We start from the raw sequence: 54,912 nt of genomic DNA on the forward strand, positions 1-54,912 counted from the left end.
TCATTTTGTCTCCCCATTCATTCTATCATGGACTGAGAATCTGATTGTGAGAAACTACCTAATATTAAAATGACAAAAGTCTTGAGACAATGTATTATTATTATTTTTGTTTATACATTTTTTTAATGGTTAACTTGGATCATTGAATGAATTGATGCTTTCAAACACATCGCATATTCATACTTTATAAACTGGTTTTATTAATACAAAATGAAATCAGAATAATCTGAATAAAAAAACAGTAAATCTCTATTGATTTCCCAAATGCCCTTCCAGTGACATTCCAATACCATAACCATTCCAATTGAAGTTTTTTGCTGTTTTTGTTTTTTATCCTGAGTAAAAGTTGTTATTCTTTCATAAGGTGTTGTGACGTGTAAGTAACATGATTTCTCTAAAATCATAATCTCTAAAAACCCTCTTGTTTTGCAGAGGCTCTTAAGAAGACTGCACAGATCAACTGGCAAGAAACACAAATGACTGTCAGCAGTGTAAGCTGTACTGATAAATGTATAGTTGCTGCTTCTTCTAACTGTCCCCTTTTATTTCCTGTTCAAAGATTTCAGTAAAGACTGGGTCAAATACAGGTTCAAAATATGTATTTTAACAATTAGGTATATAACTTTAAAGAGATACTCTTTAATTTTACATAAATCTGCTTCTTTAAATATTTTCTCTGGAATTTCAGAATATAGCATAATATGATGGGTAATTTCAATAAAATTGAAATTTAAAAAGCTTTAAATCTCATTGTGTGCTCTAATGCTTTAAAACTTGTTTGTTTGGTGTTGCTACTCATTTAGATGGAACCCAGATGATCCCTAGTTGGGCCAAATGCATGAGATTCCTAGTTGGGCCCCACCTAAAGCCCTGTGAAATCCTGCATAAAACCTAAATGAGTAAGTTGCTGGGGCCAACATGGAACCCGTGGACAAACCCACTTACAGCCCGTATTTCAGCCCATGTAGTAAACTTGTAGTACCCACAAAAAAACTAAAGCTGGGACCAAGATGGGTCTTGTGCATGTAGCCCATTGGGGCCCACCTGTTTATAAGTGTCATCCTATATGAAATCCATGTGGGCAGTTGGCATGGGGCCATTATGGTACCCGTGGACAATCCCAAACAGAGCCCATTTTTCAGCCCATTTTAAACCTACATGGGCCCCACATACAAATATTAGCAGCTGGGACCGAAATGGGTCTTGTGCATGTTGCCCACTTGGGTCCCGCCTAGTACCAAGTCCAATCCTATATGAAATTCATCTGGGCAATTAACACGGGGCCATTATATAACCTGCGGACAATCCCATACAGAGCCCATTTTTCAGCCCATTTCAAACCCACATGGGCCCCACATACAAATGTCAACTGGGTTAAAGCTGGGACCGAGATGGGTCTTGTGCATGTTGCCCACTTGGGTCCCACCTAGTACCAAGTCCAATCCTATATGAAATTCATCTGGGCAATTAACATGGGGCCATTATGTAACCCGCGGACAATCCCATACAGAGCCCATTTTTCAGCCCATTTCAAACCCACATGGGCCCCACATACAAATGTCAACTGGGTTAAAGTTGGGACCGAGATGGGTCTTGTGCATGTTGCCCACTTGGGTTCCACCTAGTACCAAGTCCAATCATACATGAAATTCATCTGGGCAATTAACATGGGGCCATTATGTAACCCGCGGACAATCCTACATGGGGCCCATTTTTCAGCCCATTTCAAACCCATATGGGCCCCACATACAAATGTTGGCTGGGAATCTTGCTGCAATCTCCTGGGAAAACTAACACTTAATAACATGAATTTGTAACAAAAGCCACTAGATTTCACTCATAGCAATCAGACATCATTTCAATTTATTTATTTATTGTGTTTAGATACAGTAGGCCCCTGGACAGGCCCCTGGACATGTCTGATTCTCTAATCTCATCAAGTGTATAAGCTTTAAATTTATGGGTATTTAATATTTATTAACCGTATATCTGTGAATCTACAACATGAAATCCAGCAATGTTTCTGTAAACATTTACTAAAAAGGATATTGAAATAATATAGTGCATTTAAACATTTTGAACTCCTCCTACACTCAGACACACACAGACATCAACAATCAGCAAATGAATCTCAACAATTCAAAAGTTTCATGTCGCAATGCATGCTGGGTTCCAGGATAGTATCAAACTCCCAGCATGGACTGCAGTATAAAAAAAATAAATATATATATATATATATATATATATATATTGCCACCATTGTTGAGAAATGTGTGTTGCTTTTTGATAACTCTGTGTTTCTGCAAGACTGTAGCTCTGTTTCTTTGGTTTGTAAAAAAAAAAAAAAAAATCATTGTAACTGATTGCTGTAGTTTTCACAGTATTGGTAATGTAACACTTTTGATAAAAAATTAAACTCTGAATGAGATTAGTGAATTAACAAGTTATATGATGATTTTGTCATCATAATACATATAACAAACAGCATTTACAAACCGTGTGCACAAATGTGGTTTGCAAAAACACAGTACAAGCAAGAGAAAAATTTGTGTTAGAAAAGTCAGGGGTCAGCATCCCAACTAAAGCAAATACTGATCTCCATAATGGTTTACTTCAAGCCAAACATGTTCAATTAAACAACTCAATAACAACTTCTGTAGATGTATGACATAAATAAAGTCATACTGGTTAATAATAAGTGTAATAATGTGTAATGGCTGGAAGTTGTAGTTCTTGTGTTTCTCTATTTTCTGTTCTTGTGTTCCTCTTTCCTTCAGTGATTCTGCTTGTTAACAGCAGGTGTTCATCACTAATGCTCAACAATCACTTACATAATCACTTAATTATCTCACTGCAACACTGCGTCAATGTTACTTTTTACTCTTTGTAGACTGGCTTTTCCTGTGGGGTTTAAAGGGTTAACACTGTTGCCAGTAATTTACTGTAAAATTTAGTTTGTTTGGGTCACCATTGTGCTGAAGAGTAGAGCCTGTGCTTCAGTCCAGGAGAAGATCTAGAAACAGTGATGATATGCTGCATGTTGCTTTATTTAACAGGCAATGACTGTGTAGTTGCTGGTCCATTGGAATCTCTTTATTTACAATATATATTTTTTTGTGGTCTCAAATGAAACTTAACAGTAATTTTTTGCTCACGTTATTAGTACATTATAACTTTTAGTTAGTATTTTTAAAATGACAGTTGGTCAATTTAAAGCAGTCGGTTTTCTGCAAGTGAAATTAGTTAACTCGAGTTTTAATTTAGTGCATTACAGTAGATTACAGTAAAGAACTGTACAAGTATCAGTAAATTACAGGCAACATACTGTAAAAAAGCCCTTTACTCAGGCTTAGGCCCACCTCAGGGAGAAATACGTCCCTGCTATGCAGAGCCCATCAGGGATTTGGAGGGTATGGCATGGAGGGGGGTGTACCTGGGATGCTGGGTACACCGTTGAGCCTTCTGGAGACGTTGTGGGCTTCAATCAACGAAACGTTGATGAAGCAGGATGCCCACCTGATGACCCCAATGATACCTTACCCTCCTTGTCACCACTCCACCCCGGCTGCTACTGTCAAGAGTTTCCTACTAAAGGGATTGAAACATCTTCTTCTATTAGATTTACTTAACTTCAGCACTGCTACAGTTTTACTCCAACACTCTGTAGTGTGGACACACAAGTGTTCATATAAAACTGAAGATTTTGCAGTGGGGTTAAAAGGGTTAAATGTGTCAAATAAAATAGTTGAGCGTAATTTAACAGTAAAAAAACAGCAATTTACTGGCAACCACAGCTGCCAGTAGATTACCGTAAAATCAAGGAAAACAGTCAGATTTACTAAACGAAAGAAGTTAATTTCACTGAAATATTAGAGAAAGTTCATAGAAAAAAGTAATGCAAATTCAATAACTGATAAAGGGAGTACATTTTAAACGGAATTGTTTTATGTCTTTTTGCACAAGATGATATAGGAGAGATATGTTAGTTTAATTAATTTGTTGTGTGGGTCACCATTGTGCTGGAGAGTCGAGCCTGTGCTTCAGTCAAAGATGAGCAAATAAACACTGATGTTATGCTGCCTATTGCTTTATCTAAAAGTAGTAACTGTGTAGTTTCTGATTCAGTGACAATCTTCTTCCTAAGAACATTAGCACATACATGTGTGCTATTGCTCGCTAAATGCGAACTGCAAAGATTTCAGTTAAAGTCATGTTTTTAATTATTACACATTATGTGTTTGCAGTTTTATATTAAGAGATATTCATTTTCAGTGGACTCAAATAAAATAAGTTCATGGTACTATCAGTATTATATACGTAAATACTAGTTTTTAAACTCAAACTGTTTGAAGCGATCGGTTTCCCAAATAATATGAGTTACCTTCCATAGTATTTTATTGTAACATACTGCAAAAAAGGAGAGCTGTAAATTAACAGTGTATTGCTGGTAACCACAGCTGCCAGTAGATTACCGTTATTTTGCAGCGCAATTTTTTACAGTCTATACGGAATATGGCCATGGAAACATTGCGGTCGCAACTTACTTTATTCTTTAGAGAGAAAGTCACCTCAGTTGCTCCCAACCCTGGTCCTTCTGCTGGTATGCGCAAGGCCACGGCATCAAGTGCTGAGAACGAGCTGGGGGTCCCAATGGAAGCGTTCCCGCTGGGTGAATCCCCACGTGCACACAGGAAGTGCATGAGGAGCTCACACAGTTGTGGAAGTCACCTTTCACTGCCAGGGCACAACCTTCACAACCTCTTCCCCTCTCTAACCTTGATGGTGGAGAGGCCAGGGGGTACACGGAGGTTCCGCAGGTAGAGCAGTCGATCGCAGTACATCTTTGCGCGCAGAGCACTATCCCTTTGTGGAATAGTCCCAGGCCCCATCCAGAGCTTGTAAATTACATTTATATAGCGCTTTTCTGGGTACTCAAAGCGCTTTACATATGGAAGGGGGGAATCACCTCAACCACCACCAATGTGCGTTTCGACCTGGATGATGCGACGGCAGCCATATTGTCAAGTCAAGTCACCTTTGTAACAAATTAGCTCTATGAAATATTAATAACCAATCATAACTTGTTATAATTGATTATGAATATTTGGGTCAGTTAATTGGATTAACTTGATGTAGCTACATTAACATTACAACCAATTACTCAGTTCATCCTGTGAACCCTCAATATTGGTTATTAATTAATTAATAGAAATGTACATTTCCAGGGCATGGGAAATGTCTTTCTTACTAAGTACTACTAAGAGCAAGAAGGCAAAATCGATATGATTAGTGACTCCAGATATGAGCTTGAGACACGGACAACTTTTTGTGTGATATGAACAAAACTTTATTAACTAGACTGAACATTTAAACTACTCTAACATACACATACATACATGCACAGTTTACCAAGGGAAAGAGAGCCAAAGCAGAATACAGGAAAGCAAGAAGTTATAGCATTGTTTGAAATTCAGCAGATCAACAGCCTTGAGCAAACCATCAGTTTAGTTCTAACACACCCTTCTTTAAAAGGGGCAAGAACACTTAATGTATCAAACAATGGGACTAAGTTTGATACTTGCATGTCTCGCCCATTTGAATTAAACTGTCCTGATGCAATTTGTTGAGGCTCCAGTTGATCTTTGCTGATGTTGTCTTGATGAGAGAGAGACCAGTTGAAGTCAGAGGATCTTTGGTGAATGGAAAGACAAGGCCGCAGCCTGGCACAAGCTTTGGGGTCCTTAGAAAACTTCTAATTCAGAGTCATCTTCACATCTGGATTTCAGAAAAGGACTAAGATAAAGAGAGAGAGAGAGAGTAAGAGATGGGCTGATCTTGTGATCAGTGATTTTTAAAGCGTGAAGATGTCACACCCTCTAGATGGTAGCTTAGAAGAACTTGATATTGCAACTGAAACCTTTAACTTTCTCTTTTCCAGCACTTTAGACACAGTCGCTCCGTTGCGCTTAAAGAAGATTGAAGAAAATAGTCCAACACCGTGGTACAACGAGCACACCTGGGCCCTTAAGAGAGCAGCCAGAAAAATGGAGTGAAACTGGAAGAAAACAAAACTAGAAGTATTTCGGATTTCATGGAAGGAGAGCTCGATTGCTTACAGAGAGGCTTTAAAAGCTGCTAGATCTGCTTATTTTTCAACCCTATTAGAAGAAAATAAACATAATCCTAGATATTTATTTGAAAAAGTGGCTACACTAACGAAAAAGCAAGCTTCAAGCCCAGAAGTTTCCAAGAAACACAGCAGTAATGACTTTATGAGTGTCTTCACTTATAAGATTGATAATATTAGGGACAAAATTATAACTATGCAACCGTCTTCTACAATATCGCATCAGGGAGGGCATTATAGTCTCCCTGAGGAAAAATTTGATTAATTTGTTGCTATAGGAGAGGAAGAATTTTGGAAACTCATTAATTCATCTAAATCGACAACATGTATGTTAGACCCTGTACCGACCAACTCACTGAAAGAGATGCTTCCATATGTCATAGATCCTCTTCTTAATATCATTAATTTGTCTTTGTCTCTAGGATACGTACCAAAAACCTTTCAGCTGGCTATGATTAAACGGCTTGTTAAAAAAACGCAACTTGATCCTACAGAATTAGTCAATTACAGGCCGATCTCAAATCTACCTTTTTTGTCAAAGATATTAGAAAAAGCAGTATCCTCAGAACTGTGTTCCTTTCTTGAAAGAAATGATATCTGCGAGGATTTTCAGTCAGGATTTAGACCGTATCATAGTACTGGGACAGCTCTCATTAGAGTCACAAATGATTTGCTCTTATCATCCGATCGTGGTTGTATCTCTCTGTTAGTGTTACTTGATCTTAGTGCTACATTTGACACCATTGATCACAACATTCTTTTAAATAGACTAGAAAACTATGTTGGCATTAGTGGAATTGCACTAGCATGGTATAAATCATACTTATCTGACCGTTATCAGTTTGTAGCAGTAAATGAAGAGATGTCTTCGATCATAAGTTCAGTATGGTGTACCACAAGGCTCAGTTCTAGGACTGCTGCAGTTCACTCTGTACATGCTACCTTTAGGAGATATAATTTAGAAACATGGAATTATCTTTCACTGTTATGCTGATGATACTCAGCTGTATATTTCTTCAAAATCTAACAAAACTTACCAATTCACAAAATTAACGGAATGCATAGTTGATATAAAAAATTGGATGACTAGTAATTTCCTACTACTAAATTCTGAAAAAACAGAGATTCTAATTATTGGACAAAAAACCTCCACATGTAATAACCTAGAATACTGTCTAACACTTGATGAGTGCTCTGTTAAGTCTTCGTCGTCAGTTAGGAACCTGGGTGTGCTCTTTGATACCAATCTTTCATTTGAAAGTCATGTGTCTAGTATCTGTAAAACCGCATTTTTCCATCTTAAAAATATATCTAAATTACGTCATATGAAATCAATCAATCAAAACTTTAGCTGGAAATAACATTATTCAAGAACCACTATAAAACCAAACCAATCTCTGTTACCTTAAATTATATGTTTATCTCTGTAAAAAGCTGCTTTGAAACAATCTACATTGTTAAAAGCGCTATATAAATGAGGATGACTTGACTCACTTGACTAGATGTTTCCAAGCAGCATAGAAGTAATGACTTTATGAATTTCTTTACTTACAAGATTGATAATGTCAGGGAGAAAATTATAACTATGCAACCGTCTACTACAGTATTGCATCAGGCAGTGCATTGTAGTCTCCTTGAGGAAAAATTTGATTCATTCATTGCTATAGGAGAGGACGAATTTTCTAAACTCGTTAAATCATCTAAATCGACAAAATGTATGTTAGACCCTATACCGAATAAGCTACTGAAAGAGATGCTTCCAGAGGTGATAGATCCTCTTCTTAATATCATTAATTCATCTTTGTCATTACGATACGTACCAAAAACCTTTAAGCTGGCTATGATTAAATCGCTTGTTAAAAAAACACTACTTGATCCAGGGACGTACTGGGACTGAAATTAAGCCCGGGACTTTAAGATGGAGAGGCCTTTTATGTGAGTGGCCTTGGCGCATGAGCAGAAGTATTTTGCAGTTTTTTTTATTTTAATTGTGTTTTTATTGTATAAAGAGAATCAGATTACACTGAAGACATTCAAGAAATTTTAGGATGACACCTGACTAAGCAAGTGGTGCACTAAACACAATCAGGTCAGCAAAACCTAATCTCGAACACACAAGTCAGAGTATACTGCTAACTACCAGCATGTGATGTGTACAGTCAGTCGAAGTGATAAAATAGTTACAAAAACTAACAAATACCCACTCAAATACTGCAGTCCCATACAATAGAGATTTGTGTGTGTCCTCACTTTCAATTCTCCCTGGCTCAGCTTCCCCTGTGCTGGACGCTGCCTCTGCTTACTGATTGTACAGATGAGAAGAACATGAGAAGAATATCAGTAATAAATATGACTAAGAATAATACTTTTTCTAATTAAATCTGTGCTTCAGTCAGGTTATTATCTAGTATGTGGAACTATTGGCATTTTATCATGTAAATATGTAATATTGTTCTGTATTTTTCTATTTTGTGTTTGTGTGTGTGTGTGTCCTTAATCAAGCTTTGATTGATTGATTGATATGCCTAATATGATTGGCAACCCAGCCCTGCACACTGCCCCTGTACCTGTCACTGTTTTTGTACTGGTTCCATTCTCCTCATCCTCCTGCTCTTCTTTCTCTTGCTGCTTTCCTTCCTCCCCCTTCTCCTCCTCCTCATCATTCTCTCCCGACTCATCAATATGACTGCAGCATTTAGCTGCCTCTTGTGCCAACATTTTTTTCTTTCTAATTCTTATTTTTTCGGCCCCACCCATTTCTTTCTCTTCTTTCCTAATTTCCACCATTTTACCGTCCGTCTGTGTTGCATTCACACAAACCCGCCAAACATGACCAAAAGTAAACTCCTTTGATCGGCGCCTAGTTTGAGCCAATCGAATGTCAGGAAAAACGAGGATCAGTCCAATTTGGGAGGGGCCGCTCGTATCCCCCCTCAGATTGAAAGTATTGGCTTAGCCCGGTCTGAAACACACACACACACACACACACACACACACACAGTGTTCCGCTGCAGCTGAGTGGCCGGTTAGGCCGGTCGCGTATCATTAAAAAAAACCAAAAAACTCTTTGACCACCGGCCGGTCTTCGGCCTGAAATGGACCGGCCGTTCGAGATTGTTCCCGGTATTCCCGATGGCCAATCCGCCCCTGACTTGATCCTACAGAATTAGTCAATTACAGGCCGATCTCAAATCTACCTTTTCTGTCAAAGATACTAGAAAAGGCAGTAGGCTATCTTCAGAACTTTGTTCCTTTTTAGAAAGAAATTGTATCTGCGAGGATTTTCAATCAGGATTTAGACCGTACCATAGTACTGAAACAGCTCTCATTAGAGTGACGAATTATATGCTCTTATCATCCGATCGTGGTTGTATCTCTCTATTAGTGTTAGTCGATCTTAGTGCTGCATTTGACACTATTGACACCACAACATTCTTTTAAATAGACTCGAAAATGATGTTGGCATTAGTGGAATGCATTAGCATGGTTTAAATCATACTTATCTGACCGTTATCAGTTTGTAGCAGTAAATGAAGAGATGTCTTATCGATCAAAAGTTCAGTATGGTGTACCAGATTCAAGATTCGAATAGCTTTATTGGCATGGTGAAAGAAATCTTTACATTGCCAAAGCATTCATAACACTATGCAATAAAAAAAAATGAATAAACTTTTACATGAAAATAAACATAGCAATTAAAATGTTTGATCTTCTAATATTTATATCAGTGTCTCTAGATGTATAGTTGGTAGGTCTGTCCTTTTTCGTGGCAGGACCTCACATACCTGGCAGCCAGGTTTGAACTATCTGGGCTTTCTCCTAGCAGGAGTGGGAGTTTGTCCATATTTGATTTCTATTAGAAGTCTTTCTGGTGGATTGTGAAAAGGGGATAGAAAGTGTCCCTAATTTTTGTATATTTGGGGCAGGATGTCAAAAAGTGTACTTGATTCTCTGTGCAGTGAGGGCTTGGCCGCTCTTCCTTCGGAAGCCAGGTCTCTGTGTCTGTGTGTGTGTGTGTGTGTGTGCGCGTGCGTGCGTGTGTGTGTGTGTGTGTGTGTGTGTGTGCACGCAGTGAGGGCACAGCCGCTCATCCTTTGCGTGTCTCTATGCTCAGACTGTGTTCACTGAGTCTGTACATCCTCAGGACTTTTCTCAGTTTAGGGTCTCTCACTTTACTCAGGTTTGCTGCCAATTCATTTGTTCCTTTTAGGGCCAAATAGCATTCCAATTTACTTTGTTTGGCTGTTGTGTCTGTCCAATGTTTGAGGTATTTATCTTTTTGTGTTTTAATAATTTGGTTTGGTCTGGCTATGTTTTTATTGTCAGTGTGTGAAGTCAGCTCTAAGACCAATCGTCCGAGGGCGTTTTTCTCTGGCTTCAGCTCTTGGTAGGCCAGGGCGTTGTGATGGAGGGTCTGTTCATTGCTATTTTTTCTTCACTCCCTGATGAAACTTACCAATTCACAAAATTAACAGAATGGATAGCAGATATAAAAAACTGGATGACTTGCAATTTTATATTACTTAATTTTGAAAAACCAGAGATTCTAAATATTGGACATAAAACTTCCTCACATAAAAACCTAGAATACTGTCTAACACTTGATGGCTGCTGTTGATGGCTGCTGAAGTCCTCGTCGTCGGTTAGGAACCTGGGTGTGCTCTTTGATACGAATCTTTCATTTGAAAGTCACGTGTCTAGTATCTGTAAAACCGCATTTTTTCATCTTAAAAATATATCTAAATTACGTCATACGCTCTCAATGAAAAATTCAGAACAATTAGTTCATGCATTCATGACATCTAGGCTAGATTATTGTAATGTTATTATGGGTGTTTGCCCTGCACACTAAATAAACAAATTACAGATGGTCCAAAACGCAGCAGCTAGAGTACTTACCAGAACCAGGTAGTATGACCATATTAGCCCGGTTCTGTCAACACTACATTGGCTCCCTATTAAACATCGTATACATTTTTAAATATTGCTGATTACTTACAAAGCCAGACATCCCAAGTCTCCCGGAAGTTCCGGGACTAGGGATGCACCGATCCGATACTCAGTATCGGTATCGGCTCCGATACTACGATTTTTGCCGGATCGGAATCCAGACATCCCAAGTCTCCCGGAAGTTCCGGGAGTCTCCCGCATATTGATAGCGGCTCCCTGATGCCCGCAAATTAGTTAAAATCTCCCGGAATCAAGAGCGCGCGAGCAAGAGCGGTTAGACTGTGCTCCAAACCGTCTAGCGCGCACGACACGACAGAGAGGGAGAGAGCGAGAGACTTTGCGTGTGTGTGTGCCGCGCGTGTAGAAGTGCATGATGCTCTCTGTCTTACATTGTAAGACAGAGAGCATCCTGATTGGCCTGTTTTGGTAAGTCAACCAATCAATACCTCCCTGAAATGACTTGTTGCAGGTTGGGATGTCTGGGAATCGGTCAGACGAGGCCGATCCAAATCCTATATTGTGCGTTTACTATTCTGTGTTATTGTTAAGCTCCACAAAAGGCACAAAAACATTATAAAGCACCATAAAGTTTTCGTGCACTATATTACAAGTGTTCTGAAGCCATTATATAGTATAATGTGAGATAGAAATGAACATTTAAGTCATTAAATTCAAGATCACGTAAACTTTTCCCTCCTCTGCGGCTGTCAATCATACATAATTCAGCATTCAAACAGCGTGTCACGTTCGGTTACGACAGTAAACATGATGAAACCAGAGAATGTCTAATAAGGGGATAACTTTCACCTCAGTAAATTTCCGGCTTCTGAACTGTTTGCAGTTCCACTCTGGTTCCAACAGGACGAGTGCAGAATGAATGGAGGTCTATGGAGCTATACCCCTCAAAATCCACTTTTCTCAGGATATAGTATAGATATAGTATATATATATATAATAATATATATATATATATATATATATATATATATATATATATATACATTTTTGTCTAGTAATTTGAATGTTGTATTCGAAAGGAGATGCAAAGAAATTACTCATTGCTGGGTGTTAGATTTTTTAGAGTCACTTTTTTGCTTTAAAAAGTATTTTAAAATGTCAATGACGGCATACACATCGTACCACCAGAGATACTGCTTTACGGCAATCCTTCAGTCACTTTGGTGCTTTACGTGCCTCTGCACCAGAGAATGTCTAATAAGGGACATTAGACGGGCTCTGTCTGCACTTTCTTTTCTCTCGAGTCATCGACAACATGTTTTTGTTGTTTTAAAAGACCACACCGAAAGTACACACACACACACACACACACATACATGAACCACCGTAAATTCAGGTAGGCTTTGACAATTAACACAGGAGCACATACGTTACCTTTTTTCGTCCTTGGGAAATGAGAAATAGGACAACCCTTGCCCACTTTTAGAACAATATATCATTGCACACCTGCGAGGCATTTTTCTCCTTTTTCAATTTTCATTGATATTTAGCACTATTGAGCGGGACACTGATTGTAGTTGTTTTTTAAGGTGGCAATACTATACCATATGTATCCTGTATTTCCAAACACACGAATAACACAACAAGTACTCAAATTCAATTTATTTTCCGTGTAAATTTTCTGGTATCTCTGGTCGTAACAGTCCTTCACTGACCAATCAGCGTTCATTAGCAGAATGCTAGCGTGTAATCAAGGTTCTCGTAGAATTCCTGCTTTAGGTTTTTGCCAGTAATTCTGTTGAACTCCAAGCAGATCTGGGGGAGACAAGGGCAGGTCACATTAGCATGCACATAGACATGCTTTAAATAATTAGGAAATAATAAGTCGATTTCTCAATCAATCAGAAATGTATCATGAAAATATTGTCAATTACTGGTGAAACTGACAAAGTTTGCCAGGGAAAAATAACCCACATGGTCTAAGCAGTAGCTGCCATGTTCTTTCTTGCACAGAAAAAAAGATAATGAAATATGTATGTATCTCACAGGTAAAATAAGAAATAAGCTGTTGACATTTCAATAATCATACCATCACAAAATCATGAGGAAAATATTGTTAATTAATGTCGAGGTTGTCAAAGTTTGACCAGAAATAAAACCATAACTAACCTTAGCTGCCATGATCTTTTGGTGAGAACACGATTACACAATGATTAAGTTTATATTTTACTAATTACCATTACCAATAAAATAAAGAATCGTTTGATATCGCAGTTATCATATCATCACAAAACCATCAATAAAATAAGGTTAATTAATGGCTAACGTTATGTTGGAAACGTTTGACCAGGAAATATTGTAATTAACGTTATGGCTGCGTTCTCTTTTATTATAGAACCGTGCAAGGATTTAAATAGCTAAACATATTTCAGTTTTTAAAAGTCACCCAAAATAACTTTATATCTTAATAATTGTACTTACCGAGAATGGTACACAAAGAAAAACTTCCGTCTTGAACTTAGCATTGGTGGTGTCAGCAACAGACGATGCGAAAATCAGCAATTTTGTAATCAACCAATCAGTGCATTAGTTCTCTTGTTGCCAGGCAGAACTGCTTGCGTAGCCAATCGCATCAAAGGAAGCCAGAGAGACATTTTAATTAAACCGATTTGAAATGAATTTGATTTAACGTTAAACATAATGTGTCGTCGCTGTATTTCTGTTATTTTGTATATTTTTTAATGAGACTTGGGAGGTGGCTGTGAGGAACTCTTTCATGCATTTTGGCATGGGGCATATATGTGCACCTGTTTTACAAATGTATGAGCTTGTATTAAAAGGCTACTGAGTGAAAACTGTGCAACCCCCGGTATTACAAAAACACTTTATGGGTATTAAAGTTTATTGATCAAGTTTAAAGTATCAGGTTTTTAATAAATAAATAAAAATCAGTTTATTTACATTACGATCAATAATTGTAATATAATGAAAGCCATTTATTTTCTGGTAAAATAAGAATGACACATTGCACTTGAAGAAAGCATGCATTTATGTATTATCATTTTAGTCAAGAAAACAACATTTGTGAAAATGACCTTTTGTAAGGATTAATCATGATTTTGAGCTCACAGCACTTGAAATCTTAAGTTTATGTATTTTGAAGGTAAATAAGTTATTTGAACTTATATTTTTGAGTGACAGGGCCAAAATGCAAAATTTAAAGTAATGTTTAGTCAAGTACTCTTGATTGTTTAAGTAAAGACAACATTAGGGTTTACAGTGCAACTGTGTGTTTCTGTTAAAAAAGATTAATGAAGATTTCTGTAAAAGTATTTTGCACTTATTTAAATTAAGATATTTTACATTAATTTTATGGTTTTTGTATGGCAGCCGTTGCTGACAGTCATTTGACTGTTTTTTTATGGGATTTTTTTACAATGAAGGTGTTTGATCGTAATAATTCAGGAAAAAGTTGTAAAATAACAGTGTTTTTCTGTAAAACATTTAAGGAAAATTTCTGTAAAAGTTTTTTGCATTTCATTTAAATTACGATATTTTACTTTATTTTTATGTTTTTTGTTTGGCAGCCGTAGCTGCCAGTCATTGACCGATTTTGTACGATTTTTTTTTTACAGTGTGGGCAACAACAACTCAACCTATAAGAAATCGAAATATATAAGTATTTCTATATAAGGATATAAGTACTCGTTCATTCAACTTTTGACCTATAACCCATGTTGAACTTTCAAAAACTACAATCAAATTTGAGATTTCTCAACGGCAATCGGGTGAAAGAGACAAATTTAGCCGTCTAGCTCCATAGACTCCCATTCATTTTGCACTCATAGGGGATCGCCCACAGATCGAACTCTGGTGGAACTACAACCAAAATTCGGTACAATAGTGGCCAGGCTCTCCGTAGACAGGCTCTGATGAAACTCTCTCCAAGATGATTCAATGTTACTATTATTATACTTGATCTGTAGATAAAGGTCTATGGTTTCGCATAAAACAACTTTATCTTGCTGGACTTTATTGCTGTAACTTAATCATGTTTCTACCGGGTGTCTGTTAGATCACAACACTAGTCAGAGCACTGAACTGTTCTTCATGCGCACAGTAACTGAAATTTAAAACTGTTAAAATAAAAGGCTCAATAAACTATTGCATTGATAGATACTGTATAATACACGCATCAATATGTTTTTCCTTTGTGCTTTGAACTTTTCAATGCAGGCTCGAAGAGCTGCACGCTGTGACTCCATGTTGCTTCAAGCGCATCATTCTGATGCTTTGTGCCGCACTTTATTGCAGCCTTTCATATCATAATACAGTGACGCAATGAAAGATTATTAATAGCCTTTCTTGTTCTTTCCTATCTACCATATGTTGCTGCCTCATTAAACAGCTGTGCTATAAATTTAAAACATGTCTCAATTTTATAGTAGCCTATAGCTATATATAAAATAAGTTTTCTTTTTGATTTTTATCTTGTTTTTCATGAATACATTTTACAACAATACAAAGAGCAATGTGTAACGTTTTACCAGATTTAGTGTTACACTTATTGTGTAATAAACACTAAATGTTTTTTTCACTAAATGTTCAGATTTTATACAATTATTGTGCACTCAAGATTTTTCTAGACTAAATTTTACTGCTGAATTATCCACTAATCTAATTTATAAAAGCATTTTTGTCATATATTATGATCATATTTTTTTTGATTTGTTGTTTTTCTTTATAATGAAGTTGTCTGTATTAAGTAGATTGTGTTTAACACACAAAAGAGTGATTATCAGTTAGACACACAAAGAGTTATATAAATTCTACTTGATTTAAAAAAAACTGCGCTAATATCGGATCGGTATCAGTCGATACTCAGAATTTTTGGTATCAGATCAGATCGATTCTGAAAAAAATGGTATAGGTGCATCCCTACTCCAAACCATGTAGGGTGCACACGGCCTCATGAACCGCATGTAAGACAGCAGCATGTAAGACCCAAAATTTCTGTATTATAAATGTTTAAGGCCAGACAAGTAGTTTGTTCAGGGGTTGATTTGTGAAGAAGGACTACACGCCTGCGCACATATATATATTCAAACGCGCTTACCTATCGACTGAACACGTGATGTGCATGTGCGTGTCGTCTGCATTTTTCGTGGATTTGCGTTTTTGAGGTTTGTGCAGAGAAAACAGATTTACTTTTTTCACCTTCGAACCTATTTCAGGGAGTGCGTTAGGGGTTTTTCTGTTAGAACGGTGCCGTGTTAGCGGCCCCTAAGTTAATAACTAATGATCTTCGCAGTGGAAGTGAATCAATCATCTTTAGCTGGACAATAACTTTGTCCTAGAGCTGTGGTAAAGCCTAAACAATATGTGACGGTGATTTTCTATTATTACTGTAAAGCTGATTTGAAACAATCCATACTGTTAAAAGCGCTTTATAAATGAAGATGACTTGACTTGACCTGACTACTGCATTCCTAGCATGGGCCAGACCCTTCAGTCGCCTCTCAGATACCAAATACAGACCTTAGAGAATACATGAAAAGAACATTTCAGTAATCACACTGGTAACGTCTATAACAGAGTAAAATCTCATAAGCCTAGAGAAGTCATTCAACTCATGTGATATTTATTAGGAAAAATATTGATTAATACATTGATTATAATCTCTCATTAGATATACATTGAAGCAGCATTGGGTTACAGTATCCACCCCTTCGGTATTTACCGTTATGGAGATCAGTGTTTGCATTAGTTGGGCTGTTTGATTTGTTTAAGAAAATTAAGGCAAAAAACAAATAAACTGTGAGAAGGTCTATAGAGATTCTGTTGGATATTTATTTATTGATGATATCATAACCATCACTAATTGTACAGATCTCATTCTAGAGTTTATCAGAAAAGTCTGATACATCAATCAATGCATTTGTGGTTCTCAACAGCGGTGACATGCTGCAATGCATGCTGGGAACCATGGATGAGCTTCGTAGCTCCCAGAAAGGGTTTCTGTTGTCTGAGTTTTGTGGGTCACCATTGTGCTTCAGACCAGCAGAAGACCAAGAAACACTAATAATATGCTGTATGTTGCTTTATTTAGCAGGCAGAAATATATTTGCACCTTAACTACATTAAATTTATGTTTTTTTTAATCTATACAGTTAAGTTTCAGTTTAATAAATAGGAATAAATGCACAGTCTATCATTGTCCTGACTCTCTTTAATTTGTTTTCATATTAGAAATTTACAGATTTGGGTATCTATAAGGCAATCGTTTCCCACGTTTTCTAGGCTACACTCAACTAATTACATTTTACAGTGTAAATATATTGTAAATATATTTTAAAAAATTTGAAAAGCGGCAATTCCTTAAGTCAATATATTGTAATAAATAACACAATTTATTAAATCAATATATTATTTCATATATATTTTCAGTATATTTACACCATGTAATTTATTGATTATAAATATAAGAAATACATTTTCTTTCCGCAAGGGATGCCACTTTAAGAAATTATATTGTTAAGAACTGTAATTGTTTTAGAGTCACCATATTGGTGATTAGTGTTTCATTAGCTTGGGATCCTCTGCATTCATATTGAAATATATAGTCTAGTCAAATCGGAAGTGTGATAAATAAAGACATTTGTTAAAACTGTGTCTAACTAGAATATAAAATCAGTTAATTGGCTGATTTTAAGTAATTTATTTCAGCGCAATGACTAACCATTGCCTACATTGAAAGTGCACGTAGTGTAAAATGAAGTGTTACCCATAATTGTTTATAGATGGATATTTCACAATAATAAACCAGCTGCTGAAACTCATATTTGATAATTGACAAATTATTTTTTCCATCACCCAATGATGCAAAGACATCAACACTCGAAATACTAAACATAACAATCGTGACACTCAACAAATAATAGTAATAAAAAAGATAAATTCTGAACATTAAAAAATAAACAAACAACACAAACTGCTAAAATTAAAGCAAAAATAAGTTCAACAGCACAGATAAAACCAACAAGACTCAAGAAACTCCACAGCATAATCTGTTCATGCCACACTGCATGCTGGGTACCTACACCGTAAAAACGAATTAGTTCAGTTTACTTAATTAAATTGTGCAAACTCGTTGCCTTAATTTAAGTAAGCATATCTTAATTACATCAAGTTCTTCTTACTTAATCTATTTAAGTTTTGTCAACTTAATTCTATCTGTATTTGCTATCGTTATTGGGGTTATACTGACAAGAGACAGAAAATAAAATTGCAATGGTCTAATTAATTAATTTAAAAAACTTGTTACCATTGTTGTGGTTTGCATGCTGAATGTTGAAGTCTGTGTGTGATTCAAGTAAAATTGTAAGATATTGTCACAAATATAGAGGGATTATATCAACCCAATTAAAAGTTTATGCCATAAGTGTTTGCAATTAAAATATAAAAAGATCGTTATTTAACATGATAATCATGTTATACATCATAAATACATTCATTAAGAACATGGAAATAATTAAAGTATAAATACTGTATATATAATATTTATTACTTCACTTCCTTTAAAATCAAATAACTGTGACTTCATGTTGCATCAATTGGAAGAGAATCAAAATGATATAAATGAAGTTCCAAGTGCCCAACCAAAGGGAACACTAATCACAATAATGGTGAGGAATTTTAGGTTGATTTTAGGAAATCAACATGAATTTCTGAAGTCTACTTATGTGACGTTCTCCCAAAATGTTTAGTTGTATTGACAATAACATTCAACGAGACTGGAAAATGAGCGTATGCAACTAAGAAGAATGATGACTGCAGAAGTGGAACAAATTAGTGAAAAGTTGCCCCGCATCAAAAACCATTTGCTTTTTTTTTTTTTTTTTTGCTTTGGCAAATGGTACTCAAACCAGTCAAGTAATATTTAATAGGGTTTTCCGAGTAATGAAGGCATAGCATGCAAACAGTACAGAGTACTCATTTTTTTTAAGTAAGTTCAACACATTGTCGGGAGATTAATTAAAGTTAACTAAACAATAGTTAGTAAGAACAATGTTAGATTTTACCATGTATGCACTATAGAAATACAGTGCTATAATATGATATTAATATGATATAATAGATATATAATATAATATGCTATAATATGATAAATATGATATTTTAGATTTTACAAGAAATTTCCAAGAGTGCAGTAAGATACAAGAGAAGTCCTACTGTGAAATTACTGGGAAAGTAATGCAATTATTACCTGGATTAAACTGTAATTTTACACTAAACATGAAAAGAGTCTTTATAAGATTTTTAAAGAAAATAAACAACTTTTATGATTTATTTTTAAAACAATATCTGTTGCTCCATCAAATTTCAATACAAACATCAATTTTTAAAAAGAAATGTTTTGCAATCATACACTATGGGTAATTTAGCCCTGTTGTACCCTATTAAGTTATCCAAATTAATTGAGATCGAAATTGAATAGCAAGCTGAATGGAATCTGAAATTTAGGTAGTGGACCTAATCTCACTCTTAAACTGAACTGAAAAAGTTGGCAGGCTATTAATTAAATGTGAATTCCAAAACACTCAAAGTGCTATGCTATCTCTGTATGGTAGCCTATAGGTTTTGTTGAAATATTTCTAAAATAAATTTAAAATATGTGTCTACACGACTTTTGGTTGGAACCTATTTTTTTACAGTGGTTGGAACACACAACCTCAAATGAGCCTTACGTTTCACAACAACAACACAACTTTCTTTTAGAGATATTTCAACAATACCTATACTATACAGAGATCGCACTTGGGGTGTTTTGGAATTCACATTACGTTTCACAACAACAACAACAACAACAACAACAACAACAACAACAACAACAACAACAACAACAACAACACGCACGCCGCGCGACGATTGAAGTGATACAGGAAATGACGTGCAAGGGAAATGCACGGGTGAGACAAAAGTTCTCGCGCGAGACTGTTCTTCCCTCACATAATGGCGAACAACAAGCAGCTTGCACTCCAAGTTATCTGTGCGCTGATTTGCAGCGAAAAAGAAAAAAAGAAAAACAACAGACGAATATGGAGGAGAGAATGTTTAAAGAGACGCGAGCACCAAGGATTGTCCGTTCCGCAGAGAGTGTTGGAGGTAAACAAATACCTATAGCCTAACAAAAGCAGTTAACGTTAGATGATTGCGTGCTGGTGTGCCGTGTAGCATTATTTAGTCAAACCCCTTCTGATGTAAATTATATGTTATTATTGCTAGTCGAGTGAAGAGCCCGGGTGCCGGGAGCTGTTGCGGATGACGGAGGAGGAGTTCGAGCTCCTGCTGGGGAGCGTCGGGGCCCTCATCACCAAACAACACACTAAAATGAGACGGGCAATATCCCCGAGAGATCGCCTGTCTGTGACCTTGCGCTATTTGGCTTCAGGTGAGTCTGCCTGGGAAGTATTAATATAATGTTGAATTCATTGAACGTAGCTGTTGTTTATTTTAAGGGTTATTTTTGTTATTCAGGTGAAACATTCAGTTCCCTCAGTTTACAGTACAAGATTGGGGCGAGCACTATTTCACAGATCGTTATGGAGACCTGTGCTGCCCTGCACCAGGTCATGAAAATAGACTACCTGAAGGTAAACTCTGATTTCCATTTACTCAGCACAATCTTGAACATCTGCAGCAGTAACATTAATCATAACTAAAAGTATATAGCATATTAATTTAAGATGAAATGATAGTATCTTGTGACCATGTGATGTGAAGTCACGGGACCCAGATTCTATGACTTGGGAGAATAAAGTTTCATACGTAAACCTGAACGGTTATAGCTACCTGGGACTATCAGAAATAGGGATTATTAATAAATAAATAAATAACTTAAAAAGTACATAAAGTGCAGCATTAAAGGGGACATCAGATGCCCATTTTCCACAAGTTGGTGTGATTCTTTATGGTCTTCATGGGTAGAGGTCCTTTTGCTTTGAACTTTGAGCTTCATAACTTTGCAGATTTTGTTTATGCTCAAACAGCAACATTAGCCTATACACCAACTGAAGTGAAATCATTATCAACAACCCCTTTAATATTGGCCAAACAACATTTAATTCAAATATCAACTTAATCTTTAATATTTGGTCACTTCTGTACGATAGAAATGCAAAAGCCGCTGTAATTTCTTGAACAAGAACACATGCACAAACTCGGTGCAAGGGTTAAAAACATTTATTTTGAATGAACAACAATTTGCATATTCAGAAACATATTTATGTATTTTCCTGTGTTGGCGTAGATTTACAAATGAGTTGTGTAACAAATCTTGTGAAAATGCTGCACACTGCGTTCCCAGATGAACATTATAAGCAACCCCCCAAACTCACAGCATGCAGAGATGGAGTTTGAGAATCCCGTGACGCGCTCCACGCATATTTGATTTGATTTGATTTTTTTAACGAAATAACCCAAAAAAAAGGAGTAGGCTGAAGCCGAGGCTTATATTTGCCTTCCCTATTTAACCATATACATGAAGAATCAGCATTATAAAAAAAAACAGTATACATAATTATACAAAACTGCACATATATATATTTTTTTACATAATATTAACAAAATTTACATACTAACTGAATAATCATTGACAATTTTCTTTTTTAAAGATATTTTAAAGCTAAACAGAGAAAGTACATAATTTCAAATCATCTTTTAGTAAATTCCATAGTTTCACACCCATAACTGATACATATCTCGATTTTACATTAGTTCTTTCTTTTCCACATTCAAACAAACAGGCCTCTTAAATTATATCTACCCTCTATTAACTTAAAAAATTTCTGAATACCAGATGGAAGACTTTTATTTAGTGCTGTATACATTATTTCCAATATTTTATATATACAATATCTGTAAATTTTAAGGTTTTACTTTGAATGAAGAGTTTATTAGTTGGTTCACGATATCCTACTTTATTAATGTCTAATAGCTCTTTTTTGTAACTTACTTAATACAGCTATATTTGTTTTATTTGCATTTCCCCACATTTCTGAACAATATGACAAATAAGGCTACTAAGGAGGAATATAAAATACCCTTTTTATTTATTAGATATTTTGTTTTATACAATATTCCTACTGATTTTGCTACCTTGCTTCTAATATATTATGTGTTTTCAACTAAATTTATTATCTATGATCACACCTAAAAATGTGGTTTCATAGGCTCTTTCGATTTCAACTCCATTTAAATGTAACTTTGCATTACTATGAGTCCTATTACCAGAAAATATCATAAATTTAGTTTTATTCATTTAAAGATAACTTATTATAGTCAAACCACTTCTTTAACACAATTAATTCTTTTTCTACCAATTGCAATAATTCATCCATATTTTTTCCAGAGCAGAAAATATTTGTCATCGGCAAACATTATAAATTTCAACATTGTAAATACTGTAAAGATGTCGTTTAAATAGAGAATAAATAATTTTGGTCCCAAAACTGAGCCTTCTTGGAAGACCGCATATTACTGTTTCTAATTCAGACTGTGTATTATTAATTTGTACATACTGAAATCTAGTGATGCACGATATATCGGCCGCCGATATAATATCGGCCGATATGGTCAATTTTTTACACATCAGTATCATTCCGATGTCAAAATAGGGCCGATGTGAACAGGCCGATAATTATTCTTGTGTATTTGACGTGTGTGTAGGCTTAGATGTGAGTGTGGGCGGGGATGTTTGTTTTTGCACGAGCGCATACATTACACACATACGGTAATGTGCTGAAGCAGGTGCTGGAGGCGGCAAGTTACGGCACTATGCCTTGTTTGCCTAAGGCATACGGCACTATGCCTTTGATGGTTCTTCCGCAGCGGCGCCAAGCACGTCAGAACAAACAGAAGACAGGGTGTGTGTGTGTTCATCTGAGCCTCATTGGTCTGTCACTGCTCGTCAATGTCAGAATATTTGAGATGACCAATCAAATCAAAGTAGGCGGGCTTTATGTTCGCAGCGCGAATTTTAGTAGAGAGTGACTCATAGACAGGAGCGACTCGACGCACTTCAGTTTACGGTCGGTCAAGCTGGATTTCGTTACAAAAGTATTCTATATTTTTTTATTACTAGGATTTACTAGGATTAAGTTCACCATAACAAAATTAACTGTTACTAAAGATTCATGCAACGTTGAGTGCACCTCGCACTCCACGTCATAGCAGAAAGCGCGAAAGCTTGCGCACCGTTACTATGGTTATTAGGCAAGTGAATTACAGAACAAGATAGTAACGTTAGCCAAGCGTAGTTTGTCGTCTGAAATAGGAAAGTTTCAGTTTAATCCGCTGTGGCCACAAATGCCAGAATTCAATAATTTAACCCCCAAATCAGAGCTTTTCTGTTAAAAGAACTTGTTTTTTACCCGGTCTTTTCAATAGTAGCTGGCAACCATGCGCGCTCGCTCTCTACACTGCTCAAGAAGCGTGGATGATCTGAAAACACAGACAAGCTGGAGTTCAGCAATCTTCATTTGAGATTTTCAACTTAAATTGAAGTGTCATTCAGTCGGTCTATGTTCTGTCACGAGCCGCTTGCGCTGTTTGTGCGAAAAAATGCAGGCTGATATCCAGCAGTGTTTTTAATGTTGATGCAATGTTTCCCGAATATCCACACAATTTCAAATGTGACATTGATTTTATACAACAGTTAAAAAACAAAACAAAAGGGTAACATTAAGTGATTTACTACATTTAAAACAGTATAGTCAGGCTTATTGTTCTATTTTGCAACGAAATCTGTGGCTTTGAACGAATGGTGAGATTCAATTATGAATGACTCGATGACACACATAAAGACAATGAATTACCGGCACCTACTGGCGATTTTAATACAATATTTTTATTAATATTAAACGATTTTTAACATTGCCTATGGATTGAATATTGTTTTATTTAATGAATTATTTATTTTTTAAAGGTATTACAAAGGTAAAAAAATGAAATGGAAAAATTGATTAAAGGGGGCAAATATTGTCCCTTTGAAAAGGTGTTACTGCAGACTAAGTGGAAGAGGGGTACGGCACTCTAAAAAATTGGAGAACCACGGATAACATTACTATCAGATGTAATGTTATTACCTTGACAAACTAAAAAGATATAAGACTCAAGTTTCAGTATTTGTCTTAATTTGTGTCAGGAGTTGTGCAATTTCCTCCTGGACCCCCATACACCCACCACCCCATACATACAACTGAAAACGTACATATCCAGACCCAATACTTTCCCTAAGAAATGGGTGGTCCATTATCACGTTTGACAGAAGCTCAGTGTACTGAAGATAAGTTGGATACCTAACAGGAAAATCAGAAGGAAAAAAGCATACTGGTGTTAGTAACTATACCAGCCATAGCAACTACACACTGAAAATTCTAAGGTAAGGGCAGATTGTCACAATTATGTTCGGTCTAGTCTGCACCTGTTCTCAGTCCCTGATTAGTTCATCTTCATCCACCTGTGTCTGGTTAGTTACCTCATTTCATCGATGTGCATTTAGGCCATCCTTAAACATATTCTTGTTTGCCGTAACTTGACCGACCCTGTCAATTTAGTCCGACCGACTTGCTGGTTGTGAACTTGCATTAAGACCGGACGATTATTTTTTACTCTTCAAATAACTACTACAAATGCAATAAAACAATATTAATTATATTTTAGTAAGTATTGAGAATATAAATTGCCTAGGCCTATGTACAAACTTAGGCTACGTTCTTTCTTTTAAATAAAACCCTGTGACGTCATCTATGATTAGGTTTACACCATTGGTTTAAGCATGTCACAATATGGCCTGTACTTTTTTTTTTCTTTTCACACTAAATATTGTTTATGCGCAAAACGCTGGTGAACTACAATATAACAGAGTGGGCACAATAATTTGTTTTGGCGTATGGGATACCGTTCTGATTACCTGCTCATTGGTGTGCTTTTAAGTTTCTCCAACTGGGCCAGAAACAGACTCTGTTTGCGAATGACCGGAATGAGCCTCTCACACATTCTCTCTGAGATAATAGCAAGAGTGGCTCCATCTATCTCATGTTCTAGAAACGAGAAAGCATTTAATTAAGAAGGAAAGAAGGAGAGGTTCAATAAATAGCAAGCATTGTTATGAATTTACCAATTAGACCTTGCATTGTGATTGGCTGAGCTAATGTCATGGTTCGCGGGTTTGCTTATTCATTCTGTGTGTTACTGCCCTGATCTGATTGCCTATCAGCGTCAGCTGCGCTGACAAGCAGTCAGGTCAGTCGCAGGTGTACCTCGTTTATAGTCCTATATGTAGTGCTGTGTTTGTCATGTTCAGTGTCAGATTGTTTGTCAGATTGCTCACTGCAGTCACCCTGCGCTGCCAAGGATCTGCTGCCGATCTCAGACTTCCTACTTTGCTTGTCTTGCTGATTATAAATAAACTTTACCAGTACTTGCATTTGGATCCTGTGATTCGTGACCTAACAGCTACATTCCAGGCATGACCAAAACTTTTTTCTATTGGGCGGACATATTTCACCACCTGAGCAAAAACATTCATTTGTAACTTTTAACTTGAATGTGGCATTTCTATTTTATTTGACCCTTGATGATACTTATTGGTATTAAATCAGATTTTTGAAAAACAAGCAGTTAATTAAGAAGTCACTAAATGAAGCACATTTTAGGTTACCTGAAAAAATTTTCACAGTGCTGTTAACTGTACAGTCTTTACCAAGAAGTCCTATGAAAAATAATTTACAAAATCTTCTGCAGGACAGTTCAATTCTTTACAATAATAGAATATAGTATGAAAGAAAAGTAAGCTGTTACACTGAGATGGTTTGGGAAAAACATAAAGTGTTTTTGTACAGTCAATTAATTGTGTACAGGAAGCATTAAACCATCAAAGTTAAATGATTGTTTATTTCTTATGAATTTCCAATATTTTCTTTAGCAGGGGGTAGCAGGGGGTTTCAAAGTTTTTAATGACAATGAGCCTGTGAGATTCTTTATTTAGGCTTATAATATAATAAAATATAGGCCTAATATAATATTTAATAAAATATTGGCCTAATATAATATTTAAAAAACGAATTGAAGTATTTGAAGTGATATAATATATCAGTTTAAATGCTTCAATTTGTTTACATATTACATTATTATAATATATAACAAACTGAAGCATTTAAATAGATCGAATAGCTAAATATTTTCAAGAAAATTGAATATGTGAACTCTTTTATAGTAATGTAACCATGCCTGAACCCATCCCCCCCCCCCCCCCCCACACACACTCACACAAAAACATAGATTTAAACTGATGATAGCCTATTTTGAATTTGCACACGGGTGGGTGTGTAATTGTTACCGTTCTGTGTCCATCAACAGTTATTTCTACCACTTTAATCAAACCACTCTTCTTTAAAACATTATGATGTGATTTTATTTTATATGTCTGCGTTTCTCGTTGCCTCTCGTATTGAGCTATTTGGTCCGCATGCAAGACTCACTGCCAATCACACGTGCTCACATCATTCTCTTTCTATGAAACCTGTAAACTGCATTCACCAGTTTTCACTCTATAGCGGTTGACCAGAGCACTGAAATTATTTCTCACTTAAACTACAATCAAATGGATTTCCCTACACATTTCGCGTCAGTCCTCTGCGTCGCATTTTAATCTTTTCTGCGCTGCCGCGGCTTCAGAGGTGCGCGGCCTCAGCATCAGAAGTGCGAGACCGTGCACGCGCGCAGCTTAGAGGGAACATTGATTCCAGGGAGTGACAATCTTGTGAAAAATGTGTATTCTGTTGATCAATTACAGCAATAAGAGCTAAATTAATGATGTTGTAGCTTAGCAAATTTATAACTTTGCAACTCTCCTTTTGGGGGAGGTTGTATAGGTATACATGGTATAGGTTGAGTGGTATTGGTTAATCACAAATTAAAGCTTGACATTGCATCGCTAACATCAAGATTCCGATTCTGTTCATCACTGAAATCAAACAAATCATTAGCCTAAATTTAAATCAATTTGAAGTTGCAAATAACTTAGTATATCTTACAGGCCGATGAAGAAGTGTGATGAACAGTTTGTCCTCTTGATCTGTGTATGCATCAAGGGCATGGAAGTCAGTTTCCTTCCCAGGTGAAATGGCCACCCAGTGAGTTTTCGATTGGACACCGTAGGCATGCAGATGCTCAGAGAAGCACCAAGTTTGGTAGAGTCTTCCGCACAATTTCCACCGACTGTGGTACTTGACAATATGTATAACTTTAAAAAAAACTGGGATTTCCTCAGCATGCACAAGGTCAAGGATCAAGAAGTCTCCAGTGGTGTATTTGACTCTGTCATATAGCACTTGTTTGGTTTTCCAGAGTGTCTCACTTAGTTCAGCAGTGTCCTCTGCAATAATCTCTCTAAGCTGAGAGGGTAGTGCATTCAAACGTATCTCTATTAAAGAGTACGGGACATCTTCCGAGCCATGGTTTCCAGTTGATTGTGCTTCCCAATACTGGCACATTTGATAGCGCTTTGCCAGAGTCTTTGCAATATTCTGGTAATTGTTTACAATTGATGAAAGGCGTTTAAAGTACAGGTGTTTGCCCTCATACCTGAATGTGTTCTCAGTGGACCGTGCTGTTTGATTAATCGAGGATAGTTAACCAGAAAGTGAATCTTTGGAGTGAAGTTGTCAGGGAAAAGCTTCTGAAAACTTTTCAGAAATTCTGTGATGAGAGCAGACAATGGACTCAGCCAACTTGTTTTGATCACAGGTGCCAGTACTATGTCACATATAAACCTAAATAGCAAATAAAGAGCCCAGTAAGTGTTTTCCTGAGGGATGAAGCTTCCAATAAAAAAAGATAAGAGTCGGAAAAGGGTCAGTTTTTCAACAGCTTTTCCTGGGATGACAACTTGCTGCAGAGCAGATGGCTACAGCAAAACAGGCCTGTGAGTGATATCGTTTCGTCCAAAGGGGAACTGTTGTAGATGTTCATTAAACTGTTGCACTGTTACCAGCCTTTCACGGGTAAGCTTCAGCAAGACTAATTTCAGAACCTGTGGGATAACCCCTTCAAGAATATCATGCATCAAGTCAGGCGGAAAGGATTCAGTAACCTCAAAATGAGGCAGTTTATCAAAAGGGCAGCATCCAGTAACACCATACAAGGATTTACCATCTGACACTTGTAAATGTCTGAGGTGTGTGTCAGGAGTCTGGAGAATACAATCACTTTCCTCAGTTTTGTTACCAATTTCACGGTGGTGGCACAGACAGAAACGACAGATCCGTCCTTGACTAAACCAAGTATTGAAACTAGCCAAGGAATGGGCTGATAAATTGTCAGCACAAATGGAAATCACGGAGCCTTTGAAAATGCAGGACTTGTCTTCAATGTCAACTGATACACCACGGCGCTGAAGTTCACAAAGGTCACGAAGAAGAGGATCCAAAATTTGCTCGTAACTATACTTCTGAAGCAATCGGTTTCTGACAAGTACAGCCACATGTATATTTTTAAGACTGGAACGATACTTCAGAGGAATATTTCCAAGAACAAAGTAGACACTTAAAATTTTGTGGATCTGCCTTTTGGATCCTAAACAATTTACAATTTCGAATTCATCAGTATATAACTGGAGCCTCAGCTGTGTCTCAGAACCATCAAAAATCTGTGAAGTCTTTAAGTGTTTCTCCATCAAAAACTGTGTCTTCCACAACATAATGAAAAACATCATCTCTTTTCAGAATATATTTCAAAACTTCCAAAATGGGAATATACTGGAAAGTCTCTTTTCTTCCTGTTGAGTCATATCCAAGTAAATACTCGACTGGTTCAATTAACCCAAACTCTCTAATACAGTATTTCTCAAACTGAAAGTCTGACACTATAACATCAAAACACTTCCCAAAGAGGTTGTCTTCAACCAATGACTTCAAGTTTGAATGATGTTCAATATTGATATTTGTTACTTCTAGACAGAACTTTAGAAGGTCCTTAGACTGTTCATTAAAAAGTTCAATGAGTATTTTCACTTCACGAGTAATAGTATGCCGAACAGTTTTGGGGAGGATGTGCTTTTCTTGAAGTTTTAAACAAAACAATGAAAAATGTCTCTCAATTAGTGATCTGAACCCACATATTTTTTCAGAAAAAGACATATTTGGTTCTACAGAATCAAAAGTTTCCTCAAAATCATTAAAAGTAGGTGAGGTGCCTGGAATCTCCTGATTGTTCTCTGAATCCTCTGCGTTTCTCAAGATTTTATGAGTCCGAAAAACATGGATATTATAAATATATGCGAATTAGCTGATATTTGATTAGATACAAAATACCATTTGCATATTTGCACATAAAATTTTAGAAAACCTGTAATACAAAATAATATCGTCTTAATGCAAGTAATCAACTAGGAAAGTTGAGTGGTGACATCTAGCAGTTAATCTCATTTACCCTATTTATGTTACCTTAAGTGTACTCCACACTAGCAGGCGAGACACTACATGTGAATGGTAAGACTACATAGTATCCATGGTAACGATGCAGCTAGCTATAAAGCCCGCCACTGGGGGAACAGCCGTTAGACCATCAGTATCAGTGATTTAAAATATAATAAACGGGAGTGTTATAACGTTATATCTGGAGAAAGTCAAGAAAAGAACAACCCCAGTTAACTTTACACACTCCAGTGTTTGTGAAACAACAAATAAACCTAACCGTTTCTCCTTAATGTTAACTTACACCTCTATCTGTGTATTTCTCGAACTTTGTCAATTAGACCAGGCTTTTCAGTATGTTTGGTTAAAACTTAACTTACGTCAATGGGATGTTTAGCGTTTTATTAGCCAATACGGTTGGTCTGGCTCCACAGTCAGCTAACATTAGCATAACACTAACAGTTAACCTTAGCATTAACGTCACAAAACACGGTAAAACATTTGCAAAATACAATGAAAAGTTTCCCCTGACAAGTAACTTAACGTTAATAGTATATTTCTGTCGCAGTATGCGCTATGACACTCACCTCGAAAAATTCTTTCTCTTTTTGAAGTCTGTTCATCCCGGTTTTGATTGATGTCGAGTCCAACGACAGTTTTTCTGGAGTTTTCTTTGAGGCTTGCGCTCGCTCATGTGAACCTGACCTGCACAGTGCACACTACTTGGCGCGTAGGTTTATATGTTTGAATATATATATATATATATATATATATAATACATACTTTGTAGGCTAAGTAGAATTTGAAACACGTTTTTAAACATAACTTCTCTCCTCACTCATTTCAGGCTAATTATTTTACTAGGCCTACCTACACAAATAACAAAAAGCAATTAATATATGAATATAGCTTTTTATTGAAGTTTGTGACATAATTTCGGTATATAGCCTATGACTTCACTTCCACATAATTCTTTTTTCTTTTTTTCTGTGGTCAAAAAGTCTTGTGTGGGGGCCTTGGAATAGGCCTATAGCTATGTGCCTTGTGTTCAGGAAAATGTACAGTATTTTAATATCATTTTTCTAATCCTATCACCAACTAAACTAAGCCACTAAGAGAGAGAGAACCTTAAAAGAATTGTAGGGGCTTAATGGTTTATTTGTATGGCAGTGGTGCCATATAGCACCTTAACCACCCCAGAGAACTGCTGAAGAACCGCTGAAGAACCAAACTGGGCTTAACAGGTTCTTTAAATGGTAGTGGTGCTATATAGCACCATAACCACCGCAAAGAACCCCTGATGAATCGTTGAAGAACCATTTGTTTTTAGAGTGTAACGTCTCGCTAGAGTGGCCAACTTCGGAAAGCGCCTTTCATTTGCTTGTGGATGTTTGCATCGCAAGTGATATTGCATTGTAGCCTACTTGCACTAGGCCTACTGCTTTATTTTAATGCTTTATTTTATTTCATTTATCGAAATGGTGCCACACTAGCTACTTCTTTTCGCTTGGTTCATTTTGCTTGCTTAGCTTGCTTTGCTTGCTTGCGAAATATGTCTTTAGGCGCGTGTTGTTGCGCGTGTCGACGGACGCGCCCCGTGATTTAACAAATATAGGCTACATACTGTTTTTGTTAACCATGCAGCAAACAAACAAAAAAGCTAACTATATATAAATATATATTTACAGTAATATTATTAATAATATATTATAATATTATATAGTAAATATATACTTTTAAACTGTTTAACTGATAGTATTAATCGGTAATTTTTTTACTTTCTGTAAAGTATCTGATGGTTTTACAAAACCTTCAAATGTTCTGTTATGAACACTAGTTCGATGCTCACATCTTCCATGTCTTATATTTGTTGCTCTGTTGACTTCTGGTAATTCATCATAATACCTTATCTCAATTAAATGTACTGAAATGAATGTATATGTGACACAAAAAGGCTGTTTATTATTTTGGCCGGTAAAAAATATGCTTGGCTGGTGGATTTTTTCATCTACCAGTCCCTGTGGCAGGTGAGCCAAAAAGTTAATTTCGGACCCTGAGTTACTGAGAAAAAATGTGTCATTAAATTAGTTACTTATGAAAATGTTAACGATGACAAAGGGGGTTACTTCTGAATCTTTTCTCTAAGAAGCTGGTATATGTTGAATAATATTAATTGGTTGCTTTGCCTGTTTTTGATGTGCACGATGCCTACTGCCATGTAAAGGCCGTTTAGTAAAGCGATGCTATTCTGATGCTTTGGTTCTCTTGTTGAATTTTCAGCACACCACGTCTGCCAATTACATCAATCCACATTGCCGCTTAAAGCTTTTGGCTACAACCTGTCTCAGGGTGTCCGCGGGGTCTTAAAAAGTATTAAAAGTTGATAAATAAATTTAGAGAAAATTAAGGCCCTTAAAAAGTATTAAAAAGTCTTAAATGCCATTTTCCAAGGTAATACTTTTTGTATCATCTTTTCGTTATGTATATTTGTCCATAAAGTATAAAGTTTGCCTGAATTTAAACATTGCGTCTGCGAATAGTTGGCGTTCTGTGTAGTTTATGGAATCCTGCTAGATATGACGTCATCTGTTACCACGCTTCATGACTTACTGCTGCGTGATAGCGCATATGTCCCTTACGCACGGTTGTTAAACAACATCGTTGACTAATAGGGAAATTAAATATACTCGGCAAGCTTAAGTTGTATCTTAAGGTTTTCTTTCACTTGAAAACATTAAACAATATGTGTAAACAAAAAATGTAAAGAAGCATTTAAGATCAATCAGTAGCCTACGAAAGGGAAAAAAAATGCTAATAAAACAGACCGTTCCACTTATCGTACAGAAGGTATACACTCGAGTCAACATAATATTTATCTTGTTTACATTGTTTCACTTTCATGTTGAGAAAAAAAATAATATTACATGCTCGAGTAGAAAACGTGCTGCCGCTGACAGACGTTCCAGGGACATAGTGACAGACAACAAAGTTTCTAACAGCACTTAGCGCTTTCTGTTAAGGACTGATTCTTTAACGAAACTTAAAGGAAGTATATGTCTCAAAATTATTTTGCTATCAGTTAAGTAATCATCTCGTTCACTCGGATTCAGCTGCGCTACCTGCAGTCGTCAATGCAGTGATGGACAGATGTCTTTCCTCATTCGACTGCTGTTTGGATTTCATGTGATTTCTCATTGTGGTGGTGATATTAAAACATAGTATCATTAATTAATTTGAAAAGTAATTCCGTTTTGTAATATCATTTCGTAAGATCATTTTCATCCAAGTAATTCCAAACTTCACGAGGCTGACGATGTGATCAAATACAATCAACACGCTCCACAGCGCCAAACAGTGCATTTAATTATAACTGCGAGTAAGTGATTGGGATTTATCATGGATTAACAGCATTTACTGTCAGCAAAGCAACGTAGTAAAATTCGAATAGTATTTTGTTTTTGCGAATAATAATTACAGATCGAATATTCGTTTACTGACACTCTGCTCTGGTGCATCAAATCCAGCACTCAGTGGTAATCACAGGTAAACTGTCTGACCAGTCAGGTGTTTGTCATGAGAAGTTTACCACAAAAGAGCTATGGTTTGCAGACAGTTATAAGAGTTGTTGTTACAAATACGTCTTTTGAATATACTTTGTGAACTCTTGTCCCTTTAGCTCAGAGAGGTATATTTTCACTCTTCAATAAGTTTTGTCAATTGTTTTGTTTATTGGTCTTATTCTGGTTTATCTTTCTAATAAACCTTGCATTGGGTCAGTCATTCAATTAATTATCTTGTGCTTCATTCCCACACTTCTGAATTATTTTGTACTGATAAGGAGTTATCAAAAACTAAGACTGTTTAGTTGTGCTATCTTACAATCATTATATAAATGTAAGGTGTCGACGATAATGCTTAAAACTTGAAGTGGCGATGAAGTCTTAAAATGTATGGAAGGGGTCTTGAAAAAGGTCTTAAAAGGTATTAAATTTAATTCCATGATTCCTGTATATACCCTGTGTCTGAGATTTGCCACCATGGCGAGTGATAAAAATGTAATCCAGCGCTGGAAATGTAAAAATCATCTTATCCAGAAATCAGAAAAGGGCGCATATAAAAGTTCAGTGCAAAATATGTTTGCCAAGTATTAAAATGTTATTGACATCGAAGGTTTCAGTGTCAGAAGCATCTCCTATGGTGAATGTTCACCTGAAGCGCCAACTAGTGGGCAAATCCTCAATTAGTTTGTCCCATTTTAACTTGCAAAATAGAGCTATTTAACTACTAACAAACAATGATTGGTTATTGAGTCTAAGCAATATTTTAGGTGGAATAAAACTTTATTAAAAGAAAAACAATACCATGCATGTTATGACAGCTACACTGGAGCAGTCTGTCTGAGTTGCCAGTATGAAACTAGAATCTATTCTTGCTTCTGTTAGAGAAATCAGTATCATGTCTTATATGGTATAATGTTTTCCCTTTACACACACACACTGTATTGTGGATTTTTACTCTCACAATTTCCTATGAAATTTCCTATTAATGTTAGCACACATCTATTGTAAGCGTGACGGCACAGCTCCATTTTTTAAATACAACTTGAATGCGAGTCCAGCTTCGTATTGGCCCAGGTTTGTAAAACAGTCAGACGAAAAGTGTTTGGCAAAGACAAGCAAGTTTTTGCCCTCTCTTTCTGAGGCATTTTCTTCAAATATGAACTGAAGCTATTTTGCTTTTGTTTCCTCTGAGGCTGGGATTCGGTGTTTCGCTTCATTGTCCAACGCTTGCAAAACGAAATGTAGGGTCTCAGCTTAGGTGACGGGAATGTATAATCAATAATTCATAATTCATAATAAATGAATGTTAAATCGCCCAAAAAGGGGATATATAGTACATGTATCTGTATCTATATATAGATAATTAACCACGAAGAATTATAGTCAATTATGAATATAATATCATATAGGCTATATCATTTTTCAGAATAACCTTTAACAGAATTAACGGCACCTCGAATGATCTGTTCGTCCACCGAACCGACCGCACGGTCCTCTGATCAATTCTCAAGAAGGATTAATCTTATTTCTCTCAGGAAAGGTTATTCTTCTGGTTATGAAGAATAACTTTCTGATAATATCACTAACTAAAGTAACAATATCAAGCTTGTAGCTTAAGATCACACATTTAAGAGGCTTTGTTCGATGATCAACCGACAGAGACAATAAAGACTATAATGGGGTTTAATAAATGAAGCTATAGCAAATTACATTTAACAACGAATATATACAGAATAATGAATAGCGGATGTAAAGAAAGGAAGAGAGAGAAAGCAGATCACAGAAACAGCAAACTTTACAAACAGTTTACCCTTGAGAGCCAGCAAAGAATCAAATCACCTTAAACAGGGGCAGACAATCTTAAACGCATCTAAATCTGAATAGAAATAATACTTGCATGGATCTTTGGTGCTTAGCAAGAATGCGTGTGTGTGTGTGTGATGATCCTCGCTGGGTCCTGAGTTTGAAGCGATCTTTCGGCTCGTTTCGCTCGCGGGAAACTCAAAACTACTTGAAAGTACGTTTTCTTAAAAGCTATAAGGAAGAGTTTGTTTCCCTTGTAGGACCGGACTTCCACCAAACACGAAAAAGCAAGCGAGAGTGAAAATAAAAGACTGAGATAAACGCAAAATGAAAAGTAAAACGAGAGAACAAGAAGACATGACAAAAAGCACCAAGAAGAAAAGACAAAAAAACACAGATGCTCCTGCGTCAACATACTTTAAGGAAGATAGTCCACACCTCTTTTGGAGCGACCTGACCAATGACATTCAGCAATCTTTGGCAGGAGAAGATCTCTTTGTTTCTTCTGACAGCCTAGCTTGCATGGTTTATGGTCATTTAACTTCCAAGATGGTAAAACATAGTAAAATACATTTTAACGTAACCTCTTATATATATTTAACTAGGGCAAACCGAGAGGATTAAAATGATACCAAGAAAGACGTAAACAAAAAGGAAAACAAAGTTACATTCATATGCATGAATATAGGCAGGTAGAGTTTACCTAACACGTATAATAAGTCATAACTATACTAAAATGAAAACAGAACACATTGGTATATTGGAGTATATTTTGCCCTTGTCAGAACTACTTATTTCTGGTTTCTTTTGCAAGAATGTCTATATGTGTGTGTTGGGCCGCCTTTGTTGGAATTCTTCCTCGCCAGAAAGAGGGGTGTTTGGGGCGATAGGAATTCGTTTGAAGCTCACGCATTCTGGTTTATTGATTTTGTGTAAACACTCTCATGCCATAAAGGTGTCAATGGGCAATTTGAACGCCATTAGATGCAGACTTTTTGGCGCTCGCTAGTGAGTTATAGGACAAAACTCAAAGGGTTAACCCTCAGGGGTCTGAGGGGTTTTCTGGGTCCTGAAGGTGTTCTGACATGCTCTGACATTTGTGCTTTTTTCAGTTATTTATAAACATGTTAATGGCAAAGGTGTAAATTCACTCTATATAGCACAAACGGGGCTACCGTAATATGTGAGCAACATGTATGTACATGATTGCATTTTTGAGAGAATATTGTTTATGCATGGTTATTGAAAAAACTAAAACTTAAAAGTGTCTGAAATAAGGCCACAAAACACATACTAAATATGTGTCTACAAGACTTTTGACTAATGGGCATTGTTGCCTAGAGTTTTTGCTTCAAAATGATCTGAAAATCATCCTGCCTAATCATTTACACAAAACAATACATTGATTTAAATTTTATAAGACACCTTTTGTTTGGAAAGGCAATATGCGTGGAGGCGTGTTCACACCTGTGAAGACAAAGGCCGGGTAATGTGCCACATACATAATGAGCTGCATATTAATTAGCCCTTTCACACAGGAGTGTCACAGGGTCCCAAAGAACGCAAGGACAAAATAAATTATTTATATATACATATTTTACAATTAGAAATTGTAACCAATTACAAATAGGTTACAATTACAACAAAAATTACAATTTTAACAATATTTCAAGTGTATTCTTTCTTTGTAAAAAGTATACATTTTATCATACGTATTAAAAAAGGCAAGGATTCATTATTTTGAATATTGGAACAAACACTATAATAACATCTTAGTTGATAATTCAATATACCTACTTTATTTTTGACAAAACATATAGTATATTTAACATGAGCAGAAATTGGTGAACAAAAGCTTACCTATTTAATGTGACAGATTATAAAGTTTTGACTGTAAAAAAAGACTACTATCCAAAACTAATCACAAAATCTTGTCTAAACATTCATATTTAGTCTGTAACATATTGTGTATGATATATTAACATATACATGTTAATTTGCAGTTTGTTGCTTGTACAGACATTTTATTTCAACATATTTCAGTCTATTTGTACTCATCTTAGTAGGCTATAGCAATATAGTTTGGATGTGTTCATGTACATGTTTACTAATGTAGGTGCGCGAGTGAATGAACGGAACAGACACGCGCTGTATAACTGTAGTAAACAAAATGGCGATACCAGCTCACTTTTTTCCTTATCAGTGCAAAAGGGACTCAAATTACTCTGTTGATTTGGATCTTACATATAAGTGCTGTACATCATTACATCCTGTTAAGTGTCTATTTTTTTGTGGGTACTCACAATATAAACAAAGTGTTGTGCTTTTCGTCAAATAAAGAAAAATAAACATGATGATTTTACTATTTTTTGGGAGTTGATTGCACCATCTGCCCTTAGACTGGTGTACTGGACCAAAGCAAAGAGGGCTGGTAAGGAAGGCTGCCAAGATCCCAGCCCACCACGCATCATGCCATTAATAGTTAATTAATGAGTTCTTGATGTATTCCACGCGGGTTGCTGTTGGCATGAAGGAGCAGCTCATTGCTGACATGTTTAATGTGAGCATTGCCAGGGTCAGCAGGTTTACCATCACCTGGGCCAATTATCTTTTTATGATGCTGAGCTCACTTCCCGTCTGGATAAGCAGGGAAAAGTGTAAGTCCACTATGCCCCTTAAATTCCAGAGGTACTGTCCCAAATTCCAGAGGTACTGTCCCAATGTCAGAATGATACTGGACTGCACAGAAATTGCCCTGGAGACAGCCTCATCCCTGACCTTACAGTCAGAAACATTTTCGAGCTACAAAAACAGGACGACATTGAAAGGCTGATTGGAGTAGCTCCCAATGGCTTGGTGACATTTGTCTCACCCATGTACACTGGGTGCATCTCAGATAAGGAGATCACCAGGATCAGTGAAGTCCTTCCCTTGCTGGAACCAGGAGACGATATCATGGCGGACAAAGGGATCCTCATTCAAGACCAGTGTTGTGCAAGTTACTTCCAAACTGTAATACATTATACATTAATTGTTACTGTAATTTGAAAGTAATTCATTACCTTACAATATTACTGTCTCAGAATTGTAATGCGTTACATTACTCCTGTATTACTTTTGAGTTGCTTTCACCAAAATAGCTATACAGTAGTAGAACTTAACATTCTAAGGCTGTAACGATATGCAATATGAAACCGAAATCGCGACACTCAGATCCACGAACCTGCAGAATCGCGACACACCCCTTCCAACTCCAAGAGTTATCCTTCCCGTCCAGATCCAATGCTACCACATCTTTAAATTACTATTAGTATTATTTGAATTTTAAAGTTAACAATATAAAATACGTAGACCTACACCACAAAACTTGGGGGATAAAAGTGGGGAATTCCAGCGTTTTGGACGTGACATTTGCAGTCAAAACTTGAAATATAAATTCTCAGAAAATGCATTTAATACCAATATATTGAAACGTCTGTTTATCCATAGGATACCCCCTTAAAAGAGTCCAGACATTAGAAAAATATGTCAGTCTACACGTGTTTTAGATTTAATTTGAGGGAAATAATCATGCGTGACAAAAAAAATAGTTTACTTTTAGGAGGCAAAATATTTTTTTTGTAATTCTGTGAATTACACTGCGCAAATCAAAAGTAATACTACCCACCGGATGAAGAAGGGTTGGCTCTCAACAGAACATAAAATTTTTATTTTATTTTTCGTGTTCCATTTATGAGGAAAAACTAATGTACATGACAGTTCTCCGTTACATACGCAAACGCTCTGAAGCGGCACTAAAAGACTGTTTTAAAACTTTCACAGAGACCTCAAACAGAAGAGACAAATTTATTTAAAGTGAATTTCGATTTGCACTAATTGTATCTTAATTTTAATCAATGTTTCATCAACCAATTGCCTGGATTTAATAAATAAGAAGTAAATATAGCAGACAATAGATCACGACACGGAGGCGCCTGCGCGTGAACTTGACAGCATCTCATTAATTAACCGAAACTCAGCATAGGCTATAAGGTAGGCAGCCTAGCCTACTTAACAGACCTGAAAAAAAAAAAAAAAAATATATATATATATATATATATATATATATATATATATATATATATTGAAATGTCTACTTGTAAACAGAACAATTCAAAATGAAAGAAAACAGACTGCTCTCTGCTTATCTGTATGAATGTGCATTTCTCTCTGGCGCATTCACTACTGTGAAGATCGCGAGTCAGCAACGTCAACTTCATCTTTATTGATAAACAATTAAAATGTCTCCTTGCTATATTTGACATATTCATAATCATTGTTTTTGCTGGTTCTTTGTGACAGCTTTTAGTTGCTTTCCTTACATCATGTTATGTAACATGTCACCACTGCATCAAAAATTATTGCATGATGAAAACAAGAAAAATACCACCTAAACATAGCCTAACTGTTTAGAAAGAAAAAACAGAACAAATGGAGTAGCCTAATGCGCATACGTCACCCATTAGCCGCTTTTCCACTGGCCAGCGCGAGCACAGAGGCCGAAATCATGCCTCACGGCACTCCTCTAAAAAATAAATCGCTATAAAAAATATATCAGACGCTGCCATTTAGTCTTTATTTACAAACTTGGACACCACACGTGGCTATTGACTGACCACGAACAGGTAACTTAGCCTACTTGCATTTTTTATTCGTTAATGTCTCGCGGTCTTGGTGTTTTTTTGTTGTTGTTTTTTTACAATTAAAACTAAAAGTGTGTTGTAACGCAAGCGTAACTGAACATGTAATATAGTAAAATATTACTGAAAATTGATTAGTAATGCCTTACACTACTGCGTTACAGCAAAAAGTAATATGTTAGTGTAATGCATTACTTTTGTAACGTGTTACTCCCAACACTGTTCAAGACCTCCTTGCTGACGTTGGAGGTAAGCTCATCATTCCACCTTTTAAGCGTTCAGCTCAATTCAGCAAAGAGGAAACAGAACCAACCCAAGCCATTGCCCGACTCAGAATTATAGTGGAGAGAGTGATCGGTAGTGTAAAGTCCTTTCACATCTGGGACTCTCCTGTGCCGCTCACACTGATTGGCAATGTGAATCAGATCTGGCTTAACTGCTGTGTTTTAGCAAACTATCAAGGACCTTTTTGTTTTGAAGAGTGAATGAATTAATGTTTTGTATGTCAATGTATAATGTGTAAATAATATGTAAATAATTTAGTGTTCCCACATTCTTAAACATCAAATTAAATATAATTGTTATATTCATAATATTTTTCTGTTGAAATGTGACTGATTTCACTAAAACATTAGATGAACAATTAAAACAATTTTGGTCAAAATGACGGATCCTTTAATTTTTTGAAACGGCAGTCTGCCGTTTCCTCTTTCTCTGTTCCTCCGACAATGCTTTCCTAGCTTTCTGCTTCTTATATGACAGTTTAGCCATTAGGATAGTTGTTCTTATAGCTAGCCGGATCTGGATGGGGGCGTGTATGCGCGTATGTGTGCAGTGCCGTAAAGCAATTCGTTACATCACGAGAGCTGAAATCACGCGATACTACCTGACGGCGGTCCGCCGGCCCTGCGGTTTTTCCACTCACAGGCACCAGGGGGTGGGGCAAAACGACCACTATTCAACCCGAAAAGAGTCATATAACGATTCCAATAACTCTGAAGCTGTTCAGTTAAGCTAAAAAAAACTACATAGTGCTGCTTTAACTCGCATAGTTTCAACATAGTTTGCCAGCATTTCAGGCTCCACCAAGTAGACCACGCTTCATTGCAGCTGTTTGCTTTGTGGAGCCTCTGATCATTTGAATAGCTGCAGACTCCTCCTCTGCACGACACACCCTACTACAACAAGCATCCCAAAAACGACTGGCAGTCAGCCTTGGTCGCCGTAGCTGTGTCCACACAGGACATTTGGACTGCTGCTGAGTTTCTTTGGCTATCTCGCTGGTAGGGATGGGACGGTATGAAAATTTCATATCACGATTATAGTGACCGAAATTATCGTGATTATCAATATTATCACGGTTTTGTTAAAACAAGATGAAAGTGTTAAAAAAGAACTGATGCTCACACTGAAAACATTTCAAAAAGTTTTATATTTGAGAATTGTAGTAAAGGTTCAGTGTTGGTGTGATGGAAGAAGACCGGGGTCGGCGTTGCTGGGACTCATACACTTTTATTTGATCCAAAAACAGAAAAAATGCGCTGTGCGCGCTTTAACATAAACCTCGTTCACGTTCAGAGAACACTCTTTCCACTATACAAAAATAGCACTCTTTCCACTATTTAAAATATCACTCTTTCCACTATATCAGGCAACACTCTTTCCACTTTCGTTCTCAGCGCTCAGCTCGCGTGTCGTGCACGAGTACCCAGTCCTTCTCTCACCGCTCTCTTGCACCAGCCGGCTTTTATGGGGTCTCCCCACGCCAATTACTGCAATCAGAGACAGGTGTTCGTCATTTTGCACTTGACCTACTTACTCACCACTCGGCTCCGTCCTTGCTCTCGCACTAAAGACTTCGCTGAACCATGACCCCCTCGCCACAAGAATCAACAAACAACAAATAAAACGAGCAGCTCTATGCACTTTCTAAAGTAAGATTCTATTCTGTGGCATTTCCTTCCTTATAATGACCGTCCTCAATAGCAACGCATTATAACTCAGCGCACATCCATGTATATCACAACGGACGTGCGCTCTCATTTCATTCAAATACAACTTATCTTGCGTCTCCGTTTTTGATTGTATTATAAAATGAAATCAGAGTTGATTTATTGTTTACAGAATGTAATAATATTGTTGTGATCATCTTGTCCGGACGAGTTTTGTACGCTGTACAAAATGGATTTAACAGGTAAGAATAGAGACATTCATCTCTATTCAATATGTCCCGTAATTATGTGGTTAAAAAAAATCTGTTATAAGTGTACAATGAATGTACATTATTATCTCTTAACTGTCACTCTTAATAGTCTTGTTTGAACTTGTTAGTTTGCCTTTGGCTCAAAGCCACTTATTGATGCGAACTTTTCTTCACGGAAGCTTCAAGTTTATTTCAAGTGAGTGAGATAAAATATTTCAACTCAAAACAACATTTTGTGCCCAATTATTTCCCAGACGTAGTTTTAGTATTGAGGTCAAAGTTAACTTGCCTTGCGTTTGCTACAACAGTGGATGATGGTCACACAGGACGACTCGGCAGATTTGAAGTGTTTACCCCTATAACTGCGACTTTTTTGTGCATGTTCTGCAGACAGAGTGACCATCCTCGATTAAGTTTCCCTCAGGATTTTTGTAAATGCCAAAATATGACCACACCTCAGACTTGGTCCTCGAAAAAGGCTGAAAAATCTCCCAAACACGGTCACCGCCTTCCGCCATTCCTTCTCGAATAAAAAAAAAAAACCAACATTGCGCGCCTGCGTCAGACTGTTGCTGACTGGACAGGATTTATAGTGAGTTATTAAAATCGCGATAATCAACACACGGTTTTAATGATAATTGAATTTTAAACAATATTACTAACCGTCAGTACATTTTATCGTGGTTTATAGTAGGGATGGGCATTCGATTAAATTTTCTTAGTCGATCGTCGGGAGAATTAACGATCGACTATCGATTAATCATTAATATTTTTATATTCAAATTCATTATTTATTTAACTTTTTATAAATTAAAAAATGCAATGAAAATACAAACATACAGTGTGTTTTTCCTCGATTAGATCTTTATTACAAGATGATCAACTTGTGGCAGTAAAACTGGACGTTCGGTTAGGCTAAACTTGAAGATATATGCGCGGCGGTGCTCGAAAGCAACGGAACCTGCAGCTGCGAGTTGGCGTTCTTAAACAGAGACCCTCGTTTGTTCCAAAATAATAAATAATAAAAAAAAATCATGTTAAACAATAACTTAACCAAAAACATAATAATTCTTAGATCTGACAGGTTTTGTCAAAATGTAACTCAAAACTATCCGAGAACGGAGTCGAGAAAGAGGGTGAGAGATTAGCCTACCTACAGTAACAATCAATTAGGCTAGGCTACTTAACAAAGCCTCATAAAAAATAACTAGTAACTCACATACAACTTCTACACCAGTCTACTGATTTTTGTTGAGAAAGATCATTGCATTGCATCATTGATGACATGATCTGGGGTCAGACGCGACCACAACCTGACCGTCAAGCCTCGTTTACACTTTCGCCTGGCTCTGCAGCGCGAGTCTCCGCAGACTGCTCGCGCACCTCCCCAAACAGACGAGGCGTTTATACTCGACGCGCTCGTCTGTGAAACACCGAATACCGCAATGACGTAATTTTTGCCGCGCTCACCTTCGCGCTCGTGCGGACGCGTCGAGTGTAAACAAGGCTTCAGTCCAGCCGCTGAAAACACCCGGTCTGAGGGGACTGACGTTGCCGGGATGCACAGGTACCTCCGCACTAACTTGACCAGCCCGGGGAACACGTTCACTTTCCACTCACACTACGCAATGCAGCAGCATTAGTTTAATGATAATCGATAACAAATTAACCTGATCGACGAAATTCTTAATGATCAATAATCGATCGTCGATTAATCATGCCCATCCCTAGTTTATAGTGAAACCGGTAATCGTCCCATCCCTACTCGCTGGACAGCTGCGGTGACACTTCAAGAGACTGGAGATGCATCAACTGATGTAAGGTCGGTACGAAATGAAACCTGGGAAAAGTGTGCTGCATCAGAGGAAGGGACGGAAATTCTGGAGCCATGTGGTGTAGGATGAGGTCACTGGACTTCTTGGGTGGACAGTGATAGGACATGGGAGATCCATGAGGGACAGACCCAAATCTAGATGGCGTCAGCTCCATCTCAGAAACCCCATCCAAAACAACAGCCATGAGAGACTGGGGCTGCACCTGGCTTAATTTACTTCCAGATGCCATCATATATGGATCTGGCAGTGGTCCTAGACAAAAGAGCAAAGAGATAAACAAGATTATTGGTCACACAAAAGAAAAGTTAAACATGAGTGCTTAACTACATTTACATTTTATTTATTATATCTGTGGTGACCATAATGATGTTAGTCATAACATAAAAAAAAACTTAACTTACTCTCACAAAGCAACAATCAAACAGTTAACAAATTAATCACCTGCATATACCTTGTACAATGTGGACCTCAGACCGTTCTGACCCACTGTTTTGGGCTTTTGCACCACCAGCTCACTAAAAGGTTCAGGATGGATTCCCTTAAAAGTAAAAGACAAAAAGCAGTTACAGTCTGTACTGTAGTCACTTCTGGTGGTGTTTTTATAATAATTTACAGTTGATATAGATGCACATCGGTTCTTAAATCATATGACATGTTTATCACAAACCCACCTGTGTTCTTGGTCTAGGCCATCTTTGCAAGCCACTAGTGAAGGCCAAGGCGGGTGGAACAGCCTGCAGACCCAGCTGTGAATAATGTGCGGTCTGGTACAGGATAGCAACTACGTGATTGCAGAATCCTTTACCAGCCGCACAACTGCAGGAGAAAGCTTTCAGGTTCGCAGTGGTACTTTCTGCCTCCAGTGATTTCTAGACACAATAACAAATTAAATATGTTACACTGAAGTCATACTTACACTGCTACATCAATGTTCATAATAACATGACACTATAACTTCCAGTAAAGAAATAGTAAGTGAAGAAAGTGCCGCAACCGCAGCAAGAAGAGTGAACACGCAAGAACGGGCAACTTTCTGAACTTTTGCCAACCGGAATTCTGTATATAGTCAAACCTCCAGTTTGTGAGGCTCATCGCTCTTCCTCATTGACCTGAAGCATCTACCTCTCACTACAACCTGTCCCTGGAGAATATTTTATACTATAACCGTATGCAACAAGAAAATATTATGTGTTATCTCACATAGAAATACACAACTTTTTTTTCTTAACGTTAAGTCAGTAACATTTCACATTTACATAGTAAGTTACAAATTCACCAAATTACTTGTTATGTTATCTCATGCCATCTCACTTAAACATACACATGACATATTCCCTGTGATGTGTTATACCTTATATTACAAATTCACAACATCTAAGATTTACCATTACTTACTTTACAGTTAACGCTAACAGAGATATAACCGGTGATATGGTTAAAATTAGCTACAGCAATTTTTTCTTTTCTTTCTTACCTTGCTAATTGTGGATAAACTCTTCATGGAAGAATTTATATCCCTTGTCCAACTTGTTCCCTTTAGTGGACGTATCTCCACACTCTTCACCACATCGGCGCTGGTGAACTTCGGAAGACTAGTCAGGCTAGTCGAAAACACTCTAACGTTAGCTGCCATTTCTCAGTCAACAAAGCTTACACCGGAACTGGGTTTACGCTTCCTTGACGTATTTCCGGTTTTTGCGTAAAAGGTCTATGTCTTGACTTCATGCACACCGAGTTTGGGGGGGATTTGAATCAATTTCCTAGGAGGAGTATTTAAAATTCCACAGCAAGCGTTTTCCAAACAACCCATAACAGCCGGCTTCCTGTTGGGCTGGCGTAAACGTAAGAGTACGAAGGTTGTTCGGCCCGATGAGATCTATATGTGTACCGAGTTTCATATTATTACATGCAAACGTGTTTGAACAATGGACCAAGTTTTCGGACCCCGTTAAAGAGGGCGCTGTCGAACCCCCCTGCCACGCCCGGGTACCAGCTTCAGCCCGGCCTTGATGGCCACGGGTTCTGACCTGTTTGCAAAGTTTCAAGAGTTTTCGAGCACGTTAAGGGCCCCAAAAGTAGGGCTGCACGATTAATCGCACGATGTTGTTATGCGCATCTAATCAGTAAAGCCGGTTCCTTGATTAGTAGTAAATCGCCTTCACCTGCTTTCAGATGGACGATATGATGCAGATATGAGTGTTAAATTAACACTCAAGAGTGTTAAAGTTAATGAGATAATTAAGTGATTAATTTAGTGATCATTGAGCATTATTGAAGACACCTGATGATAACAAGCAGAATCACTGAAGGAGAAAATCTAAAATTGTAAGCCACCGTTATGGCGATAAGTGTTTGCTTTAGTTGGGCTCTTGATCCTTATACTTTAGCTTACAATTTTGTTTGTCGGCTGTTATTGATTTATTACAGTCAAATGAACAAAGACAAGTGTGATCTGATAGTGTTGGTTATGTTTTGACATAATCATGCTGTGATCTGAAAAATGAAACTCATTCAAATGACCTGGTTTAACTTGATAGCAACAGTTTAGTGGTTATACAGCATATGATAATTGGATTTTTCTTATCATCCAAAATATTTAATAATAATTGTCCTGATCAAATCACTTTAAAATGCATTTATTTAGAAACACAGACATCAATAATCAGCCTGTGAATCTCAACCGTGGTGACAATAATAATCCTTGTTGCCACCAATCACAACTCATTAATGGCTCCCATCATGCATTGCGGTATGAATAAATTATGATCTGAATTGTCTATGCAATTTACTTTTCCTAATTGAATATTCTGCTCGTCACCATTGTTGAGATGCATTGACTGAATCTTGATATCTGTGTGTGCCTAAAAGTACTGTCATAATATAACCAACACCATCAGATCACTTTTTTCTATGTTCATCTGGCAGTTATAACTCAGTTACCTCAACCAAACAAAATCTAAAGTTAATAATGTAAGGGTCAAGATCCCAACTAAAGCAACCACTCATCTCCATAATGGTGACCTGAAATTCCGGTTTTCTCCTTCAGTGATTCTGCTTCAGGTGTCTTCAATAATGCTCAATCATCACTCAATTAATCACTTAAATATCTCATTACCTTTAACACTCTTGAGTGTGGACTCATATACACTCCCAGGTGTGTTAATTTAAGACTGAGTTTTTGCTGTGTACAAAGAGCCGTAGTTAACTGACAAGCTGAGCCATATCGCATTAAATATCGTTGGCGATTATGTCCTCGATTTTAACGCGATTTGGCTCAGCTTGTCAGTTAACTACGGCTCTTTGTAGTAAATGCCGCTCCATCTGAAAGCAGGTGAAGGCGATTTACTATTAATCAAGGAACCGGCTTTACTGATTAGATGCGCATAACAACATCGTGCGATTAATCGTGCAGCCCTACCCAAAAGTGCCCGAAAGGTTTTTTGTTTTAATACTGATGATTTTGGCATACACATCATGAAAAATCAAAATTCCTATCATAAAAATAATAATCATCCTAAGGAAAACAATAGGGCCTTCACGCTTTCAGGGCTTGGGCCCTAACAATGATTAGGATTTATTATACAGAAATACCCCCAAAAAAACAAAATAATGGATTTAAAAGACTTGGGATGGGATGAATAAACATTTATTTTTGTTATGTATTCTTTTAAGGTATGTAATAATTAGCAATAATTTGAACATTACAATGCTGTCACGACAATGATGTATTTATACATTGTTCTATACATGTTATTGTGTGTATATATATATATATATATATATATATATATATATATATATATATATATATATATATAAGTTCATTATTTTTCATAATGTTATGATAAAAAATAAACTTTCATATATTTTAGATTCATTGCACACCAACTGAAATATTTCAGGTCTTTTATTGTTTTAATACTGATGATTTTGGCATACACATCATGAAAAATCAAAATTCCTATCATAAAAAATTAGCATATTTCATCCGACCAATAAAAGAAGTGTTTTTAATACAAAAAAAGTCAACCTTCAAATAATTATGTTCAGTTATGCACTCAATACTTGGTCGGGAATCCTTTAGCAGAAATGACTGCTTCAATGCGGCGTGGCATGGAGGAAATCAGCCTGTGGCACTGCTGAAGTATTATGGAGGCCCAGGATGCTTCGATAGCGGCCTTAAGCTCATCCAGAGTGTTGGGTCTTGCGTCTCTCAACTTTCTCTTCACAATATCCCACAGATTCTCTATGGGGTTCAGGTCACTAGAGTTGGCAGGCCAATTGAGCACAGTAATACCATGGTCAGTAAACCATTTACCAGTGGTTTTGGCACTGTGAGCAGGTGCCAGGTCGTGGTGAAAAATGAAATCTTCATCTCCATAAAGCTTTTCAGCAAATGGAAGCATGAAGTGCTCAGAAATCTCCTGATAGCTAGCTGCATTGACCCTGCCCTTGATAAAACACAGTGGACCAACACCAGCAGCTGACATGGCACCCCAGACCATCACTGACTGTGGGTACTTGACACTTCAGGCATTTTGGCATTTCCTTCTCCCCAGTCTTCCTCCAGACTCTGGAACCTTGATTTCAGAATGACATGCAAAATTTGCTTTCATCCGAAAAAAGTACTTTGGACCACTGAGCAACAGTCCAGTGCTGCTTCTCTGTAGCCCAGGTCAGGCGCTTCTGCCGCTGTTTCTGGTTCAAAAGTGGCTTGACCTGGGGAATGCGGCACCTGTAGCCCATTTCCTGCACACGCCTGTGCACGGTGGCTCTGGATGTTTCTACTCCAGACTCAGTCCACTGCTTCCGCAGGTCCCCCAAGGTCTGGAATCGGTCCTTCTCCACAATCTCCCTCAGGGTCCGGTCACCTCTTCTCGTTGTGCAGCGTTTTTTGCCACACTTTTTCCTTCCCACAGACTTCCCACTGAGGTGCCTTGATACAGCATTCTGGGAACAGCCTATTTGTTCAGAAGTTTCTTTCTGTGTCTTACCCTCTTGCTTGAGGGTGTCAATGATGGCCCTCTGGAGAGCAGTCAGGTCGGCAGTCTTACCCATGATTGCGGTTTTGAGTAATGAAACAGGCTGGGAGTTTTTAAAAGCCTCAGGAATCTTTTGCAGGTGTTTAGAGTTAATTAGTTGATTCAGATGATTAGGTTAATAGCTCGTTTAGAGACCCTTTTCATGATATGCAAATTTTTTGAGATTTTTGTTTTTTTTCTAGGACCTACCATTTTCGTACAGTTGCACTGAAAGTGACAGAAGTCTAAATGTTACAACTTACCCCATATGCGGGGTTAATTGTAACAGACAGAGGGGTTAGTTGTAACACTTGTAGTACTATTGTATATGTATAGTTTGATATTGTTTGTGCATCTGTATAGATAGATATCCATACATCCATCCCTAATCCAATCATCATTCTGTTATGGATCAATATCATGGATAGAGATATAGAAAAGGGCTGCACAGTTTTGCAATAAATAAATAAAATCATCAAATATTGTAATTGCAATTAAATTACATTTGTGTTTGGCAGCTGAATGTAAAATTATTATTATTAATAATAATAACAGTAAAAATAATAAAAACGAGCTTAAAATAAAAATTTTAATGGTTTATTGCATTAAAAACAGGCTAAACAAGTGATCAATGCATAGTAAACTAAAAATAAATAAAATAATTCCAACATTGTTTGTGAAAGTCCAACAAAGTTAAATATATAAATAAATACTCAAACCTGAAACGTGTGGCTCCCGTTTTCATTTGATTATCATTGTACACTTGGCGGCTTAGTTGTAACATTGTGCTACAACTAACCCCGCTGTGTAAAAAATATTTTAAGCCTAGCTAACAGTTGCTAGGAGTTGCTGACATGTTTCAAAACGGTGCTATGTTTTAGCCAACAAGACAGTGATTAATGTCAGATAAAGTTAGATTTGGTGACGTACACACCACACTCAGAAACCGAAAAAAACCTATGATGAAAAAATTTACTTGCATGGTGTCAAAACACTCTTTGTCCAGTATCTTCACGAAATCTTATCAAAACTTTCCACAAATTCGCGGGAGATCGTCTTCTGGCAGCAGGAGAAAAAGAGCGGAAACACACCCCGCTTGATCCTAACTAATTATGTAAAAGGTCCGCGTTACATTTAACCCCGCGTTAGGTTGTGCCCCGCGCTCCCCTACATTATGGAAAATAATGATCTTTATCACAATATGCAAATTTTTTTAGAAGGACCTGTATATACACACACACATATCATAAATACCTCATAATACAAATATTAGAATAAGTGTACAAAATTAAAATAAGTCTTAATCTGTTCTATTCTTCTGTTCTATTGCTAGACACCATCAACAGAGGCAGAATGGCGGACAATAGCACGAGACTTTGAATCGAAATGGCAGTTTCCACATTGCCTAGGTGCGCTTGGTGGAAAACGGATCTATTTACAGCCTCCAGCAAAAAGTGTGAGCCTTGAGCATAATTACAAGGGCAGATTCTCTGTGACGATCATGGCTGCAGTAGATGCAAATTACAAGTTCATCTATGCCAGCGTGGGAACCCAGGCCAGTGTCTCTGATGCTGGACTGTTCACTCACTCGGACTTGTGCAAAGCCATGGATCAGGGTTTGCTGAACGTTCCTCCACCTGAACCCTTGCCCAACAGTGACGTAAAGATGCCGTACATGTTTGTGGGTGATGAGGCATATCCTTTAAGGCCTGATCTCATGACGCCTTATCCATGCAAGCAGAAGGACCGCAGTCAACAGGTACTGAACTGTCGTTTATCAAGGGCACGTAGAGCGCCAGAAAACGCTTTCGGCATTCTTGCCAACAGGTTAAGGGTTTTCAGGAACACCATATATTTGGAGCCAGACAAGGTGGTTAAGATAACTATGGCCTCGCTATGCATCCATAACTTCCTCCGCGAGCGCAGGTCTGAGGCGTACACGCCTCCAGGCTTTGTGGATTGGGAGAATGAGGACCACAGCTTAGTTGAGGGAACCTGGAGGAAGCAAGGAAGTGGGTCTTTCCAGCCGGCGGAGCAAAGAGGGGAAAGCGATGCATCAGATACAGTGAAAATCCAACGAAACCTTCTGTGTGACTATTTTGTCTCGCCTGCAGGTTGTGTTCCTTGGCAGGAGAAGCACATGTAGTATTGTAAGGATGTCGGAATAGTATTTTTGTAGTGGAGAACACTCTTTGGCATTATTGTGGTTCTGTTATTGTTTTAGACTTTTGGTAAAGAATGTCTTGTGTATAATATATATCTTCAGACCATAGGAGTTGCGTACACTTTGATGTCATTGTTTCAACTGCATGTAAATATTCTTTTTGTAAGCTTTGTTTCAAACATTTATTACAAAAAAGTACTGGAAACAACAGTATAAAGTTTTTAAAAAATAGTCCTGTGCATTACTGTTCAGATTCACAAAATAAGTAGTAGGCTATTATTTAACGCTCAAGGTCAACATTGATTTGATGTATTTTACAACAGTGAAATAAATTTAACCTTGAGATCATGTTCATGATGTTCCTTTTTATTCTGGATATATTGCTGTTAAGTAACGTTAGTATCCCTTATTCAGATACTACCTTGTTTTCAAAGGTAGTAAATGCTTCAGGTGTTGGGTCTGCCTCAACGTTTGCTGTCGTTGGCTTCCAAATAAAACAAAAGACGACATTTTGAAGAATGTAGGTAACCAAACCGTTGATGGACCCGTAAAAAAAGTATTTTTTTTTCCGACTATGGAAGTCAGTGAGGTACTAGTGCTGCTCTTCTTCTGCTTAAATTATTCTTTGTTTTTAAGATTCACTATGCCACCTAGTGATAACGCATAACGATCGTAGTACATACATTTAAAGATTAACTGAAATTTGAAAAAAGGTGATATAACAGATGCATTTTATTTATTCTCATTGGTACAATTATTAAAATGGCAGAATTTGTTAAAAGGGATAAAATGGTACGTTGAAAATGTTGTTATTGTTAGACGGGTGCCGTCATGTTTGTGTAACACGGTACGCTGTTAACCTAAACAGTCTGAGAAAAGGGATGTAACAAGTTAGCCTAGCCTAGCCTAGCCCAGTCGCCAATTCGTAAAATACACTGTTACATACCAGCTACTTATGGGGCGCTCCAGCGTCTCAGCTCGGACATCCCTTAGAAATAGCATAGCCACCTCCAACACGTCTCTCTCACCGCACAGCATCCGAAATGAACGGTACATGGTGATGCATTTTCGCCGATAAATAAATGCTCCAGGTTGACCTCTCTGCAACAGATCGACTCCGGTGCAATGTCCATGCTCCGGCAGCGCCCGCGCCCACACCTATGGAGGTATTTTTGGTGCAAAACAACTGAATGCCTGTGACAGTGAAATTTGTAGTTGTAGAGAATAGCCACACGTGTATTAATCAATTTTTCATCAACTAATTTGCCTGGATTAATAAATAAGACGCAAATATAGTAGACAATATAGTCAGGGCAAGGAGGCGCCCGCGCGTGAACTGGAGCGCGTCTCATAAATGAACCAAAACTCCTATTAGATACTTGTCTCACATACCTGATAAGTATATCTATAGAAAGCTTGAAGAAAACTAAAAGAAGTGGTCTGCTCTCTGCTTATGTAGGCTAATTCATATGAAGTGTGCATTTCTCTCTATAGGCACGTTCACTACATGCGAAGATGGCGAGTCTGCATCGTCAACTTTATCTTTGCAGCCACTGACATAGAAAACTATGTTGAACAGAACACTGCCAGACTAAGACAATGCATGCACTGAGACAAAAATAAATTTGCTCACCTATCTAAATATAGCGGATCGGAGACAGTGAATAACCTCAATTTAAAAAAACGGTGGAGTGTTCCTTTAAACTGTGTTGAGCGTTTTAGTCGTTCTTATTAGACACTGTAGATGAATACATTTACCTTGGTTGTATGTATAATTTTGTATTCGATAAAACACCTCTTGACTGTCGACTGTGGGTGACGTCACTTCCCAACACAAACACGCCCCGTAGCATAATCCCACCCTTGACACTGATTGACAGGTTTCAAAGGCATCGGAAATGGAAATACTCAGGGAATTAGTATTCCATTTGAGTTTTGGCTGGCTAAATACGGGACACTGAGAAAGTGAAAATGCAGACGTGGTAATTGAAATTGCTATTTAAATATGACAGGGCCAAAACTTGTAAGATATGGGAAACACAGTTGCAAACGGACTTTGCTTTTCCATTTGAAATGTGGCAGTCAGTGTGCTTTCGCTTAAACGAAAATGCAAACGGTATAATGCACGATTTTCAGTTTGGATTATGTCACATTTTATGCATCCACAAATTGAAAACGCAATTGTAAATACAATTTGCAATTCCTTTTGAATAATGTCTGGAATATCATTCCAGAGTTTTTTGCTTTCAAGTGACAAGTTTTGCGCGCTCTCCCTTTTGCACCATATATCTTGTGAGTTGTGAAATGTGGAGCAAAAGTGACTTGTGCATCTGTAGAGGCAGTGGGCGGAGCCTACATGAATATTTCAGTTTCCCGAGCATGCGCGTGGAACTGCTCATTTTAGTTCACTCAGAGGTTCACTCCTCGTTTCTCAGCAGGTTTAATGGGTTATTTCAAAAAAGGTAAATATATTGTCAGCGCGAACTTAAAATAAAATTATGCATCATTTCATAAAGTTCATCGTGTTTTTATTAGTTTGCACGTTTTTTTTGCATTCGTTAATGACTGAATGAATGCCGGCATTCACTTCGTGTAGGCCTATATAAAGTACAGCAAACTTCAACTCATTCATTTCGTTGTGCTTTTCCTTTGTACATTGCAATGCTTTAAAACTGTCTTTTGTTGTCATTTATTGAATGTCACTGCAATAAAAAAAAAATATATATATATATATATATAAATTTACAAATAAATATCACAGGTTCCACTTTTACTGTAAAACCAGAAACTCCAAAACACCTGAATGATTACAGCAACACTTATTTCCAACAGAAGAGCAGATATAGAATATTCCTAAATGCATTAACCATTACCATTTTATTTATTTATTGCTAAGCTCTTCTGATACCTTAGCTTATGAAGCTTTAAAACTGTGTCATCTCTGGCAATAATCTCTGGGAAAAAACTCCACAACCATATCAGTGTCCTAATAAAAAATTTTACCATTAAATTCAAATACTACGTTAGGCTACTATTAGTATTACCATCACCATTAAATATTAGCTTTTGTTAACATAATTTTTATTTATTTTTTATTTTTGTTAACTAACTAACTAACTTTAATCTATTGATTAGAATTATGGTAATGCTGAATTATTGACAAGATCAGCCTTGATGATACACGTGCAACACTAACCATATCGTTTTTTTGGTGTATTTCATTTTTCAGGGGATTGTCTGATATACAACCACTTATTTATTTTTGTTTTATTACTATTGCATTTTTTGATCAAACAGTTCTTTTAAGAACTACCTTTCTGTCTCTAACTCTGTGTACACTCTTCTACACCTCTTGTGTAACTGCCAATCAATTATGGTAGGTAAGAAGCCAATGTTTTCCCTAAATCTTACTAACTAAAGTTAATTTGAGCAGAACATGCAAAAACCTGCCCATATTAAAGATGTAATTAGACTTCTGAAATGTTCTACCTTTATGTGTGAATGAATTTTTTGCTATTTTGAGGTATGTTATTTTCTCGTTATACTGCATGTGTACTCTTTGCTTTTGGAATATATGATGTCTTTTCTGGGACAGGCAGGATGTCAAGTCCTGAGCACTTTCAGGCAAAGCATGTAAAGCATTACATATATTTTGAGGACATTGTACAAAGCACACATGCATTTTACATCTTTGTTGTAAGTTAAAATGTATTAAATTTCTCTTGTCTTTCTAGAAAAAATATTGTGTTTCTTGCTTTTGTTTGAATGCCCGACAACAAAAGAGTGTTGGCACATCTGTTGTGCCCCTGACCTACATTATCATAGTATGTATGCAATGTAATTTTAAAGTCTTGTTTCATTAAGTCTTCATTCATGTTATGATTAACTCACCTCATCTTTGCAGATGTCTGTTAGCGAGGCGCCATGCGCTAGAGCCCAAGAGGATGCCACACTCCGGTGGAGTGGGCAGTCACACCAAGGGGGCACGGTCGACCTTGCTGCTGGTATGCCAAAGCAATGGCGTCCACTATCCAGTGAGACAACCTTTGCTTTGAGAGAGCCTTTCCCTTCAGCTTCCCACCATAACAGACAAAGAGCTGGTCTGAGGTCCTGAAACACTGCGTCCTGTCTACATA

General features: G+C 37.1%; 1 protein-coding gene across 1 annotated transcript; it reads left to right on the plus strand.

Moving 5' to 3' along the window:
* The first annotated feature begins 19,980 nt into the window (after positions 1-19,980).
* LOC143728783 (uncharacterized) lies at positions 19,981-51,124 on the plus strand. Its single transcript, XM_077219622.1, has 4 exons — positions 19,981-20,200; positions 20,321-20,486; positions 20,573-20,688; positions 49,946-51,124. The coding sequence occupies exons 1-4, from the start codon at positions 20,048-20,050 to the stop codon at positions 50,756-50,758; spliced, it is 1,248 nt and encodes a 415-aa protein (XP_077075737.1). The 5' UTR covers positions 19,981-20,047; the 3' UTR covers positions 50,759-51,124.
* The last annotated feature ends 3,788 nt before the right edge of the window (positions 51,125-54,912 follow it).

This window comes from Siphateles boraxobius, unplaced genomic scaffold (assembly GCF_051911475.1).
Source record: "Siphateles boraxobius isolate OS27281-9 unplaced genomic scaffold, OSU_SipBor_1 8, whole genome shotgun sequence".
Classification (NCBI taxonomy): Eukaryota; Metazoa; Chordata; class Actinopteri; order Cypriniformes; family Leuciscidae; genus Siphateles; species Siphateles boraxobius.

Coding starts and splice junctions, on each gene's coding strand:
- LOC143728783 (XM_077219622.1), top strand. CDS start 20,048: ATGGCGAACAACAAGCAGCTTGCACTCCAAGTTATCTGTGCGCTGATT. Junction 20,201..20,320: donor TTCCGCAGAGAGTGTTGGAG/GTAAACAAATAC, acceptor TATTATTGCTAG/TCGAGTGAAGAGCCCGGGTG. Junction 20,487..20,572: donor CTTGCGCTATTTGGCTTCAG/GTGAGTCTGCCT, acceptor TTTGTTATTCAG/GTGAAACATTCAGTTCCCTC.